The 72,089-nt window shown below is 48.2% G+C and overlaps 1 protein-coding gene across 1 annotated transcript; it reads right to left on the reverse strand.

The window, feature by feature from the left end:
- Window positions 1-21,875: 21,875 nt before the first annotated feature.
- LOC119445824 (E3 SUMO-protein ligase PIAS4-A) lies at window positions 21,876-36,833 on the reverse strand. The gene is made up of 3 exons (XM_037710122.2): window positions 36,675-36,833; window positions 24,303-24,829; window positions 21,876-22,969 (listed from the first exon to the last, which is right to left on the reverse strand). The coding sequence occupies exons 2-3, from the start codon at window positions 24,777-24,779 to the stop codon at window positions 22,592-22,594; spliced, it is 855 nt and encodes a 284-aa protein (XP_037566050.1). The 5' UTR covers window positions 24,780-24,829; window positions 36,675-36,833; the 3' UTR covers window positions 21,876-22,591.
- Window positions 36,834-72,089: the final 35,256 nt, after the last annotated feature.

Consider the following 72,089-nt stretch of genomic DNA (forward strand, 5'->3'; position numbering starts at 1 on the left):
GACAGAAACTCAAAGCGGACATGGGTATTTGCATGTTCGAGAACATAAAAAGCATTTAATTAAAATAACAGAGCCAGATCATAGAAACAAAGGAAAAGATCGGAACGTGCTACAGGAAAAACAAAATAACACAAGAGCTGAGAAATACACTGTACACGAGAGAAAAAAAAATATTCTATGAGATGGAAGACAATCAATTACATCTATGACAAAGAAAAAGTCGTGGCTTTATAGAAGTTTAAGAACGGGTTACCCGCACTACACGGGGAAGCCGGACTACGCCGACGTATGATGCGACGCCGCGCACACTATTCTAGTCGAAATTATACATGAAAAACAGAAGGAAAAAAAAAGTTCTGTACGGACTAACAAATTGTCCATCCGCTGATTCTTGCGTACAGGAGCCGACTCGATGTTGAAGGTGGACTGATGACATTAGTCGAATATTGAGGTGCAAAAACACAAAAATACATCTATATCAGACGAAATTCGCATACAGGGTGTTTTTGTTTTGAGACCGTTCAGATTGTTTCTTCGGCAATGCGGACATACTTTGCCGCTAATAACGCGAGTATGTCAGAATAATAATAAACAAATATTCTTAATTAACGTTTTTTTTAATTTGAACCTTGAGGCCAGTTGTTTAAAGGGCAATGTTGCAGGCACTTCCATTTTAATGTACCTCCATTTTTCCTAATATTAAAAAGCGCACCGGCTTCAAGAAATTAGTCATCAAATTTTAACGCTTAATCAAGGCAATATCGAAACCGTGCGCGCCGTCAGCGCAGGAGAGGCCGCCATCTATATCAGATGGAAACGATCCGTGACGGAAAGTGCGACGTAGTCTGAAACTGAACCTGGCAGCCAGTAGCGGCGGATACTGATTCGGAATGTTTTGCCTGGCAAGCGCCTGCCAGCGACGTGCTGTTATCAATATTTGGCGTAACATGCCGTTATTAAAACTTCGCCTCGTACTTCGTCACGGGGCGTTACCATCTCACATAGCTGCGGCGCGCACTCAGTTTCGATATTGTTTGGATTGAGCGCTGAAATTCGATTATGAATATCATTAAAATGCAACTGCCTCTTCATATGCCTTATAAACAACTGCCTCCAAGGTTCTAATAAAAATGAATAACTAATTTGTAATTATTCTTCCGATATGCACGTTATTAGCAACAAAGTATGTCAAGCCTTCATTTAAGTGGTGAGCTCATATTAAATTTATTTGCTGGACAAGCTTTAACAATGCTGTTTTACAGAACTGCAATATCTGTTTTTGGTGCGGAGATGTCCATTTGTAACGTTTGTGCTTGATTTTTTTTTAAACTTGCCACTTTTTTGAAAAAAAATTGTAAGTGTTCAAACAAAATACAAAAAATGCCACATATATACTTAAGTCGGGCCCAGGTTCCGTGCGCAATTTGCACTATAAGCTATAGCAATTGATTAGTCATCCGCCATCATCGGCACGTGTCAGTGTACAACAAAACAGGTAGCAATGCGACGCGCCTTCAAGCTTCATTGGGAATCAAATTGGCGGTCTGCCAAATTCGGTGGCACATAGTGGCAGAACTTCTGGAGATGTCATCACCCTAAACAACACTTGAATTTATGTGTGCATGTATGAAGACTGCTTACATGGGGAAACGGCAAGTGCTGCCAGCGTCTACGAGCAAGTCACGTGGGATCCCGCCGACGTCACCAGGCTATTTTTGGGTAGAAGCGCGAGGGTAAATATCCCGCCTTTTGCTGCAGCGGACACCATGACCGCCCATACACCAACCGATACGTAAAAAGTCATCTTTAATATACATAGCGCTTTCTATTCAAGGAAGCTCTCAGTGATCTTGGCCTATTCGAGCTGCCCATCTTGAAGCCTTAGTGTTAGTGCAAACGTAATAAATGCTGCCAGCACGTACCTGCATATTTTTTTGTTCGAGCTTAAAAAAAAAAACGCGGTTGTGAACCACACATGCGGCAGCCGCGGTGGCCGCATAATGTTGAGACGTATATCGCCGTTGGCAGCCTGGTACCACTAATACGATATATTTACACTAAAATTTCTAAAAAAACAATTTAAGCTTTTGACGGCCTTGGAACGCTAACAAGCTCAGCGTTCATTTTCATATATATTGTTCCCACCTGTATATATCAGGTGCACTGCCTGACTTGAAGTAGAGACACTTGCTCTCCTGTGTACTACTGGTTTCCGGAAGCCGTACGCGTCTGTAGGCCTTCCACGGTGACATCGTGTAGTCCCGTGAAATGCGCGTCCAAAAACTCGATGGAATTTTCCGATGTTTTTACGAAGGGGGAATTCCTCGTCGAGCCATCGAAGCAGCTCGTGCTCGGGGACCTTGACTTCGTGGACAAATACCTCGACGTACTTGGTAATGACGGTGCTCCAGACCGAGATCTCATCGACTCCGCGCCGTAGCATCGTCGCGCAGCCGTTCATTAATATAAAGGGCAGGTCGCGGTCGTTGCAAGTTGCAGCGTTTTTGCATTTCACCCCTATCGAAATGCGGCCGCCGTGGCCGTGATATAATCCCGCGACCTCGTGCTTAGCAGCGCAACGCCATAGCCGATAAGCCACCACGGCGGGTCAGCATGCGAAAATGAAAGTAATACCGGTGAACGGAGGTCGCAGGAGCGTCCCCGAGATTAAAGAAAAAAAAAAGAAAAAAAAAAGAAGGAGACGGCGTAGGATCTTTAGGGCACCCAAGGGGCAGTGAGAGTATCAAAGCTGTGATCAGTCCGTGTTTCAGCTTGTGTGCCTCAGTTGCCGCTTTTGTGTCCTGGGGCACCCTCCGATTATCCTGAGGGTCACAATACTTAGAGACCCTAAAGCGCTTCTCGAACATAGAATGGCCTCACTGTTACAGGAGTTCGTCTGACGAATTGTTTCGAATCCATACTATAAGTGGACTTACGGGATTTGTCATTTTGCTCTCTTTCCTGCTCCCTCCCCTTCCATTACTATGTTTCTGTCTCGTCCCTTATGAAGAGTATAGGCAGGCGTTGTGCCCCTTCCGGTGGCAGTTGCGACCCTGCTCCTCGCTTACCCCTTTTCCGTCAATGTGTATACGTTTTTCAAACAAATAATGACGCACCGATACCCAGCTCTCTCTCTTTCGTCTTCGCTAGCGCGCTGGAAACTGCACAGCGGAGAAGCCGAGTCCAAAGCCCTGGCCAAATGTTCAGTGTCCCGGTGAAGAAAGAGCTCGTCGCGGCACCCCGTGGCGGTTGCGGTAATCTACGCAACGCAGCACGCCGCCGCTGCTGCTGCTGCTGCTACCTCGGGGGCCACGCGCAGCTACGCGCAATGCAAAGATGAAATGATTTTTCTGTCTTCTTGAAATCGCCGACATATATATTTTTCATTTAAAAACTCAAAATGAGCAACTATGTATTACTGAGAATGCTCTCGCGATGACGAAATCAGCCAATAGCGTTGGTCTGCCAGCTGCTTTCGATGACGCTGCATGACCACATTGCGGCAAGCGATTTTTTCCTATTTTTGACACGAGATTTTAAATTGTCTGCAGCATGCAGTGCAAGAATATTTGGCTCACATGTTCACAGCACCTTCTATGATAGATCGGCAACGCATTCTTAGCATGTTAAAAAGTGTTTGAGGGCCCCTTTGATGTAATTTTGTAAACATCTCTATTGTGTATGTGAGTGAGTGAGTGGGCCATTTGTGTGATCCCCGCGTTTATTATAATTATCACCCAGCACCTGAAGTAGCATGTGAGCCAATCAGCCAGGCTAAATCTCCAGCATATCATTAAAGGAGTACCGACACAAAAATTTTAAGTCGGGATAACTCGTGAGATCGGTTTAGGTGGACACACACATCGTCTACAAAATATCAGCAGCGAATATAGCTTAAGACATATTTAAAATCAATTGTAAGAGTACGTGCGCGCAGCCACTCGCAAAGCGCAGCACCTCGCGACATTGACATCAAGGAAGGATTGTAAATAATCAAGAAAACGCTACGTCACCGCACCTACGTCACGAGTTTGCGGTGCCTTTCTTTTTGTTCTCCGTGGTCGAGACTCGAGACGGTGGCCTCGTTCGCCGCTGACGGGGGCACAAAAATCGGCTCAATTGTTTCTGTCACAATATAACTATTAGAGTAAAGTGACCTCGAAAGTGTGCATGTTTTGAAACGTTGTGCAATATGGTTAATCGTTGACGTGATTTTAGCTCGCGAGCGGTCAGCGCAGCCACCGCAGCAATCGTCTCTACGAAGCGGCTCGCCTTGCTAACGTGTTTTCTCATCGCTACCAAGGCCGTCGGCAAAACTAATTGTACCGTCAGTTATGAGCGTCATAAATGTGCAGACGTTGATTGTGTTGACGCATATAGGTGCTTTTACGAGCTGCGGACGGATCACAAGGGCCGTCGGCCCCGGATCAGACGGCCAGAGAGCTAGGCCTATACCGTTTCCCAGCGATCGCCAGCTCGCCTGTGGTGGATCGAATCGAAAGCGGTTGGCCACGTCTAATACGGTGGCGACTCCCGCCTGGAGGAAATAGTCGCTGCTGGACGACGAAAACGAGGACGGCGACGACATCGCAAAGCTCGTGCAGGCGTAGCAGACGAACTAGCAACACGAAGCTCGCTCGCCTGCGAGCGCGTTGGCTTGAACACGTCAGTTTTGTGCGATCACGTGCTTACTGTGTTTACAATCCCTCTTCTCTCATCTCGTTGCTCTCTGAAACCGAAACTTGGACTGGTCGCTGCAAAGAAGATTCCAAATAATTACCTGTAGCGCTCTGAAGCAAATGAGGTTTCGCGCCGTGATTACTGGGTCATTAGCTACTTACTACAGCAGAAAAAACAAGTTCGAAAATTTTTTGTCAGTACTCCTTTAAAGCTTGTTTATATCTGTCTCACTGGAAGCTCAATTTTCGCGCTGCGCGGTAGAAGGAAGAGGCTCGCTGCCTGGAACATCCTGCAAAGAACCGCTGCCGCGTTTTACAGCGTTTCTCGGTTTCATTCGTTCACGCGTTGTTGACTGCACCACGTGCACCAGTTGACGGTGCTCCCGCTGCACCATAGCCCTCGATTCTCCTGATCGCAAGCGCGCTGCTGTACCGCAGCCCTCGATCGCGGCATGGTAGCAGATGTGCCGCCGCGGTGTAGGGGGCCTCTCTACTTGTTGGCGAGGTGGTGCAGCGGAGGTGCATGGCGTCGTGCAGAGGACCCTCGCAGGTACAATGTCAGCCACTCTAAGTGTCCGCGAGTTCGACATATTGTGAAATGCAATATAAAGTTATATGAAATTTGACTGCTGAACAGGGTGTCGAACCGAACCCGAACCGAAAGCCGTACCCGAACCGCAATATTGGGCGGAATTGAACCCTAACCCGAACCAATGATTTTGGACCGTCCCTAACCCCGACCCAAACTTGAACCAAAAAAAAAAAAAAAAACACGGCAACCGATTCGGCATGAAACGGTTCACGCATATAAGGCGACGAGGGGTGCTGAATAGTTTGCACGATCGCTCGAATAACTATACTTCTACAACCGATGCACCCTACTAGCAGATTGTCACGACTCACAAGCAGCGTTTTGTACGAGAATGGGGATAGACGATGGGTATATAAGTGCTGGTACTACGGCCACTTCGGCTAAGGCACTTGTACTTCTGAAGTGGGCCATGCCTGTTGTGTTCTGCGGCCGAAATGTTTCAGGGGCTCTGCGGAATGAACGATTCTGGTGACGCTCCCTATTCGGCCGTTAGGTGAACTTGTAACTTAAGCTAGTTCATTACATAAACACGAAGAGAGTAAAAGATTATGTCCTCAAGGAGAGATATCAACGAGTTTGGATGCGTGACCTATTGTAATCGTAACACTGCGGTCGCTAAGGAATGCCGTCACCTTCTCAGTGAGCGGTAATGGCGGCTGCAAACGGCACACGAAATCTGCTTTCTTGCGTGCCAAGATTCAACGTAGGTATGGTGCTTAGCCAAGCAGAGTACAACCCTCTTGAAATTATTCGTGGGGAACGTACAATTTGCGTGCTTTTGACCATATGTTGTCAAACTCACTCATGAGTCGACTCACTCATACCGAGACAGACCCGTGAGTCTGAATGTGAATGAGCCCGGCTGAGTAGAATTTTGGTGAGGATACGTCCGAGTGAGTACGGCAGAGTAGAAATTTGGCGAGACTGAGTCCGAGTGAACACTAATATATTTTGTGAGTGAGTCTGGGTGAGTTCTATGTTTTGCCGACCCAAACAACGAAACATCGCTGAAGCCGCCGCGACGGCGGCAACGCGATGCAGCGTGCCACGTAAATCGCGCGAGTGCATAGAGAAGGTCAAGCACAGGAATAAACACCCGTCGTTCGCATTGTCCATTACCGCTCGGTACCTGCAACCTCCCTCCCCCACCCGGCCATCCTCCTGTACGCGCGCCGCCAGCTTTACGCCCGTCCTTATCACAGCAGCGGCAACGCAAGTTGGCGCCGCTAAGGCTATTCTCATGGAGTGAAGTTCTAACTCCCCTCCACGTATCTCCTTGCTTCTCGTTTGCCTACTAGTCGTGCTTCCGCGGCACGCTAGAGGTAGGTTTGAAAGGCAAGTGGAGAAAGGTTCGCTGCGAAGCTCGCAACATCCGAGCGCCTGCGAGTGGTATGTGCTGTGTAAGCTTACCCTTTCACCGCTGCGACCAAGGTCAGACAAAGCGGTACGCTACACGGCGCTGTGGGCCGCGGCGTCGCGAGAGGCGGGCGATATCGAAGTATCCCCGTTTAGCGTGTTTCACAGGTTGCAACTGGAGAGAAAAACAAATCGGAGAAGAAGCACGCGTCGCAATGCAATTTTCAGAGGGCTCATTTCACACAATCGTCATTTCAGAGCCAATTTTGACGATGCGGCGGGTGCGACGCCCAGGGTTGGTTGCTGCCAGGTTTTCTGGCACACGCCGCATGGTTTTTCAAATGTCATGAAAAACCCGTGCGTTATGATATTGTTGACCTATGTTTAATAGGAGCAAATAATGCGCCCAAAAGCGGTTCCTGAAGCTCAGTGCGAGGAGACATGGCAGACGTTCGTTCATAGCTGTTCGCAGCTGGACGTTCAGCTCTGTTGTCTCATGTGTCTTTTATGTCCGTGCCGTTCTGCCTACCCTGCAGCAAATTAAGAGATCACCTATCAACAAGCCCATATAGTTACCCTCATCGCATATGCAGTATTCGGAATTCGGCTGCAGCGACCTCTTCGTGTCACCACAGTGAGATCCTCGCGCAACCATGATTTAGCGTCCGCTTCTGAACAAACTATGTGTGTATGTTGCTCGAAATTGCGCATAAGCGGTGCCTGCTCCTGGTGATATTCTGGCAGCAAACGAGGCCCCACGGCAACCATGAAATACGTTGTTAAGAGTATACCTGTATATGGTGGTTTAATTACGAAATGGAACGCTAGAATTTTTGTATTTGGAGTGGAAAGCGTAAATTAGGGAGCTGTCGGCACTCTTGGCCAATCTCGTTGACATGCGTGTGCTTCTGCCTGCTTCAGCACGCTATCCTAAAGTGGGACTGAAAACCCCCGATTAACAAAAACCTGTGCAACTGGAGCAGATGTTATGGCTCCTTCACTGTAAATTAAAGCATTCTAATATGTTGAGGTAGTCATGCCAAGTTAAGTTAGCCAAGGTAGTATACTAATATCAGTAATTTCAAACCAAATCAATCGACCACAATTATAAAGTACAAGGAAAGCCTCAAGGTACAAACCGACATGGTATTCCCGTACAGATTATATTAGCAAAGTTTTATGCCGGCTTGAAACGCCTGCAATTACCCTAAGCTCAAAACACGGGAGACTGCATAGGCTTATCTACTGGGGGAGGGGGGCAAGGCACTTGCCTCTCCCCTCCCCGAATTGCTTTTCTACGCGTGCCTGCAGTTATTTCAGTGTGCGTGCGTGCGTGTGCGCTTCTTTAGCTGCACAAATTTTTTTTAAAATTCATGTGGCAGATAGGAGTAGCACGCGTCGCAAGACTATTTTCAGAGGGGTCATTTCACACGATCGTGATTTCAACTGTCTTTATATAAATTACTCGGCGAGTAAACTGAGATAACCACCCGCGCACCAAAGGCGTTGCAAACGCACCTGCGAAATCGCCGTGCCGACTGTGCCACTGACATTGGGAGAGTCACACATTGATAAATCACCTTTCATGGCACCGCCACCGCATCTTCGTGACCATCGCGGGGTGAAGGTCGTCTATGCAGACCCTGCCCGCCTACGCCAGCGTTTCCCCACTCGCCCCAGTAGTAGCTGCCGGACTGCTGTTTCTGCAGCGTAGCAGCGCTTCCCTTACGTTCTGCTTCGTGCTATCATGCCCGCGCGTATCGTCAGAACAGCGGCCGAAGAGCTCCAACGAAACGCTAGTCGCGCTGAAGCAAGGCGGGCTCGCATACGTGCCCATATGCAGGGACAACGTGCTGCTGCGCGTGCGACACCCACTGCAGCTCAGCGTCGGAGGTGCCGAGGTGACGCTGCGGGAACACGAGGCACATTGTGCCCGTGTTCCCGCACATCGTGCTATACGGCACGATGCCGCAGAGCGGGAACACGAGGCCGACGCAAAGCGACCACGCCAGACAAGACCCTGCAGTTCTCCAGCTCGAAGCGGAAGAACATTGTGCCCGCCGTGATAACGCCGCAGTGTGGGTGGTGGTGGAAAACTTTTATTGAGAAGGACCGAAGTAAAGAAAATTAAAAAGCAGCGTTGTGGGCGGCTTTCAGGCTGACGGTTGTGGCGTCCAGGCCGTGCCTAGTCGTGACGTCCTCTGCCCAGGTCACCAGCCGGAGTTGGAGATCCGGCTCGGTGCTGGACAAAGCAGCCTCCCACTGCTGCGGACTGGTTAGGTGCCAAGAGGCAGGGGGCAAGTGCGCCGGGCAGGAGAAAAAGATGTGATCGTAATTGGCGCGGGAGCTGTCACGTAAGTGGCAGGCCGGCGAGTACGTCCCGGGGTGGAAGAGGGCAAGACGTGCAGGAGTAAGAAAGGTGTGGGCCTGAAGGTGGCGCCACAAGTGTTGGTGGTGCTGGGAAAGGGATTTGTGCGGTGGGGGGAAGGTTAGACGAGATAGGCGGTAGTGCAAGGTGATATCGTGGTACGTGAGGAGCGCGTCGAGCGTATCCATTCCCGGCGGGGGCGGGCTCGCTCGGTCAGTCGAATCGCGAGCGATGGAATTGGCCGCCTCGTTGCCAGGATGGGCCGCGTGAGCAGGCACCCAGATGATTTGGATTGGGCGAGAGGGAACAGTGTCGGAACGCAAGATACCGGAGGCCGCGGATGCCACCCGTCCAACCGCGTAGTTGTAGACTGCAGGCTTGGAATCACTGAAAATGTATTCCGCGGTGGTTTGCGTGATGGCAAGGGCAATAGCTGCCTCTTCGGCCTCGACCGAGGTCGAAGTGTATACTGAGGCAGTAAGAGTGGGTCGGAAAGAGTTGTCAGTGACTGCAAGGGCTTGGGCTGGGTAGTGGCGGTACGGGGCGGCATCCACGTAAGGCACGGCGGGTTGCCGTTCGTATTGACGCCAGAGCGCGGAGGCTCGCGCTGCTCTACGGGACGGGTGGTGTTCAGGGTGCATATTCTTAGGGAGGGGTTGAACGGTTAGCAGGGAGTAGACGTTGGAAGGGATGGGCAGTGAGGTGAGAATGCGGCGTATTAGGCGGATGGTCTGGTGTACAGTGTTTGTGAGTCGACTGATGAGACTGGTGTGCTTGCCATTGGACTGAAGAAAGCGTCCGAGGATGCGGAGAGTAGAGACGAGGGGAAGGGGTGTGCTGTCAAAGGAGACTGAGTGGAGAAGGCGACAGGGGGGCCATTCCCCGAGGCAGAAGGAGCAAAAGCTCCGATTTGGCCGGGGAGCAGCTCATCCCGACAGACCGGGCGTGAGTCGCCACCGTGTCCACGCCCGCCTGGAGAGTGGTCTCCATGTCGCCAAGATTGCCGGTGGTCACCCATAGGGTGATGTCATCGGCGTAGAAGGCGTGAGACAGAGCTGGGATAGTGCGTAGTGCACGTGCCAGCGGGAAGAGGGTGAGGTTAAATAGAAGAGAGGACAAGACAGAGCCTTGGGGAGTACCCTTGTTGCCAAGGGAGAAAGAAGAAGAAAGTGGGCCATACGAGATTTCGGCTGTGCGGTGGGCGAGGAAAGCGGTCACGTAAGCATGGACACGGGGTCCGACATGAAGGGAGGAGAGAGCGTCCAAAATGGCGGTGTGGTGTACATTGTCGAATGCTTTGGTAAGGTCCAGCACCAGGATAGCTCGAGCGTGTTTGTGGTGGGAGGGGTGTAGGACATCCTCGGAAAGCTGGAGCAAGACATCCTGGGTGGACAACTGGGGACGAAAGCCGAACATAGAGTCCGGATATAGGTCATGATGATCCAGATAGGTCTGGAGGCGAGCCAGGATGACGTGCTCGAACAGCTTGCCGAGACAGGAGGTGAGCGAGATGGGACGGAGGTGCTCGAGGGCAATAGGTTTACCGGGTTTGTGAATGAAAGAGACACGTGCATGAGTCCAGGAGGAAGGAAGAGTACCGAGCCTGCCAATGCGTATTGAGAAGGTCAGTAAGGGCTTCGAGGGAGGGGGTATCTAGGTTTCGGAGTGCCTTGTCAGTGATGCGGTCCGCCCCCGGGGCCGAGGTGGTGCGGAGCGTGAGTAGCGCCGCACTGAACCTCTCCCAGGGAGATGTCCGCTTCAAGGTCAGGGTTAGGGGGAACCGGTGTAGGCGGGAAGAGTTATAGGGGGGTCGGTGCAGAGGTAGCGGTCCCGGAGGGCCGCCAGGAAGTCAGTATCGGTGAGTGGGGAGGAGTGAAGGAGATGGGATATATCCTTGCGCTGGGAAGCTTTGGTGTGTGTAGGGTCTAGCAGCACCGTGAGAAGTGACCATGTGTCGCGGAGACCCAGGGTGCCGGCCATGCGGTCGCATGTGTGGCCCCACTGTTGTCGAAGAAGAGAGGAGCAGTGCTCCTCCATTTCCGACGCGAGCCGGGCCAAACGGAGGCGCATGCAGCGATTGTGTTTCCGAGCCTGCCACCGGTGGTGGACAGCGTGATAGGCCTCCCAAAGGTGCAGTAGACGGCTGTCTGCCGTGGTGTAGTGTGGTGCTGCAGGGAGTGTGGAAGTGGCAGCATGGACGTCTGCCAAAAGGGTCTCAGTCCAGGCAGAGAGATCGGCGATAGGAGCAGAGGAGGAAGTAGAAAGGCGAGTGGAACGGAAGCGGTGCCAGTCAACTATCTGGGTGAGACGAGTAGAGGTGCGAGCAAGGGAGGGGAGAGGGAAAGTGGTGCAGAGAATGTAGTGATCGCTACCGAGGGAGACTCCCGTATTAGACCAGGTCGGATCGGCTACATTTTTGGCGAGGGTAAGGTCCGGATTGGTGTCTCGTTGGACACCGGATCCGATCATGGTGGGGCGAGCGAAGTCATTAAGGACGGAAAGACATTCGTTGTGGATGAAAGTCCAGAGCGAGTGGCCGTTGCGGGTGTTCTGGAGGTAGCCCCAGCTAGTATGAGGTGCGTTGAAATCGCCCAGAACGACCATGGCGTTGCGGCCAGCGCAGGAGAGCGCTTCGCGGAGGACGAGGAGTAGAGGGGCTGAAGGGGCTTGCCTCAGTGCGACGGCGGGGAAGGATTTCGAGGAGGAGATGGGCACAGTCTGAAACGTCCAGCTCGTGCAGCAAGGTTACGGTGCACAAGCGTGGCAACTTTTGGGTGGGCCTCAGAAGAAAGATGAAACGAGGTGTAGTCGCGCAGCTTCACAGGAGCTAGGGATTCCTGGAGTGCAGGACAGAGGGGAGAGTGTCGGGAGGGATGTTGTGGAGGTGGAGCTGCAAGGTGCTCCGTTTGCCGCGGAACCCCCGAGAGTTCCACTGCGAGAGATTAAGGTGCGGGGGGTGTCTGGCCATGATGGATGGCGGGGTCACCGGACGGCGTTGGGGTAGGTGCCGGGGTGAGAGGGGCGGGGAGCGAGAGGTGCGCGAGGGTGGCCTCAGTCGCGCTCTGGCGGGCCTCTAGGACCGCGACCCTGGTGTCTAGGGCGGTAAGGTGGAATTCGATGGTGGCCACGCGGTTGTCGACACTGGCGATGCGCTCCTCAAGTCGCACGAAGCGCGCCATGACGCACTGCTCAAACGCCTCCAAGAAGCAGGCTGTTTTGCGAACGATGTCACGCTCGGGCGCTACGTCATCGGAAGAGGCGCGCGATGACGCAGCCGAGGGTGCCGTGTTCATTGGCTCCTCTGCTGGCGCCGGCTGAGGCGGCGTTTGTGAAGGTGCGGTAGCTGGGCAAGGAGGAGGAGAAGGAGCGGGGGAGGACAGACGCGCTAGCGCGGCATGCAACTGGCGCGACAGCTCCTGAATTTGCAGCTGCTGGGCAGCGATAGTGGCCTTGAGGGCCGCGGTTTGGGGGTCCGACGTGTGAGGCTGCGATTTCCAGCTTACCGGTGATGTGGTGGTGGGGGCGGTGGACGCCTCGGACCTGGGCAGAGGCGGGAAGGAGAAGGAGCGGTGGCGGCTGGTAGACCGGGCACCACGGGAGGCAGAGCGGCGGCGGGAAGGCCGAGAGGTCTTGTGGATGGGCACGGTGGGTGGCGCTGGTGGGGGAGGCTGAGGCTTAGAGGTGGCCGGAGGTGACGACGGGCCGTTCCGGTCAAACCGGAGCTTGCACGGAGGCGAGCCCGTGACGTGGGCTCCCTTGCACAAGATGCAGCAGGGGACGCAGGTCGGGGGCTCGACTGCCTTGTGAGCCTGGCCGCAGCGGTGACAGAGGGGTGGACTAAGGGTTCGTGCACACGTCCGCGCGGTGGCCAGGAGCCCAGCAGTTAGTGCAGGCCTCGGCCTTCGGGCGTAACGGGTGGCAGCGGTAGATCCCGAACGCGAATGCGACGCAACGCGATAACGCAGACTAGACCCTGCAGTCCGGGACCAGGAAGCGGCCGCGCGTCGTGCCCGGCGTGACGATGAAGTAATACGAGAACACGAGGCGGCAACGGCTCTTGGCACAAGTGACCACCTCCTGCCCAAAAACATCACATTTGCCGGCGGCTAGCACACATTTCGAAAGACAATTCTTCAATAACCAATTCTGATATGCATGTGATATTTCCGATATTCTTTGGTTTACAGCTGACCTCTGGCCTATCCGCGATGCGCACGTGCCCCTGCCCACTGCCGAGTTTCCAAACGAAGACGTGCACTCCTTTATGTTGTGCTCAACATACCAACGCGCACTGCAAAGGAGTACAATACCGGCCTTTTCTCGAAGTAACAGTTACGTTTCCCGGCCATTTCCGCGGGGTTACCTCGTTTTAACTTGATGAATGAGCGTTTTATTGCTTCCCGTCTACCATTCATGTAAATTCGACGCCTCGTGAACGGTGGAGGACAGTATGACATTGTGGAACCCGTCGTTAACGTTCCCATCGTAGTGGACACTATGGTTAAATCGTTACCGCGAAACATACACGAAGACCATGCCATCAGTGTTCACATTAAACGAAAGCTTCTTAACAAGATATACCTCTCTGGCGTGGTCAAAAAATCTGAATTTAAACCCTGGCTCGATGTTTTGTATCGGAGTGCGTTGTACAGGTACTTGGTATCACACTTGACGCCTCCTCTCTACACGCTCTTCCCGACGAGGATTCATTCCAATTGCTCGAGCATTCCGTCGAAACTCTGCCCCAATGCCCCGACGTGCACTATCCACTTGATGCTTGTGTGGCGCTTAACGCATTCGAACAGTCCGGTGTGGGAGAAAAACGCTTCCTGGCCATAGCTCCTGATGAACGCAAACAACCTCTTAGCATACTCTATGAAGAAAGAGCGGAAGAGTTGCAGTTTCCTCAGATATACCTTGGGGAGCCCCGACGCGTTAAACCAGAAGCTCATCCCACAGCATTTACGTATGCCTTCAGTGAGATACGTCGCAAAGACCGTGGCGGTGTCCCGCTTGACCATATCCTGCTCATGGCAATGAAAGTGCTCCGATTTAGAGTCAGTCGCGGCCTGGCCGTCACGTTTCGCATCAACGACGACACCGACGAAATCACATGCCAAATGCTTGAAGACGAACACTTCATACAGGATATCATAGACCAAGACATGACCTTTATGGAGGGTCTTCCACACACGGTCCACTACTGGCTGCAGCTAAAGAAAGATGTCTTCGCTACGATACGCCAGCTTGGCAAGCCGACTGGGTTCCTGACCCTGTCAGCCTCAGATGCATTGGCCGCGATTACTCACTCTGCTTGAGCGGTTGCGCCGTCAAAATCCTGGCGTGCAAGTGGACGTGTCAGGAACGAGATTCATCTACCGTGCTGAGCTCGTCAACAGTGACGCCATGGTGGGCGCCATTTACTTTCACAAGCTCGTGTGCGTCATCTTAAATCTCCTGCGTACAGCCGCACTCTCTCGCCTTTCAAACCCTACCACATCGTGGATTACTTCAATCGCATTGAATTTCAGCACCGGAGTAATCCGCACGCTCACAGCATACTTTCGTTGGACAACGCATCTGGCGAAACCGTCTCCTCGGGCATGCCAGAAACGATCCGCCTCGCAACGCACCTCGTGCCCCTCGATACATCTGTTGCCGTGCCTGCGCACTCAAGTGCACCAACATACGCACACCTGGTACAAGCGCGGAAACTCGTTGCCGTTATGGCACTCCTTTCTGGCCCACTGACAACACTATGGTTGCTGCTTCCCTATCCGGCCACACAAGACGATGCCGAAGGCACGCGGCGCGTGGCGCTAAAGGAGCGCTTTTTGCAGATGAACGCGGCTCTGGAAAGCACAAACTACGGCAACATTGGCCACCTCCCCCGCCATACAATGACTTCCCTGGTAGAGTCCGTCCCCGCGCTGGCGTGACGCGTCCGACCTTGCTTATCCAGCGAACAGTGCAACAAAAGTGGATCAACGTATTCAATCCGTTGGTCCATACTCGACTTAAACATGGGCCTTCAGATCGTCCTAGGCGCGTATACTCGTGTGCTATTTATGTGGTGGATTACGTCAATAAGTCGAATCGCGGAGTTTAAAACCTTCACAAAGCCGTCTTGGACATTTTGGCAGACACTCCAAGCTTACCTTATGCCCAGGCGCTTCGGTTACTCGGCGTTACGATGCTGAAGGCATTTGAGATGAGTGCTCAGGAAGCTCCTTGAACGCTCCTCCGACAGGATAAGTCCGAGTCCAGTAAACGGATCATCTACAATGTCACATGCCTTTCGGAAGAGCGCACGCGCGTTCGCAAAACGCACGTGCAGATGGAAACAGCCGGTCTCGACTCGGCGTCAACGGATGGCTGGAAATTTGGGGTGTTGCGGAGATAAGATCACCAGCCATACAGTGTGGAAGACGTGTGCTTGGCAGATATTGCTGGGCATTACAATGTGCACACCTACCAAAAGCACCGCGACCCAGCCGTCATTCGTTACCGCTGCTATACTCCATCGACGACTCACTGAACTACAAGCGAGAAGAGGTCACACTGTTTCTTACTTTCCGCCAGGAAGTAGACATTTCTAATGGTAATGGTTTTGAGCATATGTAAGCGGAAAACGTGGACGCCTTGCTTCTTAAAATATCTGAGCACGAGAGCAAGTTCGACATGCACCAGCCGTCCGTCGTCTTTGCACCAGATGTGCACAGACGACGGCCATGGTACGAACTACAGACTGCAACTGACCCGCGGCACGTTCCTTTGGTCGACCAAAACGACGATGAAGATTTGCAAGGGGCCCCTGATGCTAACTCCGTAGCGCCAAAAGGCCGTGGTGCCGCCGTCTGCACGTGTCAGGACGTTATGACCGGTAACGCCTACAGGGAAATGATGTGGCTCACCAACAAGCAGTTCGAAGTTGTTCGCGAGGTAATTTACTACTTAACGACACCGACTTCCGACCCACTGAGAATCTTCCTGACTGGTGCTACCGTTTTTGGCAAGACCTTAGTTTTGCGCCTTATCATGGGCGCCTACAACCGATACACTAACACCGCCTCCTCGCGCACGCAGAACCTTCGCATGCGCCACAACCGGTAAGGCCGCGGTTACGATCTGTGGACTGACCGTGCACGCCGCCTTCAAGCTCAGTATACGTGCGAACGGGGGTTCACGTGACGGAGACTTCAACTCATTCCGTACAGCGTTCACCAACGTCAAGTGCGTCATTGTGGACGAATGCAGTATGTTGAGCAGCGACACTCTCGCATGTGTCGACGACCGCCTGCGACAGATCACTGGCAGTTACAACGACCCTTTCGGCGGCTTGGACTTCATGTCTGGTGACTTGCGGAAGCTGCCACCCCTCCACGCCTGCGAGGTGTACAAACGTAGTATAAGACGCAACAGCATCAACACCCACGTGACTTCGCATGACCTCTCCTGCTTCCCGCTTATGCAACTCGTCCGCCAGAGCGAAGCCATGTTCTCCACCACCCTGTCAAAGATCGGCGATTGTCATGCGCTCCAAATGGAACAAGTTGACATGTTTCAAGCCCGCTTCGTCTCCAAATACGACGCAAAGTGCCGCTGTCCTCACCGCGTCAGGCTATACTACTCCAACAAGGACACCGAGGCTTACAACACGCAGGATGCCGTCCAAGACGTGCACGCTATTCACAAGGATAATGGAGACGACGCCATCATCGGCTATCGCAGCGATGCCGACTGGGAGAGTGCAAAGCGTCGGCTACACTCTTACCACTGCTGAGGTATACAAGGTGTTTCATTTTAGCTGCACCAATTTTTTTAAAAATTGCCTGTGGCAGATAGCACAATTAAAATCCTTGATCTAAACTACTCGATGAGGTGGCCATTACTTCCACGAGAAATCAAAACGCCTAATTTAATAATTAAGCGAACTAACTTTTGAAAGAATTATGTTACAGCGCATCTTTCAATCTACGAATTATAGCCGCTGAGATCGCAAGGCGTATCCACTTGGAACGAATTCTCAGGACTGAACCAGCTTCGAGATTAATTTCCAAGGTGTCCGACGAAATGCATGGGCCTTCCTGTCAACTTTGTGCTTCGATCATAAAACAGCGTTTTCCTCAAAAAGTTTTCCTCACCAGCACCTCCAAGTGCTTTTCCTTGCTCCAGTCACCGCACCCCTTAGCACTATGCAACATCAACGTACACTCATTGCCAGCGCACGCCTTCGATGTCCCGCACGACCACGTCGTCCGCGAGCTGCCACTGCTACGCTCATCCGAAACGTGGACAAACACTGCCGTCGACTCGCCAGGTTACAAGTGCGTTAACCTCGCAAAACGATCGCCGAGCTGCTGGAGTCGCCGTTTACGAGCTATGCCACGGAACCACGCTCTTACCGCGAAGCGTTCCCTACCAACTCAACTCGCTGCCCGAGATGAGTTGTGGAGGTGCGTGTGCCGTTAAAGCATCACAGGTGTTCATCGTTGCAACAGTGTACCTCTCACCAGGAGCCTCACGGACCAACGTCACTGACTTCATGCTGCATAACTTCCGTGCGGTGTACCTCGAGTACGCGCCGGTGATCATTACTGAAGAGTTCAACGTCAATGTGCTTCGACGTGAAAACGAGTGGCTGGTCGTGTTCCTTGATGCCGATCTTCGGCTTCGCCTCCTGTCGGACGTCACGCAACCTACTACACGCAACAACACCTGTTTAGATCTTGTCTTCGGAAACGGTGCCGCATCCCTAGTGCACTGCGTGCCATTTTCAACCTACTTCAGCCAGCACAAGACGGTTGTCGCGGTCGTCGAGTGAACTATGTCCCAGTTATATTTACGTGTGTTTACATCCATAATACTATATTTGCTGCGCTTCATTTATACACCTCAATAAGTACCCAAATTACTTCTGGTCATGCGACTATTGTATTACTATAATTTTAAGCACATTCCAGCGAGCGCCCGATCGCATATATGCCCCGCGCGCCCAGTGTTGCATGCCCTGTGATATGCTATCTGTGGGCGCGATGGCGGCCGCACCAGGGTGACAAGGAGCCAAAACCGCTGCTCGCGTTCTACCTTTACGTGCGCTATCTTTCCCCGCGCCGTATAGTCAGGACTATGCCATCTGCTCATTGTCCGACGCGCGCCACACATGCAATGCTGGCCGGAGCGGCAACACGGAACGTACATAGCCGTTCGGACCTGCACGCGGGAGGCGGTTCTCATCAACGCCACCGTTCTACACGAGACTTCTCACGGTCTTTGAGTCTACCTTCATATGGGTCTGGCCACTCCACATCACACCTGCTAACTTAGCAAGCTCATGTTTACCACAGTTCATATTCCTCCTAAAGCTGCTAGCCTTACTTCGTATAATATTCGAGCGTGTTGCTATCGCATTCATTGATTCGCTCGTGCTGCGAAACTGACTTCTTTACAGTCGAAAACAGCACAACGGTAGCTCGTTGATCTGGAGTCATCCGACAGCGCGGAAATCAGACGAAACGCGTTAGAATCCCACTTATTCGAAATGACACCGCTACCGTTCCCAGCTGCCGCTGCGAGAAACGGCGATCCACACATCAGTGCGAGGAGGAGAGCGGCACGGTGCGCTGGTTCGACGCTACGTTCCTCCTCGCCGATATAACGGTCTATAGTGTTTGAGGGGATGAAAACGTGTACTTGGGTACCTTTTTCCCGCAATTAGGGTCCTGCATTTATGCCTCAATCAGCTGAACATGCAGGCTTTTAGATTTGCACATCTCATCTGAAAATACCACGATCAACTTTTCTCCTATAGTAACTTTTTCTCCCTCTCTCTCTTCCGTCTTTAAAAAAATGCTTCCAGGAAAGAGAAGGCTTTCCTCTCGCTGTCTCACCCCAGGTAGCGCTTTCAAGCGGCCTTCATAGGCTATCTGATAGCGCTGCTGCTCCAGCCTTGTTCGCTTTGCTGTGTACGACTTCTTCGTTCGCTTTGCTGTGTACGACACAAGCTTCTGGTCGTTAAACTCTTTTATATCTCATATATACGGGACTCATACACATATTTTTGTGATTGTAACACACGAACAATATTTATATGGATGAATAATGTGTAGCTTTATATTAAATTCTCTTAGTGAAATGGCCAGCTTTACAAGGAACGTGAACGCTTGCTGGCGCCTATTACAATTAGTCGCCAAAGCCTAAATGGCTAATGGTTGAAGGAACCATTGCATTACTATAATAGCCGCGGTAGGATGTCTACCAGATGTTCGCAAACGAACTGAAACGCAGCTTCCTTGACTCGATAACGATGTCCTTTTCGGGCGTTGATGTCAACATCAACAGCGGCACAGAATTCCTGTGGCAGAGGACCTTGTCTGGCCTACGCGCCAGCATGCCCAAGAAGGGACCATTAAGACCTTGTAGCGTCAGAACAATGGGCGAGGTCAGTCCTCCGGACTATGTTGAAAGTTAGCGCAATGAGGTGTCGTCTCCCTTTCTATTTTGTCGACTGGCGCTAAACATGCTATCCAAATCAGTTTACGAACCCGCCCAACAAACGACAATGCTAAAAAATATATCGCATTCCACAATTCGCTTACCACAAGTCCTGTAGTGAAAACCAGAAGCAAAACGAAAATAAACAGACTCTGCTGTTGTAAAAGTAACGAATGTGCAAGCTACGCAAATCTTACACTGATGCAGGAATTCTCACTAATTAGTTCTGTATTTAATGTGGGCATAAAAATTCCCCCGTATCTGTAATTCATTCGTTCAGCATCTCTTCTATCCTTTTGTTGCCGCATCGCCACCCTCTCGATCCCTCTTCCACTGGTTCTACTATTCGACGCTTAATCACCCACCATGCATTGTCCCTCCGTCACACCGGTCAGAACGCATCGTTCATCCCTGCAGGTAGCACAAAGCACAGCCACACTCACGCACAAATACATTCTCACCCTTCTTTTTCTACCGAGCATCTAAAACACTTGAATGCCCTTCCTCATCAAGTTTCCTGCTCGTCACAATTTGTTGAAAATGTAACTAATTTTTATTTAGCAATTTGAAACTGTTGTACACTTGTTCGTATGTGTTTTACACCGATCCCTTATGTAATGCGCCTACTACGGGATCTTTAAGGACATAAAATGAAAATAAAAGCTTTTTCCTCTTGATGAAACTTGCGCATGCGGATAAGTCGATACTACTATGCAGCATATCACCTAGGGGCAGGATAAAATCTACAGCGCCGAACCGGTCTGCGAACAATGAAATATTTAGTTCTCCGAACCGAACTTGAACAGGAACGAAATCTGAGCGCGTTTAAACACGAACCATTGCCTTTTCCCTTTGCTTTGTCGGTTCCACACCCAGCTGATAACTTTCTTTTTTCAGAAGGAACTTACTTCACCAGCAGCCTTTCTGGCGTCAAGGTATCGTTTTTACAGTTGGCGTACAGACCATTGAAAGTCTAATGTTTACGTAAATTGACATTGTGTTTGAGTATTGACTATTGTGTTCACTTTGTGCTAGTACAAATATACCGACAGTATAGTGCAAGACAGCGCCGAAGCTTAATTGTTATTGGCTGATTTTTATCAGCGTATTTGAAATGGTGATTAAAGACTAAACCAGTTAAGCTGTTATTCATCGAAAACCATAGTTTCAATCATTCGGCAGAAAGCAGTTATTGGAAAAAATGAAGGCCAACCTTTTCTTTCCTTGAAGTCCACTAAGGTTCCGCGAAGAATCCCTATTGTAGGTACGTTGGTGTGACGTCATAAATGTCAAAGTATGCCTCTTATTCAGGGCATTCGTGCACAGGAAACATTTTCCTAAAGCGCTAGGTTGGGTCTTCCTTAAAAAAAAGATGTCCTTCACAAATAAATAGTGGATCAAACATGATCAAAATCCATGACGTCATGGTGAACTAGCACGGGAACTGCGCGGTGGGGTCGCCACTAATCTTTCATTATGCGCCTCGTCGCGCTTGCTAAGCCTCCTTTTAGATGAGAGTGCCGTTTTCCTTCAGCAGAAGCTCAATTCCATCTTAAGTGCTATTCATGCGACCATCTACATCTTTTCGTCGAGTCCCTTGTGCGAGTATTAAGCCGATGTCCCGATGAAGTTCAAATTATGTCACAATGTTTCAATGAGGTGAGAAAGTCGTTTTCATCCAATGACGCACGCCTACACCTATACAAACGAAACTGCGCATTTCTACCGCATTTCTACCGAAACGTTGATTTCGGTCGGACGTAGGTTCCGATTTTGGATGTTGCACTCGATGACCATTCCGTCATATCGTCCAATGTTCTGAGATCGAGTCTGGCTCTGCACGTGGCTCGGCCCGGGAATGACATCGGGCTGCCCCAAGCCCGACCCACGAGCCGAGCACAGTTTTCGGGCCACCCGAAGCACGTGCATGACCATTCTGCACGTTCTGCAACACCCCTGCCACAAGTTCACAACAGGTTTACTTGTAAAAGCTGTTTACGTGGTTTGGCACAAAAGGCGATTCAGGGTATGAAGGGTTTTGCACGAATCATCGTGAAATCCGCTTCGTTTACAACCATGCAAGTCTGTTACATTTACAATTTCCAAAATGACACCAGTTTGGAGATATACGCCATGAAACTCGCCATAAAAATGCCCTGTTCAACTTACTTTTTTTATAAAACCATCATTTATGCATTCAAGCACAAAAGTAACTGCACCGCCCATGTATTTCGTCTTACACCTTGGGAAGTACCTCGAAACTGGTGTCATCCTGGAGACTCATTTCAAGTGGACACGTCTTGCAAGCTCATCGGCTACAATTCGCAAATTGCATTATGGGCCGTAAATTGATTAGGACGTTAATTAGTAAATGTTTGTCAATTAGGTGAATATGTGTTCCGATTTCGCGTGCTAGCGATGTCCACCTCTACGAATAATCCAGCATAAAGACAAGAATTATGCCATCCGCCACTTTGAAAAACTGCAGGAAACTTAAACATTATCCCCCCGTACATATATATGCGCCCAGATAGTTACTTACCCAGATAGGCAGTCAAGCTAAATCCGGGAAAGCAAAGAAATAACTTTTATAACCCGATTTTTCGGATAAACGCGAGTGAAAACCTTACTAGGGCCGCCAGCTGGTGTAAAACAAAGAAGGCGCACATATAGCCTGAGAGGGAATCATCTGCCTTTAGAGCACAAGTATTTTCACGTGATATAAAAACCGTAAAATTTCTTCATAAAAGCCTCAAAATGGATCAAAAATACGAGAAAGTATACTATTGTGTTATACACTATTTTAAGTCGGTAAAATATCCCTAATTCACATAGGTCGTTAGTTGCATCTGACTACGGGCTAGGGTTGTCAGATTCATAAAGCGCTTCCGATTTTCACAGCCGCATACACACATGCACCACAACTAATCAAAGCAATACTAACAAACCTAATCTTTGGCTCAAAGGGAGGCGCCTTGAATCACACCTGTGGCACGACATTCCATTTTCTCGCCTGCGGACCATGGGCAGAAGCCGCGACCATCTCATCTCACAGAACGACACTGGTTGATTGGATATCCAAGCCATGTCCAGTCTTTGGGACTAGTCCGAATCGACCGTCAAGTCAATGATGGACTGATCGCATAGCGTTCTTCCGGTGTCCTTGACCGGACTGTCTTCAATTATGATGACACTGTGGTCGTCGTAGTCTGCTGCCGGCGCCCAGCTGCCGTCAGGTAGAATGACCACAGCGCTGCACTGGTCATCAGCATTTAGAAGGACATCCAGCATGAATAGTTCGACGCCAATATCCCCGAGAAGGACCTGGTCGTTGCAGACGGGGCAGCGCCAGGATGGATTCAGGGTACCTTCATTGACGGCAAGGTAGCCGTAGGCATCGAAGCATTGCACGTGCTTGCAGCGGAGGCCACGGCACGGGACCCGAATCTTCCTCTTGGCTAGTGGGCACACCAGAGACACCTGCGTAACCAGAAACGTCGAAAGCCGTGGAGCTTTAGCCTGCGCGTATATTTTACGTATTGCAGTTTACGAAGTACGAAAACACTGTAGACATAGATGGCAGCAGCTGCAATGGTACGTAGAAACCGGATTATAGGTCGAGAGGGAATATATGTCGACCTCCTAAGTGTAGGTGAAAAAAAAAGCGGAGAAAAGAAAACAACCAAAAATCGCGGTAACGCAATGATTATCGAAACCGCACCGCTCACCCACCATCGGAGCTGTAGTCTCAATCGTCGGAAGTAACACTGTCCTCGGAAGACAACCGTTTGTCGCTGGCCGCCTCCCACAGTGTGTCGTAGGAGCGAAGTGTCCGCGAATGTGTCCTCAAGCTGCGGATGAACCGCACTACGCCCACGAAATGCTGTTTTGCACGGGTTGCACTTTAGGAGCTTTCCTTTCTACTCTCTCGAATAGTGGACGCTTTCTTTTTAAAGTGCGGAGCACTTTAGGGGCCCGGCCAGGACGGCGGCGTCGAATATGTCATGTCGTCACGGTCAAAAAACACAAGTGCAAAACAGGGCCAAACGATGCCAATACCAGCGCAAAACCGGCTAAAATTAAAGTTACTAGATTCAGAATAATATAAAATACAGGAATACTGATGAATTAATCTAATTAATTAACAGATATTCGTTAAAATCGCTACACACACGTTATCATTACGGTTAGCTTTGCCAATTTGCCAATTCGAAAAGTTTGCCACTGAATGCTGCAAGCACAGTCTGACAATGGCAACAGCCTAAAGCAATTTCTTAATATATTGAAATAAGATAATGACTAAATAACGTGCATTACATGCAGCAGTTGTACTATGGGTCGATTCACAGCCTCGATGTCAGTACATGTACTCGTATACCCGGTGTCACACTAAATCCTATGCCGGATGCTGGTTACAAACCAGTTGCTCGCTTCTACCAAAACTGGTTTGATACATGTTGAACCCGATTATTGTCAAAAACGGAGTCTGCCCATTCCTAGCTACACAAAAGTAACTCACGCGGATTCCGCATGATTAAGAAATATTTGTCCGGGCTGCGGAGTGACCACCCGACAACTTATACGGTTACAATTTTGATAACGTACCACACCAAGGCAAGCCAGAAAGCTGTATTGGCTTTGTTCGTAGCTACATACCACTTTCATGAGGATACTAAATGTCCCTTACATAAAGTACAAGTTAAAACGGGCCAGCAGTTCAGCCATATTGAAAAATAAAACTGTCTTGTGGACGCTACACTCGGGCCACACAGTGCAAACAGAAATGGTGCGAAAACCGACGATACACACACACCTGCAAGTTCTCAACGACGGTCTCGTCTGCTTCGGCGAAGTTGGCTTTCACAAGTGCTTGCGTGTCCTCCCGTCTGATGGTGTACGGTGCGCACTCTTCTAACGAGAGCAGCATCTCAACCTCAGCCACTTTCTCAGCTTCAATTATGCGCACCGCCTCCTGCGTTGGGATGGCCGTGTACCGAACGAACAAGAGATTCTCTGAAGTGGGGTCGAGAAACGGCGAAACGTTGACCATTGTCAATGGCACGTTGTGGAATGGCTTGCAGTTTATAGATATGTCGGCCGAGCTATCGCCCAGAGAGGAGCTGTTAGCTACCGGAGCAAAGCAGACGAGCAGCAGCGTCGAAGTGCCTTCATTTTGGCTTTGTATCGAGTACGTCCCGTGGTAGACATGATGGTCGTGGACCTTGCTCGACGAAATGGTCTTAAGTGGCAATTGCCGTAAAAAACGGTAGAAAGGTTGCCACGGAAACATCCCGCCGGAACCGGAAATCACGAAATGCCGTGACTTCAGCGCACAGCGAACTGCAAGCAGAGAATTATGGGGAGCAAGTGAGGTATAGAAGATATGTAAACATGCACAACTACACTCACAAAACGTAATTAAAGGGGCACTCCAGAGAAACACTAAATCAACCGAGACGGATAGAGTATCCTTCCAAAACATTTTGTTATCTTCGAGGTAAGAAGTTGAATAAATATATAGTTTGCACGTAGCAATAAGGTAGCATACGAGGATTTAGAAGAGCTCTATCTTATAGAGCGAATAGCCTGATTTTGTACGTGTTGCATGGAGAAAGGTGACAATAATGAGTAATGTCCCAAGCAACAATGCCATATATGACTATGAATGAAAGCATAATATAATGATAATGCATATTTAGAAGATATGCATGAGATATAATCAATTCTCGGATGCAAAATGCTATCTTGTGGCTGATGAACGCAATATTGTGATAGGAAAACTTTAGTTGTAGATCGAACCTAATACCTGAATGAAACAGAGGCAAGAGCAAGGTGACCAGTGAACATTATTACAGGATTACAAGGTAATGATCGTTGAAACTGGCCTAAAGATCACGAACTGGGTTATCGCTGGGTTTATAATTGAACAATTAGAATTGCACCATCCAATGACGCTTGCTAAATCATTCTGCATATACGGAACATACTGAAAAGTTAAAAGTCGGATAGATGACTAATTTAAATGCAAAACATTTAGGGACCTAATATAGAACCTTGTGGCCCTCCTTGGTTAGCGATTTTCCTTTCAGAATGAGCGCCCCCAGTAAACACTAGTAGGTAAATTCTGAACAAACTGGGTGCAGGACCGGTTATACCAATAGGTTCTAGTTTGGCAAAAAATGTTATGGTTTATAGTGTCGAATGCTTTAGTAAAGTCTAAACCGAATAGCAAAATTACCAAGATCAACAGAATGTCCAGTGTAATCAGCTAATGTTAACAAAGCCAAGATAGTTTAACTACCCGTGCGAAAACCAAATTTGCAAGGTTTAAACAATTTATTTATGCGTGTCAATAACAACGCCTCTAACTTCGATGGAAGATAGAATGCAGATGCGACGGTAATTAAAGACCTGGAATTTTTCACCAATTTTATATACGGGAATTGGCTCTTTTGCAGGGAATTCAGAAAAGTAGCTTATTTAAACATGACATTACATTTCTGAGAACATCATGAGCTGCTCAACAAGCCTTAAATGAAAACCGGAAATGCGGTCTACACCGGGGCCAGTGTTACTTCAGGTTCGATATCACCAAAGAGACATATTCAGGGGTTACGGGTGATAAATAGAAAGACAGATGCGGGTAATAGGATAATGTGAAGGTATGTGGTTAGCATTTTATATTTCACAGTAGATGCTGAATGAATTGACTATGTGGAAAGGTGTAATGGCGGTTTCGTTTCTGTAAGGTTTTATCGATGACATTGCTAGGTTGATGAACTCGTTAAGCATTTGCCGTTGTTTGTTTATGATTAGTGTTGCATTTAGAGCAGAGATTTACAAGCAGAAAGTGGCTGTTGTATCACAGTTCACTCATTTAAAGCGTTTAGGTTTCATTGCGAAGTAAGTCAGATTTTTCGTGTCTAAGATCTTCGTGGACAGATCCTGAAAATGCTGCAGTCAAACACAGAGGTAAAAACAGCACTGTGGTATGGTACTACCAGTACCGCTACCGATGGTATGGAGAGCGTTCTCGCATTCTTCCGTCATGGGAGCCAGTGCAAGGTCGATCCAAATAGGCCGCGAAGCTCCGGGTGAAAAGCGGTTCAGAACAAATTGTCACTGACATAAGCAAGGTTGGTTATGAGAGCAGCGACATGAAGCGAAACTAAGAGGGAAGAAACATTGGGAAAGAAAAAAGAAAGCGTTTAATTAAAATGAGAGTGATTCATTCAACGAAAATAAAATTCGTAATCAATTTTATATACGCGTGGTGAGAAAAAAAAACAACTATATTTGACTTTATCATTATTAATGCATATCTTTTTTTGCAGCGGCCACCATAAGTTGACGCCACTATCATTTGCAATGCAATGCAGTTCATGGAGCGTGCAGAAGGCGCGCTGACCTTTTGCTGCATGGCTTTCGACGCTGAAGGTTCGAAACGACCATCAAATTGAATGGTGGGGCATTTGAATATACAGCTCTAATGGCAGGCCACGAAAACAAATTTCGCGCCTTTGAGAACAAAATGAAGCAACGTCTGTTTTTAACGGATATGGCCTCACAGTTTTTATTCTACCGGAAGCGCTCCTTCGTCACACAGGTGGCGCTAAGCCCCATGAACCGCCGATGAACAGCCATGTTTTGAACGTATGGGCTTCTATGGAAGCTTCGCTACCAGGTGTATTTACCTTGGCTAGTGTTTCGATAGGCTGCGCCTCTAGTCGTAGCCTCTGCGACCAGAGGCGGTTGCACACGCTGCACGGGGTTCTACAGTATACTTTGATGAAGTGGCGCTTGAATTACCGGTGAACTCCCGCGTACGGGCAAGACACGGTGTTTAGAGGAGCGCCACCCATAACACATAGCGCAATCTATAGTGCCACAAATAACCACCGCCCAAAGCGGGCTACACGCATTCCCGGATAGCAACCGGCATTGGTTCTTAAATTTAAGTAATGCTGCCGTGGCGCACCAGATAAAGCACTTGTTCCGATCATTCACAAGATCCTAAAATGATTGGACGTACAGTTTTAAATGGTATTCCATGCATGCATGAATTCAAATTAAGCCTTTTTTTTACGAAGTTGACACCCCCCCCCCCAAAAAAAAAAAAAAACACCAACAATTTTGCTTAGATCTGAGAAACTATTCGGCATTCGATTCGATATGCAAAGGTCGTTGTTCCAAATATTCGTTTTCGATTGGAAAATTTCAATAATGAAAGAACCCTACTAATTACTAAGAAAAGTAATTGGTTACGTTCAAATTACTTTCAAGTCATATTTCTAGAGGACAAAAAACTGCAAGCACCCTTCACGATGATTGTCACTATAGGCGAATAATAACCGAACGCGCTTCTACAAAACTATCCTTTCATAGAAAGAATGATTCACTTGAAGGTGCATATTCGTTGCTGTCAGGATATTGTCACGTAGTAGTGAGGCTGAAGTAAACAGTCGTAAAACTGTATGACGAGACTGATTCTCTATTGGGCGAACCTGTGCCCACAAAATCAAGCTACACTCGAAGCACAACGAAAGCGGCGAACACAGTCGGCGGTCGTAGAAAATCTGATCAGCGGCAAAGCGCGTCGGCTTTTATACCTGAGTCATCGAAGGTTCCAGATTAATCCCTGATGCCCGCGTGTCTTCCAGGAAGTTCTAGACAATTCGCGTCGGTCAGATAACATAAGCGTTGGTGAAAACAGGCAATGGAAAGAAGGATCGATAACGTTCTAGAAACTTCCGATACAGGCGCGTCCTGCGCCGAGCGATAACGTTTAACATTTGTTAGCCGGTGGAAAGCGGCCACCGGTGAAAGATAAACATGTATACGTGTCAATATATAGGTGATGTTTCTTTCACTGCTTAATTCCTTAGAGAACAGAACCGTTAACCAGCCCATCTGAGCGTGCCTCATAATCAGCACTGGTTTTGGCACGTAAAACCCCATAATTTAATTTAATTTTTAGCCCATCTGAAGCGGTAGTATAGACGGCTATACATATCAGCCGATTCGTAATATGTGTGCTTTCTAGCAGCGTGAGCGGGGGCATGGAAGGTGACCGCTATTCTCTCCCGACGCCGCATCCCTCTACGTCGTCTGGTACTGCCATGCTCACGCACCAGCCAGACAACGCCATACAAATCATTTAAAATGCGGCCACTACGGTCACCGTCGCCACCTATGACGACTTGCCCAGCTGGCGATTCGGCCCTCCGCTGCAGCCGCTGGTGACCCTTGCTACTGACAGCGAACTGATACATCGCATTTAACCTTTCTCCTCCCCTCCCTCACCAAATAGGCCGAATTAATGCTATCCCTAATAAAGTGGTAACTGTCCCGCACAAGCCATCTGGGGCGGCGGGAGAAGAGGGTTGTCCTTCCTCCAAGCGCTCCATCACATCACCTCATCATCACCATCACATCAGACGCCCCAAAGATATCGCGCGACTCAGTGCTATAGTCGGCGCTCGGCGACACCGACCACCACGAAGACGCAAGGTAAATATACCTGGTAGCGAAGCTTCCATAGAAGCCCATACGTTCAAAACATGGTTGTTCATCTGCGGTTGATGGGGCTTAGCGCCATGTGTGTGAGGAGGGAACACTTCCGGTGGAAGAAAACAATTTGACGTCATATCTGTTAAAAACAGAAGTGACGTCATTTTGTTCTCAAAGGCGCGAATTTGTCTTCGAAGGCCTGCCATTAGAGCTGTATATTCAAATGCCCTGCTATTCGACTTGATGGGCGTTTCGAGCTTTCAGCGTGGAAAGCGATCCAGGGCCGCTATTTTGTAGCGATGCCTTTAAAGTAATAATGCCTTTTCGCGCTTATCGCGCGTTGTCAGTGGTCAGAGCGACGGTCCGCTCACGATATCAACGTTGATAACGCGAGCGGACCGTCGCTCTGACCACTGACAAAGCGCGATAAGCGCGAAAAGTCATTATTACTTTAAAGGCATCGCTACAAAATACCGGCCCAGGAAAAGTTCAGCCGTACGGGTGTCGAAATCGCATCGCTGCATGGAACATACTTTCTTTGGAGGCCGACGAACGCTTTGGGAGTAGAGTTCTCGCCCTTTCGTCGGACGCCAAGCCCATCGGCCAGCGCTCTCCAACGAAAAGAACTGAAGTAAACAATTGTCTGGCGGTCGCAACTCACTACTTTTGACAGAACAGGTTAAGAAACAAACTACCCGCGTCACCAAATTCAGTCAAACGTCGACAAGCAAAGCAACACAACATGTGAGGGGGCGTGAACTTTACGAGCGCGCCTTTCCGTCCACTTCAAGAGCTGCATTGCATTGCAAGTGATAGCGGCGTCAACGCCCGCCGCTATCGGTGGGCGCTCTTACGGTGAACGCTGAAAAAAGGTATTTATTGATAATGATCAAGTAAAAGTTTTTTTTCGCCATGCGTATATAAAATTGATTAGGAATTTTATTTTCGTTGAATGAATCTTACTTTGTCTCGCGTTAATTAAAGAACGCTTTTTTCTTTCCCAATGTTTGTTCCCTCCAAACATAGTTGCGCTTTAATCGCTGCTCCCATAAAGGCTCGTTTATAGTCCGACGTTATCGGCGTCGCGGGCCAGCGTCGGCTGTCTGCGCAAAATGCATTGTGGGTAGGCGCAGTCAGCGCGTCCAACGCGCGAATTGGTCAGGAGCCAATAGGTGACCCGTAAAATAGCGAGGGATTGTGGGATGCGCCGTCTACTAGCTGCTTCTGGTTCGAGTCAGCGCAGCCGCCGCCACCGCTTCGCCGTTGAATTCCGTTGATGCGCTTGCAGTCCGTTCTTTCTGGGGTTTTACGTGCCAAAACCAGTTCTGATTGAGGCACGCCGTAGTGGAGGGCTGTGGAATAATTTTGACCACCTGGGGTTGTTTAACATGCAATACAACGCAAGCCCACAAGCGTTTTCGCATTTCGCCTCCATCGAAATGCGGCCCCCGCGGCCGGGATTCGATCCCGCGAGCTCGTGCTCAGCAGCCCAACGCCTTAGCTGACAGCCACTTGCGCTTGCAGTCCGGCTTTGACCCACTCGAAGATTACCCGGTTGCAGGTGCCTAGCAAAAATATCGTCGGCTGTTCAGGCGTTGCATGGCTGCTCAAATTCAAGCGTTAAAGGTGAACCCATGTAACTACTGCCTTACAGCAACCCTTGCTGAGTCAGCTGTGCACAAGCATCAGAGGAATAGCTGCCACTTCCAAAACTCTAACAAGGCAGAGACCATCCGTGAACAAAAATGAACGTACATTACCACTTATCAGGTGGCGATTAGCTGTGTAAGGACCGACACGGAATGATTCCCCAAGATATTTCTTTCTCTAACATTGACTAAGGCAACCAGAACTATTCCAGTACTCGCATGCACATGTAGAGGTATTATGAAACGAGGTTTCACGGCCCGAATTTAAGCGGGACACAGCGAGACACATACATAATATTCGTAACCAACCAGCCCTCCTTAGCTCATTCCGCAAGATAGAGATAATGCACAGCCGTAATATGACGGTGATACGGCCATTGTTGAAAAAAAAAGAGAACGTCTAACTTCGTACCACTTCAAACGCACCTAGAGTTTTGACCGAGAAATGTCGTTGACAACGCGCAAAGTTATTTTCAGCGTTAGCTGCACCGTTATACCGACGATATCAGTTTTGAGCTACGATCACAGAGCAGCATGCACCGCTGTAGCCATCGCCTCAGCACCCGATTTTCTAAGTAATGCTTCTATACGCTTGATAAATTATCGGATAACGATAACTTTTTCACCTGTCTGAATCACCCGCAGGCAGAGCAGTCAGTGACGGTGCGTCCAAGCAACGGCAAATGTCGTAGAGCAAAACCTGGCAGAAACAAAAAAGGCCGCCGAAACGAAAACCAGAGTTTCATTATGAATAAAAGCGTATGCTTGCCTTTCTTGGCTCGTCATCATCGCGCCCAGAGTGAACTGAAGCCTAGAAACCAGCTGCATGACTGGTACGACATTGCTGGTCGATAAAGCGGACGGAAAGCTTCGCACGACTGACAGGTGAAACCGCGTAGAAAAACACGTGCGCCTGGCATGGCGCCGATGCCGCCGCGTCCTCCGTCGAACCGGAAGCTGCTAGCAGACGGCGCGCCCCACAATTCCCTGCGATTTCTCGTCTTACGCGTCACCTATTCAGCGCCGGGCCCGTCGGGGCGCGTCGAAGCCGCCGGTTACGTTGGCTGCGCCGGTGCGCTGAACTATTGACCGTTTTCGCGGCGATCCCGTGGGCGCTGCCATGTTTGATCACGTGGTGACGCATCCATTGCTTGCCTCAACTGCCTCCTTGTTTACAAAGGAAGTGTATGACGCCGGCGCGGCTTAGAAAACCTGTTTTCGGAGATATCGTAGACGGTGACTAGGTGGACGACACGAAGCTTTGATCACAGCTTCAGAGACATGCAAAAGCGCTTTCGGAGCTGATTAAGCTATGTCCAAACGGCGCAAGCAGCGTATATGCTGCTTGTTCTAAAAGCGGGACTAAATATGTATTCTAAGCTATTCAAACATCCCGCTCATGAATTCAGTCAGGATTAGTGTTTTGCTCTTTGTTCGGCAAATATTTTGAAACAGTGGCTTGTCAGTTTCTGACTCAGTGAAGTTCCTCGGTGCGGCCACTATCTGATTATTTTCTGCCTAATCGCTCGCGGGTGTGCTCAGTGTCGATAGATTTCTTCTTTATGCGCACAAGGCTTGAAACGCAGCTGTTTTGTACATTGTAATCATCATCATCATCAGCCTATATTTTATGTCCACTGCAGGACGAAGGCCTCTCCCCGTGATCTCCCCTGTCTTGCGCATTTCAACTTGCGCCTGCAAATTTCCTAACTTCATCATCCCATCTGGTTTTCTGCCGACCTCGACTGCGCTTTCCTTCTCTTGTTATCCATTCTGTAACCCTAATGGTCCACCGGTTATCCATCCTACGCATTACATGACCTGCCAAGCTCCATTTCTTGCCCTTAATGTCAACTAGAATATCGGCTATCCCCGTTTGTTCTCTGATCCACAACGCTCTCTCCCTGTCTCTTAACGTTAGTCCTAAGATTTTTCGTTCCATCGCTCTTTGTGCGGTCCTTAACTTGTACTCGAGCTTCTTTGTTAACCTCCAAGTTTCTGCCCCATATGTTAGCACCGGTAGAATGCAATGACTGTACACTTTTCTTTTCAACAACAGTGGTAAGCTCCCAGTCAGGATTTGGCAATCCCTGCCGTATGCACTCCAACCCAATTTGTACATTGTAATACCTTGTCGCAAATATATATTACAGCTAGTAACTCGCTTACTCCTGTGGACCGTCACGAAACATTAAGCTTCGACCATTCGTGCGCCATCGGTGTAGTCCGTCATATATAGTGCGCATACAGTGCGCATATATTCAAGTGTGCGCCCATTCACTTATTGATACGTCGGCGATAGAATGGGCGTAAATTTTCCTGCCATTTGGGACATGTGTATAGATAACGTGCGCGAAACTTACTATGACAGGAAGCGGCACTACTCCCTTTGTCATTGATTCACGAGTGGTACTCACTCCTGCCGACATTCTGGGGATGAAGCCCTTTCTTTGAAGGTTAGCGATACAAGGCTGGTGGATGAGCAAATTTCTGTATCCTCGATGAAAGCCGTAAATCAAGAAGTGCCGGTAACACGTTCGGACAGTTGCAGCAGCGGTCCGTGAACTTGGCCACACAGATTCATTCTATTCCTTAACATGCCTGTCACTATTTTTGCAGCCAACTACCGCACACGTCTTCAATCCACATGATTCAATCTAGCATGATTGGAGCCCAGTGCGTTAGCGAAAACTCAGTTGCATTTCCGACAGCTGATCGCACACAAGCAAGGTGGAAGCGGTAATGGTTTCGTATTCGTGCGCGGTCGCTGAGGAGACGTATGGCGCGCCGCCGTGAGCGCCATTCCTCGATAGCGTCCAGCCACGTGAGTACACTGGCTGCCGAAGCGGCCCCTTGCGCCTTCGCCGGCACGTGTGGTTGAAACGAGGAAAACACGCTGGAAGATAATGGGGTGCGTGCTTGCGCAGTACACAGGTCTCGAACCCTGGCGTGCCTGCGCCAGAGAGCACAGCGATGCAGTTACGCCAGCCTGCGCTTACGTTCGCTAATGCCGTTCTATGCTTATCAGATCCTGTCGGGGCTGGAAGTTAACCAAGGTCGGATGAGCCGATTGGCGTTGCGGGCCCATGGTAATACCACAAATGAGGCAGTGCAGGTTGATATGGGTTTGGTTATTCTTTAAGAGAAGCGCACAGCGAAATTTTTGAAGAATCTCAAACATGGATTCAAGAGACGGGACACTAAATTCTCCAAATATCTGTCTCAAAAGGCATGGACACGAAATGGAAGAAGACTTCAAGAAAGTTGGCAACTAATTACAGGGCAATTGAATACAGACAACCCGGAGTCATCAAATTGAAAGTGAGAAACTGACGATAAATTGGATGCAAATAATGGAAATAAAGGCCATGGAGATTTACCAATACGACAAGTAATCGGGAGGGAAAACCTGCACGCTAACACAAAGGTCAGTGGCCTTTCAATTTGAGGCGCGAGCTGTCTGTTGAGGACAAAACATACCGGAGCAAATATTCGCATCAGAATGAATGCATCTGCTGCAACTCAACAAATCGTTAAATACAAATTAAATTCTGGGGTTTTACGTGCCAAAACGACGATTTGATTATGAGGCATGGCGTAGTAGGGGGACTCCGAATTAATGTTGACCGGGCACCTGGGGTTCTTTAACGTGTACCCAATGCACAGTTTACGGGCGTTTTTGCATTTCACCCCCATCGAAATGCGGCCACCGGGGCCGGGGTTCGATCCCGCGCCCTCGGGTTTAGTAGCGCAGCGCCATAGCCTTACGTCATCACGGCGGGTACTGGAATGCCTAGGTATCTACCCAGCAAGACCCGTAGGAAACATCCACCTTCTAGAAGTGTTGGAATTAAAAGCTGATAAAAACAAACATTAGGTGCGTGGTCAGCAGCCGAGATAAGCAAGAAATGTTTACAGCATGAGTGGGAAAAAAAAAATTCACCGGCGGTTACCTCTTTACTTTTACTGTTGATACTAAATACGTGGCGCGAGCGCGTTCACTGAAACACTTCTCTAGAATCGGGGCTAGGCCCGTTGTGGTTGACATCGCTCTCGAGAAAGAAATACAGGCGCTATAAGACCACGCATGCTCGATCCATACGCTATAAAACACAGATCCGGAACGCAGTATACTACCGCTAGACCATACGCCCAGTGCTGCAGCACATGCAGCGGGGCACTGGACACTAATTTCGCTAGTGTTTAACCGACGATTGCGGAAACAAACAAAGAAGAGACTGATACGCCGCGTAATCCGCCTCTATATACGTGTTGTCCGACCTGGACGCGGGCTCTGAAGTCTCACCGAGCGGTGAAAAGCTGAAGCAGTTCTTGATGGTTCCACGTGAAGCGTGAACAGAATGTTCTAGTCGAAAACCCGTGCTCCTTTCGGGCGGTTTGGGAGCACCGGCGCACGCAGTTGTCTACGAAACACGGCGCGGTCGGAAAGCGTGACCGCACAAACCGCAAAGCGTCGACAAGCTTGCCGCCGAAAGATTATGAGCTGCGACGTCACCTAAGAGGAGACCTATATACCGCGTTTACCGACTTACGGCGTCTGTTCTGTACTCTGCAGAGATGCGGCGACTGACGATGTGTTTGTCACGCTATTCTTAGTCAGCATGAAATACACCTGGAGGCGAAGTTTCCATGGAAACTCATACGTTCAAAACATGGTTGTCCATGGTACTTTGCGCCATTTGTGTGAGGAGGGACTACTTCAGGCAGAACGAAAAATAATGTGACGCCACATTCGGTAAAAGCAGATGTGATGTCATATTAGTTGTCAAAGGCGCCACATTTATTTTGGTGGCCTGCCATTAAGCCAGTATTTTCAAATGCCCCGCAATCCAACGCTATGGCGGTTTCGAGTATTTACCGCGGAAAGATGCATCAAAACGCCAGCACGGGTGCCGAAATCGCATCCGTGCAGTAAGCATTGTTTCTTCGCGAGCCCAAGAACGCTTGGAGTTTTGAGTGCTGGTCGCATCGTCGGACGCCAAGCCCGTCGGCCAGCACAGCCGCACCAAACCAGCGATGTGACAATTATGCGGTGGTCGTAACTAGCTATTTTTGAGTGAACACGATAACCAGCATGAAACACCTCGGAAACAATGCCACCAGGACTCAGGCAAACGTCGACGAGCAAAACAACACATGCGAAAGTGGCGTATAGTAGCAGGTGAACTTTACGAGTGCGTCTTTCTGCATACTGTAAGAGCTACATTGCATTGCAACTGAAAGCGGCGTTACCACCTATTTTTTTAACGAGCGCTGAAAAAAGAGGTATTCATTCTTAATTATACAGTGAAACAAATTATTTCCTTTTCTCGCCACAACTATATAAAGTTGAGTAGAAATTTTATTTCCTTTGTATAAGTTGAAGTTGTGTCTTGTGTTAAAATAGAAAAAGGTTCTTTTAGTTAACGATGCTTGGCGCCTCCTCCCCTAGTCGAGCTTCAATCGCTGCTCCCATAACCACCGCTGCTGGTGTCGTGGACAACCGGTTTTGGGCCACTTTTCACCCGAAGCTTCGCTACTCATTTGAATCGACATTGGTGCGTGCATGGGAAAAGGGGGCGTGGCCAATAGACGAATAACCTTTCTGAAATATTTCGCCAATATAGAGTGGTGCGGCGCTATAACACGAGAATATACTGTAATACACAAGGCTTTATATGACGTTTATTGAATTGGGGAACGCGAATCATGAAACGTTAGGCACTGCATGCCAATGCACGAACATTTAGTTGACGGTGGTTAGAACTAAGCAAAACTTGCGCAAGCCATGAGCACAGGCGAGAACTTTCGGTGCTTACGAAACGCGTTGGCGCAAATCACGGGAAGCTAGGCAATTCACGTAAATTCTCAAACCAGCCTGCAGCTGACAAAAACACAGAGTAGGTGAAGGCACGGTCAACAAAGCAACCGAACCACTGACGGACACAATAAGGGAAGCGGCGGTTAGCGCAAAGAGAAATTTCGAGGAAGAAAATGCTGCACGTTGCACGCACTCGCGCACTTACGGAAGGCGGAGCGAGGTCATTCACTGCAGTCACCACCATCGCTCGGACGTCTCGCCAGTTTCTGAGAGACTTCGCGGCGCATCCACCGCACAAACTCTTCCGGTAGGCGAAAATTGCATCTGAATTCAATATTCGCAACATCAAATGAGTTGTCGGGCAAAAATCCGTTGGCTCCGATCAGACAGCGCCAGAGCAACCGGCGGGCAGCCACTCCGGAACGTGGCTATGACGGGGCAGTTTCCGGCTAATCCAAGACATTGTCGCTTTCGTTCGACATAATCATGCATAAGCAGTGTGCGCACGTCATTTCATCGCGTCGAGTGTTGGTGGTTTCCAGACATCGCGCGTGACAGACAAGAACATGGTTACAGCGCTTAAAAAAAAAGAGGACGAAGACGGAAGACGAAAAAAGAGTATATCACGCTCTAATTTTAGTAAATTTCCACATTCTTTGCTGAAGTACCACCTTACCTTGCCTTGCCTTGCTTTGCTTTGCTTTGCTTTGCTTTGCTTTGCTTTGCTTTGCTTTGCTTTGCTTTGCTTTGCTTTGCTTTGCTTTGCTTTGCTTTGCTTTGCTTTGCTTTGCTTTGCTTTGCTTTGCTTTGCTTTGCTTTGCTTTGCTTTGCTTTGCTTTGCTTTGCTTTGCTTTGCTTTGCTTTGCTTTGCTTTGCTTTGCTTTGCTTTGCTTTGCTTTGCTTTGCGTTCTCGTTCAAGTTTTCTTTTCACTTCTCCCTTTACTGCAGTTGTCTTGGTCGTGGGCACCATAGAATGAGACGTAAGCAAACAGGCGATGGATGCAGTTCGTGTTAGTGTCCCGTAGGACTGCGACCGCGTTTCACACTTATAACTAGCCCAGATTTCAGCATTGATAACAGGCAGGCTGAAACGGGCGTGGCTTCAAAATTTTTCACCAATCGCGGAGGGCTAGTGACGGAAGCGGAATAGAATCAGAAACAAATAATGATGATGATGGTTTATTCGCATCCCCTTTGAAACGGGGGGGGGGGGGGGTGACAAATAGTCACCTAGCCTGCTTTAGTTACTTAAGTATGGTATAAATGCTTTTCATTCTAGCATGTTTCTATACATCTCTTTAATCTTTCTTTCACTTCCTCAAAACTTATCTATCTACCATGTACCGCTACCCATGCCTGTAGCGGATCCGGCTGTATCAACCTCTTCGCTGCTTTTTATGGCTTCGTGTCTAACGTCCTCGCGGACAGATCTCGAAGATTGTGCAGTCTAACACAGAGGTAAAAACAGCACGGTGGTATGGTATACTACCAGTACCGGGCTACCGAAGGTGCGGGGAGCGTTCTCGCATTCTTACCTCGTGAAAGCTAGTGCAAGGTCGATCCAAACAGGTCGCGAAGCTTCGGGTCAAAAGCTGTTCAAAACAAATTGTCACCGACATCAGCAAGGGTCGTTATGGGAGCAGCGATTGAAGCGCGGCTATGTGGAGAGGGAAGAAACATTTTGAAAGAAAAAAAGCGTTTTTTTTTATTAAAATGACAGTTTGATTCGTTCAACAAAAATAAAATTCATAATCAATTTTATATACACGTGGTGAGAAAAGAAAAGACAGCTCTATTTGACTTTATCATGATCAATACATACCTTTTTGCGCTTGAAGTGTGCAGAAGGCGCGCTCGTAAAGTTCACCTGTTACAATACGCCCCCCTCACACGTTGTGTTGTTTTGCTTGACGACGTTTGTCTGAATTTCGTGGCGTGGGTAGTTTCACAGTTTCTTAACCTGTTCAGCCAAAGTAGTGAGTTACGACCGCCGGATAATTGTTTGCATTGACTGTTTTTCGTGCGGCTGCGTTGGCCGACGGGCTTGGCGTCCGACGGTGGGACCAGCACTCTAACCCGAAGATTTCGTCGGCCTGCAAAGAAACGATGTCCGTGCAGGCGAGCGATTTCGAGATACGGCCGATCTTTAGCGGCATCGCTTTCCGCGCTGAAAGCTCGAAACACCCTTTGAGTCGAATTGCGGGGCACTTGAAAATACATTTATAATAGCAGGCCACCAAAACAAATTTCTGGCTTTTGATAACAAGTGACGTGCCTTCTGTTTTTAACTGATATCGCGTCACATCTTTTCTTCGCCGTAAGTGTTCCTTCGTTACACAGACGGCGTTAAGCCCCATGAACCGCCGATGAACTGCAATGTTTTGAAGATACGGGTATGGCTTCTATGAAAGCATCGCTACCAGGTACGTACATTTACCTTGGTTCCGAAGCAACAGTTGGACGAATGATCATGGAATGACGGCGAGTGCTGCGAACTCCTCTCGGCCAATTTTTCCGCCGCCGTGTTCTTGCTCCAAAATGGCCGAGTCCACGAATAATCGCTAGGAGCTTAGGACGTCAAGCCCAGTTCGAGGGAACACGTCGCTGTTAACACCGTTCGCCTGTCGCGACGAGCACTAGACTTGGAAGTGATGCCATAATGCTGATTGCTTAGTTGCCTGTTCGTTCATTTGTACAGCCATCGGCTGCACCTAGGTCATGACGCCCAGTGAGGAGGTGTCCTTTCTGAGTAGCCAGAATTCGGCCATACTTCCTCCAAAGCGAAGATCGACAGCTAGTGCTCGGCTCAACAAACCAAGGAATGAAGAGTCGTGCTCAGATGACCGGCGTAAACCTCATAAGAGCAAAGTACAGAATGCGGAAGCTGCACATGCAAGGCAAGAAATCCACCCACCCACTTTGGCCCTGGCACGGAGGCGACGGAGCCTGCCCACTTAGTCGGCACGTGCCCGCGTCGGGTCCCTCCACAGCCCGGCCCTCCCAAGCGGGGGGGGTACTCTTTGGGTAGTTCCGCAGACGATGACCCATGTGGCCTCTGCTTCTTGCATTCTATTATCCGCGGTAGTAACGACCAGTGCAGCCGCTTTCGTTCCTCAGTGGCTGGTGCTACCGCCTTTGCTCAGCCGGATTCCGCTGCCACGTTCGCAGAACGGGCATTGATTGTGTGGCATAATGGCGGGGCTACAGTATTTTTCCTATATTGTATTTCATTTGTTTATCATTGATATCTTTTTATGCACTTTATATCTCATATTTTGACATTGGGACATATAGGGATATGAGAGACATGACTGCATGCAAATAAATTTTAAATTGTTATTGCTGTATTGCTCTCTACGGTAGCACGCGTCTCCACTTACGAGTACACGTGACTGTAGGTACAGAATTTATCACTATCGCGAGGCAGACACCATTTGCCCTCGAATAACTTAACCTATGCAACCGCAGTTCTTGGCATCGAGGCAACCTACTCCTATAGCAGCCGATGCGGGAACGTCTGGAATGGCGATCTGAGTACGAAGCCGCAGCCGGTGTTTGTTTTACTTGCACAACAATGATAAAGCCGAGACGATGTGGAAAAAAAATTTCACAGGCCTGCGCGGCACACGCATCACAGTCACAGTGTAAGCTGGTGGAGCGCCTAGGAGCTCCATTTTCGGCACCACGCACTTCAGGACCTTCGCGGTGAAGTCTCCTCGCGTCCTTTTCATGAGGACGATCTGAACAGTTAACCCGGCGTCGACGGTGAGCTGCGGTTTGTGCTGTTCTCTGCGCAGCGGTCTGCTGATCCCGATATTGCCTGGTTGCACCCGCACGCGGAGCTCTACCGTTCGCTTCTACAGCAGCGGTTCGTACCTTGCGAGGAGGCGCCCTAACGTGTACGGAAGAGTAAACACAGGTATCCAGACTACGTGACGCACATGTCACATCCCTTGACCCGTGGCACGGTACGTTGCTGTTGATGGTGATGATGGTTTATTGGCATCCGCTTCGAAACAGGGTGGTGAACAATAGTCCCCTAGCCTGCTTGAGTAAACCCGGTCCAGCTACATGCAGCATGCAACTGCTATATGCAATTGCTACATGTCGAAACACCTGGTGGAATCTAACGGAACTGCAATGCAAAGTTTGTATCTATTGACGCTACGCGGCACGCATGTGACATCACGTGTCGAATCGCGCGATACGACGCCAATGATGATGATGATGATGAATTAATGGCATTCTCTTTGAAACGGGACGGTGACAAACAGTAACCTAGCCTGCTTGAATTAATCAGGTATCGAACATGTTTTTCATTACTGCAATATTTTATTCCTGTATATAATGTTTTATCTTCTTCTTCAAGACTTCTGTATCTACCTTGTATCGCTACGTATGCAACTGCAATGCAAAGGGTGCACGTAAAGACGCTACGCGGCGCGCATCTCATATCGCAAGACAAGTGGCACGATACGATGCTAATGATGATAATGATGATGACTCATTGGCATCCTTTTCAAAACTTGGCTTTGACATAGTCACCTAGCCAGCTTGCTTTAATCGGGTACATATTATATATTTTTTCTAGCGTTCTTGTATACATTTGCATATACTTCTTTTTCTTCCTACAACCTTCTCTACCCTATACGGCTAACTGTGCATCTGCTACATGGCGTTCTACGTGGCGTAATAGTATGCAAGTGCAATGCAAAGTGTACACGTATCGACGCTACGCGCTGCGCATGTCACATTGCGTGCCTCCTCGATCGCTAGGACGCATTTATAGGGAATTTTTCGGCTACAAGCTAGCAAGCGCTGGCGTGGCTCACATCGTATTTATTACAATGAATTTTCGAAATGATGTATGTACAGGAACTATTTGCAATAATATGAGCACCAGGTGGACTTACGTAATCACACGTCAACGATCAGTCCATATAAAGAAATCGTCACACAAAGCAACGCCTTCCATCGTAACAAAACTTGAAAGCTGAAGTTAAACACCTAATCAAAAGTGGATACCAATCCGGCTGACATTCATCTTGGTCGTAAATGCCCTTTTAAATGCGTAATCATTTGAGCGAAGTGCAATCTTGACGAAATTGTTCTTTCTGCATTTCGGTCTTGCATACGAGTTTTCCATAAGCAAAGGCCTATCAGTAAAAACATATCGAATGGTACATCATCACGCGGAGCAGCAAGATATCGTATACTGTGACAATTTAGATCAAAATATTTTTGCAAATTTCTAAGGATAACATCCCAAATAAAATGACACCTATACAATCAATAAAACAGCGTTCAATGGTTTCAGGCATGCACGTCACAAAGGCGACAGTTAATTGAGAAAGCGGAAATATTCTTTTTCTGAAGCCGTGTTCCCACGGGCAAGGTTTTGGTGCGTAATTTGTAAAAAAAAAAAAAAAAAAACTGTCAGCTCTTCCACTGGGGTGCAGATGAAAGACCAGCGAAGCTGTACTATAGTGGGAATTATGCATTTCCAGTTATGACTATTCAGATGCGATGGTGTAATTGGTGTTTTGAAGTATTAAAGAATGCGAACTATATATGATTCGGTGGTTTTCATTTATTTAGTGACCACAGGGACTATGGCCTCAAGGTCGCTACGGTACACCGCCATAGGGTGTACGGCAAAGGATGGCAGGTTCTCCATAAACACGTCACCAACGCCGCGCGCGTTCGGTGCGAACGTGGGCAAAGCGCCGCCGCCGTCGGCAACAGTTGTGCGCGTTTGTGTGACCGCACACAACCGCTGCCAAAACGCTGGCTATGTGACGGAACGGTTAAACGCCGTTAGCGACACTGTTAGGGGAGCGGCGGGCGAGAGCCCCGAGAGAGTCGTCGGCAGAGGCGGCAGAGCCTGGCAGGGCTGCGCGTATGCGCCGCAGTGGGAGAGCGGGCACGCACAGTCTAGGGTGCCTCGATGCCCTCCTCGCCCACCGCTCCCCTTCCACTGGGAAGTCGCGTTTGCTCTCCGCCGTGCGCTCGCTCCCGGTGAAAGCGCGCGTCTCTTGCCCTCGCGCGCTTTCACTCACACATACAGCATACGGCCGATAAGTGTTGTTTTTCTATTGCCGCACACGACGATGGAAAGGTGAGCCCTTAACAGCTTCGCTGTAAAAAAGTTTTTGTGGAAGGAGGGACTGGCATTCGGCGCAATCTTGCAAGTAAACAATGTCCTGGTAATGTGTTGTATACTTATCGAAAAAAACGGTGGCGGGAACATCGATAATAAATGTTTGTGAAGATTTTTTTCGTGACACAGTGAACAAATAATCTTAGGAAAACGAACAGTCAGAAAAGAAATAGAAAAATAAACCTCACGCAAAAACCCCCCTAAACAAGGTCTAGAAATTGAATTTGTGGACAACACCAATTCTGGCTGGACATGAACTAGGTTAACCTGCAAGAAGGCTCGTAATACCGGATGAGAGCTATCCCGAAAAAAAAGAGGAAGCGCGAGACTAACTGTCACACATACAAATGAACCAACCCTAACCCTCCATGACTCATTGGCCGAAAAATGCTTTCGCGTCTCATAGGTTCAAAATTGGAAGACCATATAAACGTCGAAAAAATCCTGTGAAAACGTTGAATGTAAAGCCTTGCGCAGTGAAGAACCGGAAAGACATAGAAAACATTCGTTGCCGAAAACATGTTGCAGGCTTCTGCTCTTCCAAATATTGAAAGACAGTGCGGGACAAAGGTATTTGTGTAGCGCTGGAGGGCTGGAACGCACTCTCTCCAGTAGTGTGCACTGAACTTGTAGGCATGCAGTGGAACTCCTAGATATTAAGGTAGCTCACAAGACCACTCAATGCCAGTATAATGTGATAGTGTAATGGCCCAATATTCAAACCATAGCCCTGAGCTCTTGGAGCTATTCATCTGAGCACCGGAAACAGAACCAAACTCTTCTATGATAGAAAGAGCTTTATCGATGCTGGGCTTGTCTTTGCAGAAGAATGCGATACCATCAGCGTATGCTAACACGTTTACCTCTTTACCAAGAATATTAAAAGCACGAACATTCCTGTAGTTAAAGATACTCAGAGTGGTTCTAAGTAAAGGGCGAAGAGGAGCGGGGACATAGCTAGGACATCTTTGTTTCACGGAAGCACTGATGTGCACGGGGTTTGAGAGGCTACCATTGACAACGAAGCGAATTGTACAATGACAATAACAAAGTCGAACGCCATTGAGCACTGTGGATCCCACGTTGGCGTGTTCTAAAAAAAAAAGGGGGGGGGGGGGAAGCGCTGGCGTGGCTCAGTGGAAGAGTAGCTGACTCCCGCGCAGCTGGCTCGGGTTCGATGGGTTTTTTTTATCATTCCCGGAGATAGCTGCTACGGACACGGGACACCGGTGGCAGCGGACATGATCGACAACCGAAACGGCTATTGGAAAGAGCCCATAACAGCTTACGCTGTAAAATAAAGAATACCAGTTTGTTTATAGTTTTTCGCTTGCTATGATGTTTTAATTCAGAAAAACATTCAATTGGTTCTTCCGAGTAACACGTGGGACCGCTGGTGTCGCGACGTGCGGACGTGTAATCATGCGGCTATTTTCATATTTCGCGCATTGTCTTTATAACGTGGGAAAAAATAATTGTGCGAGACATGGCCCACTGAAACCAATGAATCGGGCGTTTTAAAACATTTATTACTTTCCTATGAAAACTCGCGCGCCCTCAATTCAAAATTAAAAGCTTCAGTATTTCAGTAATTTAAAAGTTATTTAATCTCATCTAATTATCGATCGTTCAATTATGAAAAGCAAAATCCTGCTAGTGCGGTACATCACTGCTGGCAGAATACCATTGGTTGCGTCCCCGTATATTCTATATTTTATTTTTAAGAGCTTGGATAACGTTAGATGGGACACCCTGCATATTCTCCAACAGATGCACTTTAAAGACCTTCGATTTGTGTTTGTGGTTCAGAGTTACGGATTTGCAAACATTGTGCTTGTATATTTTCTTAACCTACCAATTGTTGACAATCTTTTTTTTAAAATTTGGTCCTAAATGAAAATTCTGCTTGATAACGTCACTACAAGTTCTCTTCTATCTCAGATGCAACAAATGTATTTAAAATTGGTCTGGCGGGTTGTCTCATAAATGCATTTCTGCGTTCTTCGTGCATTTGAATAGGGAAGTTCGAGTACGCCCCGAGCCAAATTGTCTTGCAAAAACATACTATGCTTTCCGTGCTCAACGTGGTTCCTAATTTTTTAGTCGTCGCTGGTAATTTCGTTTCCCCTTTGATGTCGCTTATGTTTCTTGGAAGTCGCTTGGCTTGCGACAAACCTTCCTTTTCATGGTCGACGGCAATATGCGTGTTCTCTTCCACGTAGGCGGCTCTTCCCATGCACCGTCGGGCAACGACTCGTCGAGCGTGTCGCCGATACGGATTCGGTCCGACAGCCGCTGCAAGGAACTGATGGAACGCCCGTACGCTCGGCTCTGCCACACCCTCTGATATCTCCTCTTCGCTCACCTTTGGCAACGGAAGGCCCCGTCGCCTCGCGCTTGTGTGTGGGACGAGGCCTAGAAATTAAGTCACCTTTCACGAAGTGACTACATTTTCGACTCTGCTCGAATACGCCGCAACTAACAGCGTTATTTGTTATCTAACTCTGTTATTTATTGTTATTGTTGTTTATTTGTTATTGTAACCCTGAGCGTTTAAGCGTTATTTGTGCGGGTTGCTACAAGTAAGGACGGTGCATGGTTGTCAAAAGAGACGCGCGGCTCGACAGCAAGATGGCGGCGGGGAGTTATAGCCGTCGGGGGGTGGGAGAGCCGCGGTTTACGGAGACCGCGTGAGCGGGTTGACTATGAGTCGGGGCTTCCGCCATTCGGTTCGCGGAAGCAGTGCCGTGGCTTTGAAGTCAACCCATCGCCGGTAGACCGCACTCATGCTGAGACATTCCGCGAATAGGCCAGGTGACCCAACGTGCGTGGAAGTGTTTTCTTTCAGGGACTGTAGAGAGTTTAAGAATTAGGGACGCAAGAAAGGCTCTGGGTTCCCAAGCCGCGTTTGGTAGGCTGCGCTTGGGTATAGAGGAGCAGCAGAGTTTGAGAATTGGGTCAAACGCTGACATCGTTGTGTCGAGCGCTCGGGATACCATAGTTGGGAAAATAAAAAGGTTCTTGAAAACAAACAAAAAAAAAACAAAAGAAAACTTTTCTTAGGAGTGAAAACGAACAGAATGCATTTTTGAGCAAGAAGGGGCAGTCAATAAAATGTAAGAAACGTAACCACTGTGTTCGTACTACGAATTAAGTATGCTGTTTCAGACAAGCCGTCTTGGGTCCCCCAGAACGACTTGGGGACTCACACTAACATTCTATGTTATGTTTAGGTCTCGGGTCAGCGCGAACGCAAGAACCCAAGACTGGCTTGGTTTCTGCGCATGCGCAATTCTGGCCCGAAATTTTCATGGGTCCCGAAGCCGCTTGGGTCCCCAAATCTAAAACTCTCTTGCGTCTTGCGAGGTTGTGAGACAAGATGCCCATTGCACTGCAAAGGATTTATGGCAGCGGCCTCGAGACATTGAAACTCCGGATAGTGTCACCCTGGAGCCCCATTGTGTGCGCAGTGCGCGCAACGCAGTGTGATTGGATGAACGATGGGGCGAGGGTGACGTCAGAGATGCGTTATAACTACGTGCAGGTCCGTCGGGGGGATTCGGTGGAGATTTGGGTAAGAGAACGAAGATGAAAATTATAACATCATTGTGACCTTTGAGTCGTAGTCTTTTGATGTCTGTGTGAATAGTTTACATTCTATCGCTTTCCTATTCCATCCTAGTAAACAATTAACCACGTTTAATCAGCGTCACAGCCTTGCCTTCAGTAGTGTGACTTCGCGACCTACACAACACCTTCAACTTTCCCTCATCGACATCGAGGCGAACATCAACTAGCGCAGCCGACAGGATCGCGACGTCTTCCTGCTGAAGGCAAGTGACGTTTTGGTTGCTTGGGTGGAGAGAAAGCAGGTGGGAGAGCATTTAGACACCCTAGAAGAAAAACATCAGCGTCGGAGGGACGGCGCAGGAATATGCGAGCAAGGCTGTGAGTTGGACAGTCAGCAGCAGGCGCATTGTTGGTGAGTACAGCTGCAGGTGTCTCGAAGACACGCACCACAGGAACGCCGGAGACGTAACAGGTGGCATAGCGACGCAGCGCTGCGGAGTTCGAGTCTACAAGTCTGACGGCGTGAACCGCAGGAGGGCAGGATACGTCGAGGGCGGCCCAGTGCCCGTTGCGACGTGGAGTTCGGGATCAGCGAACAGCCTGGAATAAGAACTGTAAGTTCGCGCATTTGGTTTCACACTGAACAACTGAGTGGTTGCTGTGACAGCGAGCTGCCACGAGCACCACGGGAGGCCAACAACATCCCAGGCAGAGCAGATAGTCCAAGCGGCGGAGACAAGAGTGATCAAGGTAGGGCACTTATCTGTTGTTTCTTGGTCGGCCATGTAGCACCTGAATGATTTTCTCTAGTTAAAGGGAAGTTCATAGGACGTCTCACGATGTTTGAAAGCGACATGGATGCCGCCGGGACTGGTCAGGAAGGCGATAATGTGACGATTGGAAAGTGCGAAAAGTGGTTCACAAAAGAAGTGTTTGAGCTTGAGAAGCTCAGACTCACGTTAGAGATGTAAAAAAATTAAACTCGCTCAAATTCAGCTTCAGCCTCTAGTGGATGTACAGCGCGGTGATACAATCTAGACTGGGTGAAGTGGGCCGTCACCCCAAGAATCAGGAGACGGCGATGAAGGCGTGATGATGAAAAATAGAAAAGACTCTATTCACTTCATTGGTACATGGTTTTGACTCTATCGGAGTCTCGAGCGGTTCTGTCTAACACGGAGGCCAGGACGGCCTTAAATAACCACTCGCGGTCTTGTAGCCGATGTCCCCCTTTTGGAATTGAACTTGTAGAATCAGCGCCTTTGTCAGGTTGTCAAGTCGACGACGTCTTCCCCTTCGTGCCTTCACCCTTGGGTGCTCGCCTTCGCGTCTGCTCAGAGCGTAAAAGAGGTGACGCTTTCTCGGGGATTAAGGCGATTATCTTGACAGGGGGAAAGCGCGCGACGAGGTTTCCCCCACTTGAAGGACCTGAGTTTCCAGGAAGACGATAGCGGGCGGCGATGTTTCCTACACTGGAGGGACCTGAGTTTCCAGGAAGATGGTAACCACCTCCCGTAATGGGAAAGCGCCCGGTGATGTATCCCACACAGTTGAGGTGTCGAATTCCTTGCCGATCATAACAGCGGGCAAAGGCAGTTGTCGGGTATGAAGATATGAAGAAGCTGGTTAACCATCTTCACGGAGTGGAAGGGCCGACGAATTTTGTACTTTTTTTATCCTTTGTTAACTTTTTTTACCATTTAGGATCAGTGGGTATAGCGTCCTACTACTGAGCACGAAAGCGAGGGTTTAATTTCAGGCCACAGTGGCTCTGGTTCGATGAAGACGGAGTATTTAGGTAAATGGCTGTTTATCAGCATGCACAAAATAAATAAGAGAAAGGAAATGGAGGGAAATTATTGCTGACTGCACGGTAACTGTATGACTGTGGCTGCTGTTACCACAACGGCCCGCGCTAACCTCGATCACATCATCTGGGCATGCCCGAAAGCTACACCCACCAACACCCACCGCACTAGCACTACACGCATCATAACTACGGCCGAGCAGTGGGAGACTTTGCTGCTCAGCTTGGACCCAGAATAGTAGCGCTGTGCCATCCAGATCGCCGAAGATGCCGCCAGAAAGCAAGGGCTGGCCGCCGTCTGAGGACGGTGGCCAGCCCTTGCTATATATATATATATATATATATATATATATCAACGGTGGTCAGCAGTGCGGGGATGGTTGAGTAAATTGACAGAGGGAAACGATAGAGCAGAGAAGGCAACTATTTACATGATCATCATCATACTGAGTATAATCATCATTCATTTCAACCTTAATGGCCCCACCTGGGGGATTACATGAAGGGGCAGCTATAAAAGAAAGCCAAAGCGAACATGCTTGTGGTACGAAAATAAGTAGGGGTTATAAGTGTCGATCAATTATAAGCAAATAAATATCAACGCAGCAGCGTTTCGCCAGTCGTTTTCCATAGTAGTAGAATGAATGCTGACGCAAGCATAAAAAAAGCAAACTTATAGAAAAATATTAGACACAGCTAGTAACAAAAGCATACTGTCACGTCGCGTGACGGTGAGCGGTTCCTGAAATTTTTAACATTATGCTCAACGACAATTGCTTTTAGTAGCCTGTTCAAAGCTTCGAAGAAATCAGGGAAAGACTTCTCAAACGGCGTTCGTTATACAATAAAGACGTTGAAGCCTCATTAAGTTGAAGATGCGACAAGATGTGTGTTTGGGTGCGATTAGCAAATCGAGCCCCATGGCAGGTGAGGAAAATTGTGATATTACTGGTGAAAGAAACAAGTTTTGAGAATTGTGATATGAGAGCTAAAGGCTGCAGTTCCAGAGATAGTTTTAAGTCACTTACGCTGTGGTTACTATTGTAATGTGACGTGATGAATCTGGCGGTGCGATTTTGAATGGATTCCAAAGCAGTAACTAGGTAAAGTTGATATGGATTCCAAACCGACGATGTGTATTCAAGCCTACTACGAAGGAAGGTTTCATATGCAAGTTTGCGGACTGAACGAGGTGACGAAAATAATGTTCTTTTGATGTAGTCAAGAGATCTTCAAACATCTACAGCACGCTTCAGTATATGTCCTGCCCCTGTTATTTTGCTAGTGATTAGCACTCCAATGTATCTGTATGATTCCACTCGTGATATATGATGGATTAAGCGAGTATTGAAAGGCGATGTGAGACCGTTTGTGCCATACAAGCAAGAATTTGCCCTTCGAAGCATTCACTTTCCTCAACCAAAATGAACAACAGTTTTCGATGTGTTTGAGGTCACGTTGTAGCATTACCTGATCTTCACTATTGGAAATTTGACGGCTCAGGATGCAATCGTTTGCAAAGCGACAAATGGATGATGATATTCCCTTTGATAGGTCATTTATAAATATTAGAAAAAGAAGTGAACCGAGAACAGAGTCTTGAGGTACTCAGGTTCCTACATTATTAGAGACGGAATGTTGACCAGCGACAATGGGAAATTGAGGGTGATCTGTTAACAAATCGATTAATCCATGATAAGAATGCAGGGTCAAGGCAGACACATGCGAGCTGCCAAGAGCTGTTTGTGCGCGACGCGGTCAAAAGCCTTAGAGAAGTCAATGTAAAGGACACAGATTTCGAAGAAAGAGTCGGTGTTTAGGTGAATTGAAGTAGTGAATTCAAAAAGTTAAGTTTCACAAGCTGGAGCCAGACAGAAAACAGTTTGTTTGTCGAGGAGGAGGAGGAACAAACTTTTATTTAAACCAGCAGTTTAGATGGCTGGGCCCAGGCCTCCCGCGTGGGGACATCGAGGTCTTTCCTCTTCGCCGCCTCGCAGGCTTGCTGGGTAGCCCAGAGTTGGTCGTCGAGTTGGGAGCTGCGCAGGGCGGCGTGCCATCTCGACGAGAGGGTCACGGTATTATTTGTCGGATATTGGTTTTTACATTCCCATAGCATGTGGGGAAGCGATGCTGCCTCAGTTTTACAGATCTTGCAAATGTTACTATGGTAGGTGTCCGGGTAGATCCTGTGGTAACGTGTTAGTGAGGGGTACGTGTTTGTCTGTAACAGGCGAAGGGTGGTTGCCTGTGCTCTGTTTAGCTTGTGATGAGGGATGGGGAAGGTTCTTCTGTTGAGATAGAATGATTTCGTGAGGTCGTTGTAGCTGGTGAGGCGATCGCGTTCCGCGGGTGCACCTGCGCTGTCTCCGGCACGGTTGACAAGGCCTCGTGCTACGGAGTGAGCGACCTCGTTGAGGTTGGTGAGGTGCGGATGTACGTCGCCAGCGTGCGCTGGGAACCAGACGAGAGTGATTTACTTCTCAAGTGAGTGAGGGGCTTGGTTTAGGATGCGTAGCGCTTGTTTTGAAATACGACCTTTTATGTAATTGCTGATTGCTGTGCGGGAATCGCTCACGATGGTATGGCAGTCCGGATCAAGGGTGGCCAGGGCGATGGCCACTTCCTCGGCCGTCTCGGCGTTTTGGGTTACGATGCTGGCGGCATGTTTGAGCGAGCCGCTTACTGTGGTAGCCGCGGCGAAGCGGTGCCCGTCTTGATATTCAGCTGCGTCGACGAAGGTGACGCCCGTGGTGTCGCCATAGGCTTTAATGAGGGAGGCAGCCCTTGCCTTCCGACGTTCTTTACTGTAGTCCGGATGCATGTTTTTGGGAATAGGGTCGGCATGTAGCCAAGTCTGTACGTCGCGTGGAATTGGGTATTTGTCTCCATGTTGACGGTGGTAGGTGATGCCGAGTTTAGTTAGAATGTGCCGGCCCGTTTCTGTGAGGGTGAGACGCTCCAGATGAGACCGACGCTGTGCTTCGATTAATTCGTCTAGGGTGTTATGGAGTCCTAATTGGAGTAGAAGTTCAGTGCTGGTGTTGTTTGACAGTCCTAAGGCTAGCTTGTAGGCGCCGCGTATAATGATGTCCAATTTAGTCTTTTCTGCTTTGTACCAATTATGGAAGGCGGCGACGTTTGTGATGTGACAGATGACGAACGACTGTACAAGGCGAATGATGCTTTCTTCCTTCATGCCCTGTCGCCGGTTGGTCACCCGTTTCAGCAGCCGCGATGTATTGGCCGTCTGTTGGAGGATCTTGGATATAGCCGTTGAATTTGCGCCGTTGGCTTCGATGGTCATGCCGAGAACCCGGATAGTGGAGACCACGGGTATGGTTCCACCATCCCTCATGTGGAGTTGGATTTCCTCGTAGCGGCGTTTATGCGTAGATCGTAGAGGTGGGCGTCCACGGAGCGTGGGGCGGTATAAGAGGAGCTCTGACTTGTCGGGGGAACATCGGAGTCCCGTGCCTTCGAGATATTTTCGACAGCATCGATGGCGTCTTGCAGAGCGGTTTCAATTTGTCCATCGCTGCCCGTATTGGTCCAGATGGTAATGTCGTCGGCATAGATGGTGTGTTCTATGCCGTCGAGCTTCTGTAGTTCCTGTGCTAATCTGAGCATGACCAAATTGAACAGCATTGGGGAAATGACAGAGCCTTGTGGGGTTCCCGCGCATCCGAGAGTGAATTTCTCCGATTGAATATCTCCAACAGAGAGAAACGCCCTTGGGTTGGATAGAAAGTCTCGTACGTAGTTGTAGGTGCGCTCGCCGAGGTTTAGTAGGGAGATGCGTTCGAAAACCATATAATTTTCGTGAAGATGGCGAGCGAAATGAGAATATAATATGTGTTCTAAAAGTTTTCATGAGATGCATGTTAATGATATGGGGTCATCGTTTGAAGGATGGCAGCGATTACCTGTTTTACTACTGGTGTGACTTTGCCTACTTTCAGCTCAACTGGAATCGTACCTTCGGGCAAAGACTACGAATACATTGTCTGTAAGATGAGGCTAGAGAGAACGTTAGTAGATTTAAGAAACTTTGCAGGAATTTTAGGTGAGGAGCGCCTGAGGTGATTGGAAGTTATGCTAATGAAGGGCATCGGAGCGACGTTAACAACTGGGCAAGACGGGTATTTCGCCATAAGGCGCACAAGTAAAAACTGACAAAAAGAACAAATTCGTGAGGTCTCGCCGTCTGTTAGGTGCACGTGTGAGCCGTCTAGATAAACAAGAGTAATATTATGTAACTGATATTTTAAGCTAATGGTGGTTCAAAATGAAAAAAAAATAACTTAACCCTTTTTCTACGGGCAGCAACTTTTAGCGTCTCGCAAAAGGCGTTTACTTCTTTGAGATAACCATTTTCGATTACGTTTTCTAGTTCTGAGAAGGTATGAGTTTTTTATTCTTATTAACTGGGAAACTGGCACTATCGTAATCGCGAATGTACGTTTTAGATGGTCGCCGTTAGTTAAAGGAAACAGATAGGCTAAACGTTGCGCCACTATGGTAACTAAGTTCATTCATGAGTGATACTGATCGGACAAGCTCCGTGTTTAAAATCAGGACTAGGTCAAGAGTGTTGAACCAACGGATAGCATGTGAGCGGATTGTGGTAAATTAAACAAAAGCGTGAAGTCAATGAAATTTTTGGACTGCAGTGGTGTTTCCGATACGCTATGCCATTGTATGTCGGGACAGTTAATGTTATCGCAAAGAAGGTAAATAGCGTGACGAAATCGGGATGTTAAGTAACAACGGAGTAAAGGTCATTCATGAACGAGGTCTCACAGTCGAGGAGGTGATAACAGGCAATGAGTATGGGTAGCAGATGAAGAAAACAATACTTCGATGCACACAATTTCTTAGCTACAGTCTGCGGTGATGGGATATGGGAATAATTTTGATTTGACGAACACCAGCACCGAACCACCGCGTCGTCCAACCCTGCCTCGCCTGTACGCAGCGAACGACTTGGTGTCGTTCAGGAGTTCGTGATTTTAAATGTCTGGTGAGAGCAATGACTGGGTGAAAACTGTAATATCGGCAGAACAATCGATATTCATGGGTGACTTGAATGCAAAAGTGAGGAAAAGCAGGCTGGGGAACAAGCAATCGGCAATTCCGCATCGATTCTCAGAACACTATAGAGAAGAGATGTTGGTAGAATAGTCTTCGAATAATGAATGCCTTCTTCAGGAAGCGCAGTAACAGGTAGTGGACCTGGATAAGCACGAATGAAGAAACAAGAACTGAAATAGTTTTTATGCTCTCTGCCAATCCGAGCATAGTACAGGATGTAGAAGTGTGAGGAAGGGTAAAGGGCAGTGACCATAGTGACACGTGTACTCTATCTTTCACCGGTGATCGCTATTCGCTGGCTAATAAATGTTAAACGTTATCGCTCGGCGCAGGATGCGCCTGCATGTATCGGAAGTTTCTCGGACGTCATCGATGCTTCTATCCGTTGTCTGTTGTCACCGGCGCTTGTGTAATCTGATTGTAGGGACGACGCAAATTGTCTAGTACTTTCTGGAAGACACGCGGGCACTAGTGAAACTCTGGAACCTTCGATGACTCATGTATAAAAGCCGGCGCGTATCGCCGCCGATAAGATTTCGACGATCGCCGACTGTGTTCGCCGCTATCGGTGTGCTTCGAGTGCAACTTGCTTTTGCGGACACAGGTTCGCCCAATAAATAGCCCGTTTCGTCATTCACAGTTTTGCGACTGTTTTCTTCACCGTCACTACTACGTGACAGTAAGTTAGTGAGGTCTAGGATGTCTGTGAATTTGAAGAGAGAGTAAAATTAGTTAACAAGAAACAGGCGAACCTAGACACAGTAAGGCTAAAAGCAGACGAATGCAGGCTGGTGCTCGCCATTAAATATGCAGCTTTAGAACAAGACGATAAAGATAACATACAGGTAATGAATGAAATCCTAACTTGGCGGATTTCAGAAGCAGTTCTCGAAGTGGAAGGTCAGGCACCAGGGCAACCAAAAGGTAATCTCTCCCAAGGAACAAAGAACCTAATAAACTAACGACAAAGCAAAAAATGTCTACCTCGAGAGATCAGATAAAATTATCTAAAAGGTCATAGCTGATAAACAAGAAGAAAGTAACCCATATTCGATAGTATACCGTCGCAAAGATTGAAGAAGCAGTAAAAAATGTGTACAAAGATTCTGCAGCTACATTGATTCTCCACAAGAAAAGTAGAAAATTACCTATCAAGAAAGGGGTCAAGCAAGGAGACACTATCACATTAATGACATTCACTGCATGCTTAGAAAGAGAAATCAAGCTATTAGACTGGGAAGGTTTAAGCGTAAGGGCCAACGGCGAATATTTCAACAACCTTTGGTTTGCAGATGGCATTGTCTTGCGCAGCAACAGTGGGGATGAATCGCAACAAACCACTGAGGACCTCACACGAGAAAGTGTAAGAGTGGGGTTGAAGATTAATATGCAGAAGACAAATGTAATGTTGAATGGCGTGGCCAGAGAACAAGAATTCAGGATCGTCAGTCAGCCTCTAGAGTCTGTACAAGAGTACGTTTATCTGGGTCAATTACTCACAAACGACCCTGATCGTGAGAAGGAAATATACAGAATAAAAATTGGCCGGTGTGCATACGGCCGGCATTACAAAATCCTAACTGGGAGCTTACCATTGTCGTTTAAAAGAAAGTGTGCAATCATTGCATTTTACCGGTGCTAACATATGGGGCAGAAACTTTGCGGTTAACAAAGAAGCTCGAGAACAAGTTAAGGACCGCGCAAAGAGCGATGGGACGAAGCATGTTAGGCGTAACGTTAAGGGGCAGGAAGAGAGCGGTGTGGGTCTGTGAGAAAACGTGGATAGCCGATATTCTAGTTGACATTAGAAGAAAAAAAAATGGAGCTGGGCAGGTCATGTAATGCATAGGGTAGATAACCGGTGGACCATTAGAGTTGCAGAATGGGTGCCAAGAGAAGAGAAGCGCAGTCAAGGACGGCAGAAAACTTGGAGTGGTGATGAAGTTAGGAAATTTGCAGGCGCAAGTTGGAATCAGCTAGCGCAAGACAGGGGTAATTGGAGATCGCATAGAGAGGCCTTCGTCCTGCAGTAGACATAAATACAGGCTGATGATGATGATAATATAAAGAAGAATGCAGAGACGAGTATAAGGAGAACGTCCATCATGTTACTTAAAAATGAGAGTTTGTAGCTGGACGGATGATTAACAGGCTGCATTTTATTTATTTTCGGATTGCCTGGTGCACGCGTATTGTTCATGTATATATCAATAGTGGACGCTTTCCCAATAAAAAATAAATTGCGAGTCAGAGGCCGTGTTGTATCATTCACTGTCCCTCGTCCTTAGTGCTCTGCTACTGGTTTCTCAAAAAATGTACCAATTCGCCCAGTTCTTCTTGTACAGTTTACTGCGTTAGTGACGGTACGGTATACCACGCAGTCACCGTGAAAAAGTCTGAGCAATGAAATTATTCCATCACTTGTACCGTTTTATGTAAGTTACGAGCAAAGTCGTTACCGAAACGAACACCTGTGCGACACCGGACTCTACTCGTTGAAGCTAGGAGCAGACATTGTTGATTGCAACACATTAGCTTTCTGTTGTGCAAGTAGTCCTCAATCCTTTTGATCTCTTTAGAGTATATATTGATTAATTTCATTTGTAAAATAAACGTTTATGAGCAACGCGGCCCTTTCCGTGCTTAACCCTTTCTGTGACAAGGAGGAGTCTCACTGTTTTAGGCGTGTCTTTTTTTTTGTTTCGTTTGGGTTGCCATGCGGCATAACGTCACAATGGAATTATAAAATGTTCCAGTGACGAGCCTCACTCGAGCAAGGAATTCCTTTCTTCCTTTCATATACTGAGTGCCACAGACAACTGGCAGTCATTTCATCATTTTGGTGTGAATTGTTCGCCAATAAATGACACGAGTTTCACAGAGAACTATTCTTTCGAGGGCGCAGTTTGCGGGAATGAAGAGAACGTACGGTTATCCTGGCTTAGCTGGCAACTGCCGTCCGATTCTCGGCCTATCCTCCTTGGTGGGTACGAGCCATGATTGGGGTTCATCATCATCTTAAAGTTGGGGGTGCAGAGTGAGGTGGCTGCTGCGACAATGGAAGCTTTTTCAATGGCGAATTACGGGCGTTTTTGGACGTTTCTTCACCTCAAGAAAACTATTATACCTGGCAAGTCCAGTCCGGCGCTTAAACTTGTAGTATGGCGAAGATTTAGAGCCTCTGCCGACCTCTCTCGCGTGGATGCGGCTCGAACAAAAACACGTTGCCGCCGGTGCCTCTGCGATTGCCTTTTCACGCCGCGCTAGCAATTACGCCTCGCATGGAGGTTAACAAAAGCACGATTGACTTATGTTCCAAGAAGTATCGGGTATCACATAGACTGTTTCTGTGGTCTTGCCTTTCTGTTAGATCCCGCTTTAATTATACCCCGAGTTAGTGACGACGTAAAGCGTGCTCCCCTACCTTCTCTTGAAGCCAGATGTAAATTCATTTGACAATTACCGCGATTGGCTGATCAGCCAAATGCTCCTCGCGGCAGAATGGAAAACAGCATCATAAAAACAAATGTTTTCTGCGTCTACTGCATCACGAAGGAGCAACAATGCTTTGAATAGGTGTACTCCCCGCGGGAAATCGAACCCTCAGAAGCGTAGAACTTCAAGCTTGAAATTAGTTCTATCATCTTTTTGCGAAAGCGCGAAAATAAAGTGATTTTAGACTGCTTGGTAACTTTAACACCACCCTTAAATACAAGCCACCATTTTTTGTGTGGTTGATAAAAATAGCTTTAAGGCCCAACGGTGCACATTGCCGTGCTCACTACCAAAGATTTGACACGTGATGAAATGTGGTTTTCTGGTTTTCTGGAAGCCAAAATACATATTCTATGGGTGTCGGAAGAATCCGTCACACAAAATGCACTCGGGGCCTCAAGAGGTTAATGAACCTTTTTGACTCCAACTTGGCTATGGGCCGCTAAGTATCTGGCACAGGGGCCACTGGTTATGTGCCAATGTGCTCACTGGGTATGTACCACCCTTCGATGAACCACTTTGGCGCCAACTTTCGTATGTGCAACGAGGTATATGCAACCGGGGTATGCGCTACTCGGGCCACTGCATATGTGCCCCAGGGGCTACTGGGTCTATGCCACTTGGTATGTACCGATATTCAACGAACCGGTTTGACACCAACTTGTGTCACTTGATATCACAAGAAACAACACCTACGTAGATGTCCACTGGGATTGACTCTGCTCAACTATTTTATAATTTAAACAGCTCTTTTTATCACAGTTCAGCCATTGTTTATCTCCAGTAACATGACTCAATTGTTTATGAAGATATTTTTCTTCCAAGAGCTAGCGTTTATCATAATAAGTTACCCAGTTATCAGAAATACGTCGACGTGTGTGCGAATGTCTGTACGTTTACTGTTCCTTGAGTGAATGACGCGGTGGTCGTTCATGTGTTCTAGGATATTTACACTAGTGCAATCAAGGTGTTGCGAGAACGAGATAATCCCCATCCACCGTTTTTTTTCTTTGGCCTTCGGAGCCCATCACGACTTCCTCACTTAGATGAGGGTTTAAATACGGTTTACGTCTGAGTTACCAGAGCATGAGTGCATACTGCAGTGTTCGCTTTTTTTCTAGGCCATCTCCTAGGCCATCTAATGTTTTTAGGCAGCCAGTGCGGAGTTCTGCTTTCCATTTTGTTTCTTCAACATTCTTTCAGTATTGATTGTTGTGCGAATGAACTCACGTAAGCAAAGAGAAACTTCAAAGGAACTGCTGTTTCATCCGAGTCGCAATGCTCCGAGTTAATTATCTGGGAGGACAGACAAAGTTAAGCAATCCTACAATATCTCGTGGTCGCCACTTGCGACATGCGATAGTCAGGAAATGGAGCTCGCAAAGGCATATTAGAAAGGCACGATACGTGTTTTCGTCTATTTTGAGCTAGGCCAAAGTACTGAAACCGCCATTATCATTGCCATTGTGTCGCGAGCAGTTGAAGTGCTCAGTATGTTCAAAGTTCAGCCCTCTGACTCCCGACGCTATCGACATCACAGCTGCTAACACGTGTTCGGAACCATTCCGCGTCTTCTCTCGTATTGTCGTAACTGTGAACTAATCGAGCAACGGTAGCGCAATCTGTACTCTCGGCAACGGCTCTCAGGTGACGAAATTGCCGGTACAAGCTGCCAGGCAAACGCTGCCTGTTGCTACACCACCATTTCCATCACCACCAGTAAACAGCATTTTGTAAGGCTGCTTCGCTCACAGCCAAATAAGTACCGCCGACCCCGCTCAAGTGCTGAGTGCTCTCGGCTTACGCACAAAGCTTAGCCAGCAGGAAGCTAATGAAATGAAATTCCGCTCCGCTGTTTCTCTAACTATAGCGGAACGGTACGGGGCGGCCGCTTGCCTTTTCTGCCACTTTACAGCCAGCCTCTGAAGTGCTCCGCTCAACCCGGTGGGATTTGTGATCCCGTCTACTCTAGTGATAGAAAGATTGTGCGTGTGAGCGCGCCTTTAGCGATTAACGGTTATCGCAAACCGGAGAAGCAGGCCATGATATTCAAAACAGCATCCCTGAAGTCCACAAATTGTATGCAGGTTAATCGAAGGAAGTGTCACCAGCTACCTCCTCGTCAGTGCAAGCCACAGACTAACCTGGGGTGCTATTATTATTACCGTCAAATTTTGCCATATTCTCAAATTCTGTAATGGCCGTATTTTTAGCCAGTCAGAGAGGCCGTAGCAGCCCTGTCAGCCAATCAGAGCTAACAAGATAGTGAATGTAAAAATATAGAAAAATTTGTCAATGTCCAGAATAGCAATGTCCAAAATGTCCACAAGGTCCAGAATGACAGTGTGGGCTTCCTGAGTGATTTTCGGCTGTAGAGACATGGCTGACAGCGTTTACTTTCAAATAAGCCTGTTCATCAAAAGTCGCCATTTGTGTGGTGCGCGACATAAGGTACAATGAGCTGCAACTGTCTACTCATCGTCCTGCAGTCGGCAATACGCGAAGCAGACCCTTCCCCCGAGTGGAACCTTGATCAGTCAAAAAGGCCGCAGGAACAATAGGCAGATGGCGGGACCACCTTGTAGTTTTCGCACCAGCTTGCTGCGACGTCATCGATTTTGATGGCGTCTACTACGGCCTAGTTGAATATTAATCGCTAAAGAAGAACTAAATTGCAATCTGAAGGAATGGAAAGCCGAAGGTGGCAAATTGAATTGTTTTTTTTTTATTTCTGAGATCAGAAAATGGAGCAAGAACAAAAAGTAAAGCCTGACGAAGTTCGTTGCTGCGGATGCAGTATGGCAGTGTGAAGCTCAGGGTTACAAAACGGAAACACCAACAGAACTCTGTATCAGTGACAGTTCTGCAGAGGAACCATAATGAAGTGACACAGAAATCAATGGAGAAAAAGATTAAGAAAATGCAATACAAACAAATAACGAAACAAAAAAAATTTTGAAATAGGATCAGTACATTGCATGGCACGAGTTTTACAAGCCATGAAGATATGCGCAATTAACAGAAAACAAAAAATCAAAGAACACATAACCCATAGGCTACACAAATGCAATGGAATTCTGTATTAAAAAATTTCTGGGTGTTTTTTAAGAACATTAATACTGAAATCAAGCAGTTGTTTTGTACGATTCAAGAGTGTAGGCACTTGATAATTTATGTGTTGTCGACCATAGTTTTTGCTCTTGTTATAGGGATTAGCCCAATGTGAGTGCGAAATGCATATTGTGTTTTTAATTGTGGCTGATCGGTGGCACAAAGGTGGTGCCTTCGAATGTGTTATAGTAGTTCGCAACTTTTTTTTACAAACGTGTATTTGTTCGAGCCGTCGGCGCTGGTAGCACGTACGTGCAACATGTACGCGCAGCAGTGTCGGTGTCGGTGCCAACTCGTGTTCCTGATTGTGGAAAACGCGACTACTATTTGTGGCATTGTATCATTGCATTCTACCGGTGGTAACATATGGGGCAGAAACTTGGACGTTAACAAAGAAGCTCGATAACAAGTTAAGGACCGCGCTAAGAGCGATGGAGCGACAAATGTTAGGCGTATCGTTAAGAGACGGAAAGAGAGCATTCTGGATCACAGATTAAACGGGGATAGCCGATATTCTAGTTGACATTAGGAAAAAAAAACGGAGCTGGGCAGCCCATGTAATGCGTAGGGTAGATAACCGGGGGACAATTAGAGTTACAGAATGGGTGCCAAGGGAGGGAAAGAGCAGTCGAGGACGGCAGAAAATTAGGTGGGGTGATAAAATTAGGAAATTCTGAGGCGCAAGTTGGAATCGGCTATAGCGCAAGACAGGGGTACATGGAGATCACTGTGAGAAGCCTTCGTCCTGCAGTGGACATAAATATAGGCTGATGATGACGATGAATGATCATGATTATGGTGATGGTGATGATTTGTATCTGCACAAGGGGGTGCAACAAAAAAGACCAAAGAGTAGGGTAAAGTAAATTACCGGGAGAAGAAAGGTAAACAGAAGCTATTTTATTTATTTATAGCATTCCAGACGGCGACTAATAGGGCAATTTACTGGGGACATTTCGCCTCTCATGCAACATGCATTATGAGTACATGCCCAGCTTGGGGCACGATATGCCATTGAGTTACTACTGTACCCACAAGCAATTCTGGATAGATTGTGATTCTTGAAATTTTAAAGTGTCCAACTTTTGGCCAGCGGCCCCTGCGGAGGCACTTTTGAAGTAAACACACAATTTGCCTTCGCCTCCCACATCCTCCAAGGTGCGCACACTGATATCTGACAGGTTCAAATGTGGGCGCCAGCCGCGCGTCTGCCCTCGCGAAACGTTTCGGCAGAGGCGAGAGGGGAAAACGTTATTGTACTAAGTCGGTTGGTTAAAGAAGGTTTTTGCCCGGAAATAATATTCGATTTTTCTGCAATCAGCCCCAAGTTGACGCCGACGCCTGCGTGTACATGTGCTTCGCTAGGAGTCGCCAGAGAATGAGGCGAAAGTGTTCAGGTGGAGGGACCCAGGTCACCCAGGCGTGGGGAAGGGATGCGAGCACAATGGACAGGGGATATTCAGTGAGGATTTAGACAGAATAACTGACCAGCGTCATGACTAATTCATGATGTTTGTCTTTTGTGTAATTTTAAGGTTTAAATTCGCTTTCCAGGTGCTGACAGATCCAATTCGGTGTCAATAATACTACAGTGAGTAGAGCGTACCCAAAGCCCTTGTGTACCCTATAAAATAGCGGGTCAGAAGTGCGTATGTGCAGAAAGCAATGAAGAATGCGTTAATGGTTACATGGCAATTTTTAGAGTTAGCGCTGCGGACATTGCGTGGCTTGAGTAGGAGTGTAAGAACATGGTGGCACACAGGCCGATTGCTTCCATCAAGATTCACCATTGCTACTTGCGCTTCATCGAAACTAGAAGAAATAATCAGTAACATCCAGTTTCGCTCAATCTCATCGCATTTTGAGGACAAAGTATCAGCGATGCTTTGTGATTGTTAAGAATACTAAAATATTGCTGTTTTGACCCATCTATAGGCTTACTGAAAGACACCTATGTTACCGTGAACGTGTTTTGACTTATGTACGAGGTGGCAGCACGGAATTCAACGTTTGCCGTGAGGCGGCAAGGCAGAGCGCGGTATCAATATAAGCTTCCTCGAGGACAGAAGCGGGATGCAGCCTTTTTCCGCGCGCCCACATAAGCGTCTGAAACGCCGCATACTAAAACTGCCTGCCATCCGCTCACTGCACCTGTTATCGAAATAAAAAATTGGAAGGCTATTCACTTGATGTCTATCAAAGACTTCCTGAGCGAGTAGGGGGTAACAATGGGACGAAGCACTGCGCACGGAACTTCATAAGGTTACTCGAGCTCCTCACGTAGGGGAGCAGGAGGAACATCGCACTGCTGTAATTATTTATCTGCACTAGTTTCGAGATCGGCCCAAGTTTTTAGACTATACACATACACACGGGAACGGGCACATTATTGTACTGTACTACTCTCGGGATTGGCCCACATTGTCAGGCTGCACTATTTCCGGGATCGACCGACGAAAGCGGCTAGAAACACACGTACCCGATATGGAAACATGGGGGTAGCTCGCTAAGAAAGGCAGTGCCTCGAAAGTCCAGTTTTTGGAGCGCTGTGTTGGGCAGCGTCTCCTATCGTACTTTGTTGTCGCTCAGTATGCAGGCTTTAACGGCGATTTAAACGTCGTATTTACTTAAAATAAGTTTTTTTGTGCGTGCTGAGACCTCAGCACTTGGGCGCCTATGCAAACTATCCTGATAAACATTCGGACTCAAGACCTTGCGCTTAGATGCAAAAAGCCGTCACCACTGTGCCACTTTGGCGGGTGAGAGCACTCTCGGGTATACGCACAGCACACGTGCCATTATAAAAACAAGGTGAGCCAAAGGCGGAGGCTGCGAGTCGCCACGGGGACGCTGATATAACGTGGAAAAACAAGTGAATGCACCAAATGTTGTCGATGGAAACCGGTTGTTGTGGGAGGGGGGTGCACTTAATACGCAACGTGGACCGCGAGCTCGACGACACTGCCGGGGTAGGTGGAAATCGGCAGCACCCTCGACCCCATCTAATGAGTTCGATCTGGTGCCGCGATACCGGTCGCGCCCTTCTGAGCCTAGCAGTATTACCAGGTGACGGTGCTATAGGCTCAGAAATACGCCCTTGAAAGTGTGCAAAGATCCGCAACTTCTGCGTTATGCACGTGCTTCTGCGCAGTGCGCTCTCTCGCTGGCTGTCCCTCTTTTGCTTCTGTCGCGAGGCGATGTGCCTCGATAAGGACGCTTGAGCATACAGGAAGCCGATGGCGATCGTTGATGTCCGAGACAGTCGTATGAAGTAACTGAGCAATATAGGAAGAAGGAAACTTAGGAGTTTGATGCCGTAATGGTTAGTGTAACGTTCAGTTTACTTGCCCCAGTCAGGCTTCTTTTCAAGGCTCTTCGTTTCCACTTGACAAATGCGCAAGCGATGAAGCAGATCAGCCAGAAGATGCTCTTGCCTTGCGATGATGACGTCGGGCACAAAACTTTAACAGCACGAAGTCAAAAGCTGCCCCAAAATATTGTGAAGTACACCAGGCCAGTGAAAATGTTTTTCATCGCTTACTCGCAAGAAGCTTTTGGCCACACCTGTTAGATGTCGCAATCGGCGGTGTTTATTCTTCTAATGACATTCTGTGCATGTAATTTTTTTTTCGTTTCTTCGTAATGAGAATCCTGGCTGCAGTTTTTCATCAGCTATGCCAGTACGTCACGAGAGGCTTATAATTTCGTGCATCGTTCTTGCCGAGATCCACAGAGCGCGCCTCCACAGACCCCGCCGAGGCCTACAAATACTCGGGATTACGAAGAAGTCCAGTGTTCCACTTCCCGTGTTCAGGCAGCTCACATTGTGCCACATATTCACAACGTGCGGTGACGCTGTTCACATCTATACCGACGGCACGGTTACATTACCTGCCGCAACAGCACCTTTCCCCGTACCACTAGTTAATACGTGACGGCTCAATTGAGCTGGACCCTAGACCTACGTGAGCTGCTGCCGAACTAGTTGCTCTCCAGCAGGCAGTCAGATTCGTTTGCGACCAACTGCCTTGGGCGTGGACAGTGCTTTGGGCCTCTAAGCTTGCGTTACAAATCTTTGCATAAACTCTAAGTAGCCCAAATTACAGTTTGGTCCTCGACATTGTAGAGTTGATGTCTATTGCACAACAAAGGGGCCACAAAATTCAATTCAAGTGGATACGTGGGCACTGGGTTCTGAAAGGCAATTAACTTGTGGACACCGAGACAAGAGCGGCCTTCCATGATGACGCCGTAGTACGCATTACTTTTTAACACGGAAGCTGTTTAAGCCAGCCGTAATTTGTGGTGCGTGCTAAGAAACTGCCGCGCCGTAGCCATGGCAGCCCGGAGGAGGAGGAGGGCTCTCCTCCTCGCCAGCTCCCTGCCTTCCCTACCCCCGCTTCTCTTCTCGCCACGGTGCGCTGAGCCAGGAGAAAGAAAAAAAGAGGCAAAAGCTTGCACTAGGCTGCGCAAAGCCCAAGACACAGCGAAGCTGGCCGATTGATATCGAGCGGCTAGCCTCCAACGCGTTCGGCGTCGGCAAGCAGCAGCGTTCTTGGCACTGCGCCAACCTTGGTTAGCCTGCCCGCATTTGTGGCATGCCAAGAACGCTGTCGCTTGCAAACGCCGAACGCGTTGGCGACATTTCGCGTGACTAGGATTGCACGCGTCGGCGCCTACGAGCGACAGCGTTCCTGGCGTGCCACAACCGCAGGCAGGCTAACCAAGGTTGGCACAGTGCCAAGAACGCTGCTGCTTGCCGACGCCGAACGCGTTGGAGGCTAGCCGCTCGATATCAATCGGCCAGCTTCGCTGTGTCGCGGCCTAGTGCAAGCATTCGCCTTTTTCGAGATCCTATACAATCTTTCTGTTTACTAGTGCTATAGGGAGTTTTACGTCCATTCACTGGGCCGGGAACCCAGTGCACCTGCACGGACCTTTGTCCGTGCAGGTGCTCCTTGAAGACCGTCTCCATCGCTCGTCAGCCCACAAAGCTGTAAAGGCACTGTTGTCTTACTTGAGGACGACTGGCCTATGTGAACGCCTTTGAATTGCTCAGGCCCTCCGCGTGCGCGCGCGAGCTCACCGTGTCCTCCCCCCCCCCTCCTGTCTCTATCTCATCTTTCTATTCCCTCTTTCCCGTCCCCCAGAGTAGGGTAGCCAACCAGACGCATTTCTGGTTAACATCCCTGCCTTCTCTTTCTCTCCTCCTCCTCCTCCTTCACTGGGCATATGCAGACCCTCGTCACAGGTGTCTGCTCAAGTTCCACACCGAAATGAAGTTTCGCATGCCACGAACTCAGACTCTGCGACACAAGTGTCGTGCTAAGAATATTACTTCGTGTGGCATTAACCCCTAGCGCACCTCCTCTCTTGCAGCCATCAACGCCAGACCATTCTTGGATGACTTTGCTCCGGATCGTGCTACACTAATAGTGCGTCCTAATATGCGTCCGGATGTGCTACACTAATAGTGCGTCTAATAGTGCAATTTCTGCACAATAGAGGGGTTAAATAAAAACTATGACTCAGTTATGCTGTCTATTCAAATACATGTAAAACGCCGAAATGCTTTAATGCGTAAACCACTGGAGTGATTTGAATGAATTCTATTTGCATTTGAAAAATAAGTTAATTTAGAGCGACTGTAGGAAACATAATTTTGATTTATGGCCAAAATCGGTAAGTTAAAAAAATAGTCGCACGAAGTTTACAAATCAGTAACTCTTCATCAAAAGCCAATGTTGCAATTCTGTTAACTGCATCCGTTAGAAATTACCAAGCAGAAAAAGTTGATGCATGAATTTAAAGCTTGCGTGAACTTGTTGCAACGTTTACAAGGCTATTGCAAAACTTTCACTCACAATTTAATGGTATATTTCTGAGGGGTGAATAATGTTGTTGTACTCAATAGATATTTTATCAGGTGCAGTTTACAAAATTGCGATGTATTTCATTTCCGAGTTACAGAGCTCTAAACTAGCTGTGTACGGAGCTGTGTACAGAGCTGTAAAGCGTGCTCCGAAAACAGAGCAAGCTTTACCCATACCCTCCTCCTCCGCTTTCGTCCTCGCGCTCTCTTCTCACTCGCCGTCTTTCATCGCCCGCTGCGCTCCGCGTTCGCTGTCATCTTTCGCTGTGCTCATTCGCTCAGTTACGAGGTAGGACGCCGACGCTCGCCGAAGGAATGGGCGCCTTAGAGCTGCGCTCTAAAACACCGAAGTTGAAGTGGACGCATCGCCTACGCTACGCTCAAGTGGTGGAGCAAAGGCAGCATTCGGCCTTCCGCCTGCAGGAATGATCATTGTGCGCACGCACACTATAACCACACCAGCGTCCCTGCTGAGCTGCATGTGTGTATGCTGTGGTCTGAACAGTAAACGTCGAGCTAACCTTATCTAATATTTCATTGGGCCCTGATTGAAGATGCCGGTTTCCCATCGGTCTCACCTCGTGCATGCACCATCGAGTTCTGACGCTTGCAACGCCAATGGTGGCGCCCATCACTCCAGCGTTGAAAGACACCTAGTAGCTGCCAGGATGCTGTTCCTCGTGCCCATCAGGAGTTATCTTGTGTGCTTCGTCGGGCCATGTCGCACCTGCGGATTGTTAGAACGCCCTCCGAGGAGTTCAAGCGCAGCACTAATCTATGACTAAGCCTTGCTATCGGTGTCACTGCTTCGCGCTGTGGACAAAACTACTACTTTTACAGCGAAGCTGTATATGACTAGGTGAAACCAAAATCCACCCGTCCGATGTGTGCAGAAACTATCATCGTCAGCAATGGCTCGAGCGTCGTCCTCTCCTTCGACAGCTGGCTCATTGGCGCCCCTCGGCTCAACCGCGCGAACGCGCTCGTGCCACTGCTTCCGCGTTCGTCGTCGTCGTCGTCTTGCACAGCTGGCTCCATTGCCGCTCATCATTCCAGCGTAGAATTTCACTTCTTTTCTGTGGTCGTAATGGTGAGGCCGAGTTTACGAGGGTATGAGCCATTGCTTAAGGGGGTATGAGCCATTCGATCATTGTCTTACGTGACGAACAGATATGATTTTGAAGAATCGCAAGCGGCAATTGATGGCGGGCGAATGCTGCTAACCACGCCGCCGAGCAAACTCGAGACATCTAACGCAAGCGACAACGACGGACTGTGGGCAACGACAACGGCGGAACGCAAAGACGTAACCAATAATTGTGAAACACTTGTGAAACCAGTCCGGATTAACCCAGTGATAAACACCGGAGCCGCACGTTTGAGCTTCCCTGGTTAACCATCTGTACGGAGTGCTTTAGCGGTGATTTTTTTCTTCTTATCTTTCTGTTCCAGCTCATATCGGCGCGTCATGATCTCCACTATACAAGAGTAAAGGTTGTGATCTATGGGCAAAGGCACAGTGTCAAGGTAATCGGAAAATCAAGTGAAGAATTTGAAGGACGCTTAAGCTTCGCCTTTAAGTGTGGAATGCGGTAGCATTCAAAGATTCTCGACTCCTTCTCACGCTTCTTGGCAACTGCAGCTTATGTAACCGTAATGTTTACCTGCAAACACTGGCGGCGAAGGCTAGGCAGCAAGGCGGCTGCCTAATTCCTTTCTTTTTCTTTCCCCCACGCTACGGGATCTGCCGCTGCCGTGGACGGATGGATGGACGGATGGATGGATGGATGGACGGATGCATGGATGGACGGATGGATGGATGGATGGATGGACGGACGGACGGACGGACGGACGGACGGACGGACGGACGGACGGACGGACGGATGGATGGATGGATGGATGGATGGATGATATGAGCGTCCTCTTTGAAACGGGATGGTGGGTAGCGCAACTGAGCCCGTGCTATTATTTTGCCTGATGTAGTACCATTATTTTTGAGAAAACACACAAATACAAAGAATTCCAAGCATCAAACTTTTGATCCATTACTGGGAACTCTGTTTCTGTACGTCTCCGTTGTCTGTGGTCTCCCTACTTTTCTGCCACCAAACCTTCAATCGCCTCTTACTAATCTCTATAGCGAACATGTTTAATTTCCCCCTGCTATTCCTGAACCCAGAGGAGCTCAGAGGAGCCTAGACTGGCAGCTGCGTAGATTTCTTCACATTCCAGTGTAACGTGTTCCATCGTTTCCTTAGCTTTACCGCAGCAAGCATATGCGTCTTCATCCTTGGTGTACCTCGTTTTATAACTACGCGTTCTAAGGCATCCTGATCTCGCGTCGAAAAGTAAGGAGCTTCCCTTTGAGTTATCATAAATTGTTTCTTTCATGATTTCCCTTTTCCTTTGAGGTAGTTAGTCATAGCAGGTTTCCTTTCCATTGCTGCCACTCATGACATTGTCTCGGCTTCTCTCATTTTACGTTTGACGTTCTTTGTTGCTGGGTTGCTTGCTGGTAAGCTTCCTAGTTCTTTTCCTCCACTGTGAGTCAATTTTTTGCCTGCACGAATACCTGAACACTCTTGCACCCCATCTACTTTCTTCCATATTCCTAAGTCGTTCTTCACAATCAATTTTACTGTGAGGCTCTCTACTTCAAAATTTGTCCAGCCAATATCACCCTGCACAGCTTCATTAGTAGTCTTTCCGTAAGTGTCCAAAGCGAGGCGTCCCATTGACCTTTGGTTGCTCATCTAGTCCTGATTGTACGCCTGACTTCAAGCAAACAACCGCATTTCCAAATGTAACCCCTGGAACGATTGCACCTTTCCACAGCCCGGATGCGCGGAGGCTAGCGCCATCTGGATGGTGTTGGAAGAAACCGAGCGGGGCGCACCGCTCCCACTAAGACCTTAAACGGCAGCTGGAAAAGGGGTTTGTGTTTGAGTTTCCGCGAAACAGAATTATGTTTTCTCGTGTATTCAAATTACAAATAATACGACGCTATCATGTCTGAATGTTGTGTGTAAGTCGTACTTTACGATTTTTCTGACGCATTTTACTTTGAGAAATTCAATTAGTTCAGTAACGCCTATGCGCCACGCGGGGGCCTGCGTGGTTCGGGTTAACTTTACTCTAACGGACGCCGACACCGATACCGGAGTTTCTGCGACACGGGGCCCGTAACGCTATGGAGTTAAAGCTCCACAGCATGGATAAAATCTGTGTAGACGGAACGTTTAGCCTAGCATCATTCAAATTAAAGGTACAGCAAAGAACTGTTACGGACCGGTTATGCGTATGAATGCGACAACGGCACTTCATTGCCGCGCAACGCGACGAGGTTTCGGCGAACGCTGGGCTAACTGCTGTCCACTGATACGTGTATTGCGATAGCAATTATATAGACACTCCAAGTGAATATTCGCAGTCAGCGTCGCCGTGAGGTTTAGTATCGAGTCAAAGTGCGATAACATAGCCCCTCGCGGCCAGTTTCTGTGGGTGTGAGGGAAAATGTGCGAGGGTGAGCTGGGAAGGATGGTGGCTGGATGCGCAACGTGCTCCCGCGTACACAATGTTGGAGGTCACATGAACAAACTGGCGCTATAGGGGGGGGGGGGGAGGAGGGGGATGGCGGAGGGTGCGGTAATAAGTCCAAGCGCGTGATGGGGGAGGGGGCTGGTGAGAGCACGTCTTCTCATCCACCCTGCATGGTCATGGCTACGCATGGCTGACCGCGCGACTGAGCGCATACGCGGCCCATGCGCCGTATCTTCGAGGTAATCTGCCATGGGTACAAACGTTGGCCGAGCCGAGATGGAGGGTCGCTTCACCAGCGCTGTGTTCCCACCGACCTGGAGTTGGAGGTGTCGTAATATCAAGTGTGAGGCATGCGTTGAACTGAGAGGCAGTCCGAAGCGTTAGCTGCCCTAGGGCGGCGCTCTGCATCACGCCAGCGTTGTGACAGCGAGTGTTCACGATCATCGAATGCGATCAGTTCATGTTCGCCTGTGCGCGCGTGACACCGTGCTTGTTCATTTAATTAGTAAGCTATTGTTTACTGTAATCTATGCAGCCGTAAAACTTTGAACAATATTTCGTGTAATTGACTAATACATTGCTATCACTATCATTGCTCCGCCTTTCAAGCGAAGCTAGGGAGTTCTTTGTGAACGTATCTTGTAAATACGCTCTATCGTATTTTGACACAGGTTTCATCCTCGTCACAATACTAAGCTGTTGGCTTTTACAATGCAACGCCACCATTGGGCTGTAGCAGCCGTACATATAGTGGAGAGCCTCAGTCTAATTTACCCGGATGAATTCATTGAAAGTTCTGTCAATGCGAGTATACTACGAATTCATAATACTGACTGAAACAGAAAATCGTGCTGATGCCGTGGTTGCAGCAGTCACGAGCCGCGGTGGTTCAGTGACCCAGCGGCTGAGCATGAGGTCACGGGTTCGATTCTTGGCCGCGGTGAACGCATTTTGATTGAGACGGAATGCAGAAAAGATCAAAAGAGCGATGAATTGGGATAGTTGGCGGCTGTTCATAGTTACTTCTTGCGATGTGTACTGAATGACGATAGTGATACGAATAAACCATCTGTGAGTTTGCGCAACATCCGTTGTCGTCGTCCGTGCTCCCGTCCTTGTCATTAAGTACACAGCGCAAGAAGAAACTATGAAAAGGTCATTTACTTAGATTTGCGAGCACGTTAAACAAGCCGAGGTTGTCGCAATTAATCTGGAGCCCACCACTACCGCATCCCTCATAGCCCAATTAAGTGTTGCTTTAATACATTAAAAACTTCTGTGTCAGCCTTGCGGCGCGGTCTGTATGAACAGCTAGTTTTGAAATTACAGAACACAAACACCACCTGACCCAGGAACAACAATAAGTCATTTTTGGGGGGCTACCAAGTCACTGTTGTATTATCGACAATGAACGTGCTGATCAAGCTGCTCGTTTAGTTCATTCAGAAGAGCGCCACCTATCAATCCCGCTTTCTAGGACAGACGCTGCATGAATGCTCCGCATGCTTGCACGCAATGCAGCCCATTTGAATGGAGATAACCACACTTCATGCAGGAACGATTATATTCCCTGGATCCAACATTAAGCCTTGGACTTCCATCAAGGTTTCCCCGAAGAGACGCAACCCTTTTGTGGATGGGGTTATGGTTGAGTGTTGCGTTTTTCAATGCCTACACATTCCGCATACGTATGACTGACACCACACCCTGTGGCCATTGCAGCGAAGAGGAAACAATACGTCATGTTATGTCCCAGTACCCGCCGTATTGTGTGCAGAGGCGATCACTCTCCGTCATGCTCAGCTAATTGCAATGCTGACCTCTGTCGGATGAAAGAATTCTACTGCATCTACGGGACTTGACACCGCATCAGAAGGCTGTGAAAGTGCTACTGCACTTCTTGAGATTCACCGGCCTGTTTGTGCGCCTCTAAATGGAACGTATTTCCTGTTCCTTTTGTTTCTTTTTTTGAACCTCTCTCTCTCTCTCTCTCTATGTCCTCTTTTCAATCCCTATTTCCCCCCTCCTGTGCAGGATAGTAAACGGCAAACTCGCTTCTTAGTAACTTCTCTGCATTTCCTATGTCTCTCTTGAAACCCCATAACTTGATTTCTGCTTGAAGTGAAAAGCCAAACTTCTTGTATAAAGAAAGCTCACGGCAACGAAATATCGAAACCCATGCGCAGCTACTGGTCCTCTAAAAGCCAAAACGTTCAGCTATAGAATTACAATAAAATATTTAAGTTCATGAAAAACATGAATTACCATAAAATATTTGTTCACTTCGTTATCAACATACCAAATTTAGTGATTTTAAGTAAGACCCAATATGAGTGAAACGCAGTTTCCCAAGATAACACTGAAAGCCACACAAAGAAGACAACAGGCTTCCGCAGCTATTCGTTTTAGAAAACCTAGCTTGCGGTACAAAATGCTTCAAACCTGTCGCAAAGAAGACTAAATATTTTTTATTCGTGAAGCTTTGGCATTTTAAAAGAGAGAATGACAAAAATTTATCCGTTTCATCCCTAAAATATACAAACTTTGAGAATTAATTAAGCTATTGCGTTATGGAGTCACTTTGCTTTATCCTAATAATTCTAGTCATAACTTGTATTCAGAAATTGTTACATATTGTGCAATTTTGATTATGTTATGTCTTATCTTCTGAACTGACCTTTCGTCTGGAAAGGATTTCTTGATTGTATCTTTGTGTATTAAATCTTTCACAAGGCGTTACATGTCCTTTTTCATTGATGTGTAATTGTGCGACTTAATAAGCACAAAACACATACCTACCCTAAGGCGTTTAACTGAATGCGCTTGTCGCATGGCTCATCCGAGAGACGAAAGTCTCTTGGTGGTGCGAGGGGACTCAGGCTGTGAAATTGAACTGTCTCCTATTATGAGGTCTTGTAAATACTGATATAAGGACGTCACTTAAGTGAACAATTCTTCGAGGTCACACGGAGTT

Source organism: Dermacentor silvarum, chromosome 1 (assembly GCF_013339745.2).
Source record: "Dermacentor silvarum isolate Dsil-2018 chromosome 1, BIME_Dsil_1.4, whole genome shotgun sequence".
Taxonomy (NCBI): domain Eukaryota; kingdom Metazoa; phylum Arthropoda; class Arachnida; order Ixodida; family Ixodidae; genus Dermacentor; species Dermacentor silvarum.

Bases quoted from the DNA above. Each gene is read 5' to 3' on its own strand.
- LOC119445824 (XM_037710122.2), bottom strand. From the start codon at position 24,779: ATGTTTCCGTGGCAACCTTTCTACCGTTTTTTACGGCAATTGCCACTT. The intron at 22,970-24,302 runs GTGTGTGTGTAT...CTGGTTACGCAG, and splicing joins CCGTCGTTGAGAACTTGCAG to GTGTCTCTGGTGTGCCCACT.